At 33.9% G+C, this 72,089-nt stretch overlaps 3 protein-coding genes and 2 pseudogenes across 3 annotated transcripts; 4 read left to right on the top strand and 1 right to left on the bottom strand.

The window, feature by feature from the left end:
* Nucleotides 1–29,236: 29,236 nt before the first annotated feature.
* LOC149540920 (uncharacterized) lies at nt 29,237–49,429 on the top strand. The gene is made up of 5 exons (XM_089801990.1): nt 29,237–30,648; nt 30,824–30,904; nt 44,527–45,635; nt 45,705–46,016; nt 47,448–49,429. The coding sequence occupies exons 1-5, from the start codon at nt 30,032–30,034 to the stop codon at nt 49,403–49,405; spliced, it is 4,077 nt and encodes a 1,358-aa protein (XP_089658116.1). The 5' UTR covers nt 29,237–30,031; the 3' UTR covers nt 49,406–49,429.
* Nucleotides 39,618–41,177, bottom strand: LOC149540922 (cellulose synthase A catalytic subunit 7 [UDP-forming]-like; annotated as a pseudogene).
* On the top strand, nt 46,044–47,448 carry LOC149540921 (uncharacterized; annotated as a pseudogene).
* Nucleotides 49,430–49,539: 110 nt separating the features above from the next.
* On the top strand, nt 49,540–51,586 carry LOC149540919 (uncharacterized; the record flags this gene model as incomplete). Its single annotated transcript, XM_089802751.1, has 1 exon — nt 49,540–51,586. A coding segment is annotated over one exon (768 nt), but the record flags the coding sequence as incomplete, so codon positions are not given.
* Nucleotides 50,402–51,779, top strand: LOC149540918 (uncharacterized). The gene is made up of 2 exons (XM_089801989.1): nt 50,402–50,811; nt 51,329–51,779. Exons 1-2 carry the CDS (start codon nt 50,402–50,404, stop codon nt 51,330–51,332), a joined length of 414 nt encoding a protein of 137 aa, XP_089658115.1. The 3' UTR covers nt 51,333–51,779.
* Nucleotides 51,780–72,089: the final 20,310 nt, after the last annotated feature.

The raw sequence follows: 72,089 nt of genomic DNA, 5'->3' as shown, positions 1-72,089 counted from the left end.
ACTAAACCTACCTAATGTACCTAAGAAGAGCAAAGTAATCAATCCTTAGGCTCAAATTTAAAAGATCGAAAGAAAATTTTATAATATGCAAGTCTTGCCTTAAGAAAGTCTATCATTATTTCCATAGAATGCTTCAGCAAGAGAAATGGCTCAAACAAGGAGTGGTTTATAAGATGCGTAGACTATCAACAATTGATAACTTATTATGAAATATATAATATAAACTACCAACAATTATGCATAAATATGTATAATACATAAAACTAATAACCAATGTAACCTACAACATGTGCCTAAGGAAAGAAAGTTTCATCAATACATGAGAATGTTGTAATGTGCAAAGTCTTCTATCAAGAAAGTCTATGCCTATTACCTAAATATGTTTTCGAAAATGTAGCAGTTTACCAAACATTGGTTGGTTATAAGAATGTAGTTATCAACAATAAATAAGCATTTAGACATTTGTGAATGCAATAAAAATTTGATTGAACATTAAAGATCGTAATGATGCATAAAATAAACTACAGTCATCTCTCACAAAATTGTGTCATCATGTGTGTGTAGTGTGCATGCCTGCACAATTAGACAAGGAAAATTGTTTGATGAGAGGTGACTGCAATTGTTTTATGCATCATAATATTCTCCAATATTTATTCATCACTTTTATTATACTAATTTATACATGTATATTGTCGATGGCTATATTAAACATCCACTGTTTGATGAAAGAAACTAGATATATCCATCGTGATGTTGGAAACTTACTAACTAATGTTTGATGAAAGAAACTAGATATATCCATTGTGATGTTGGAAACTAACTAACTAATGTTTGATGAAAGAAACTAGATATATCCATCGTGATTTTGGAAACTAACTAACTCTCTCTCTCTCTCTCTCTCTCTCTCTCTCTCTCTCTCTCTCTCTCTCTCTCTCTCTGTGTGTGTGTGTGTGTGTGTGTGTGTGTGTGTGTGTGTGTGTGTGTGTGTGTGTGTGTGATAGCTTGCTCTTTGTTACTCTAGGGGAAACCCTTACTTTCCATAGCCTAGTTCTGTGAGAGCATCGAGTTTTGGTCTGTACTTGTATATAAAGATATATAAATACACTAATTGTATAAATTGTGAAAGGCCATTGCATTTCTTTTACTGCATCATTATGATCTTCAATAATCATTTAACATTCTTATTTCTCTCATTCGTTGCCTTTTCCTACCCATCTATCTATGTTGATTACCTATAAACTACACACTAATTAATGAACTATTTCTCTTCTAAGCATGTGTGGACAAACTTTTTCTAAAAAATGAGAGAGAGACAACTCCAGTTTGTTTCTTGCATTATCATAACTTCAACATTTTTAGTGCACCACCAATTGTCTCTAACTCTCTAGATTAGCCTATATACTATGCAGCTTAACACCAATAAGAAAAATAAATTGCTTCTTGTTTACACCCCAACTACCATGCACTCTTAACTTGTTCAAACTGAGTAAGTGAAATAAATTGTTTACTATTCACATCCTAGCTACTATATATTTTCAACTTTCTCATATTGGTATCTCAATGATCAAAACAAAAAAAAAGTGTTATCATTTGTATTCTATTTCTAAAAATTTAGCAAAATAAGCCAATACATCACCTTGGGACATTACACTGTAGTAATAATTCTCTAAGATGTATTTATTGGAGATCCTTCCCAAAGATGGTTTGTAGTCAAAGTTCATTAAATTTGATGCCTATATGAATCTGAAATTTAGATACCATCTTAATGCCTTCTAAGTTCTATAGTTAACATGTATCTAGATTCCAATGAGAAAATGGAGATTATGCCTTCCAATTGATCACTGACCATATTAATTTTGTATAGGTGATTATGCCTTCTGAACTTGACAATAGCACTTATTTCTTTAATCATAGTACCCTAAACCCTAAACCCTATCGCGGCCTCTTCTACTACATCCTGAGGACCTAAGGATGGATACTTGGATAAATCATCTAAAGCTCCCACTTTGGCCATGGTCAATTTTTTTGCACTATTGAATTTTGAAATCTCAGTCAAGAAACTAGAACAAGCGATGTTGCATCTAATTGACTTGGCATAGGCTTAAGCTTCTCAAGCTCCCATTTAGTCCATGGCCAATTGCCATATTGGATTTTGAAATCTTAGTCAAGAGAACTAGACAAGTAGAGTTGCATTTGATTGATCTAGCATAGGCTTAACTAAACAAAGAATAGATTTACAAGTAGTGGCAACCACCATAATGTCATACATCTTTAAAGAAATATTTATCATCATCCTAAACAAGGTCACACAAAAGAAAATTCTTCAAATAATGCATCAAGTGTTGATATATTGAATAATTGCGATCTTATACCCTTTTAATCCTCATAGATAGTATTCTTCCCCTTGCCCTTGGGAACTCAACCCTTGTAACTTCAAGACTTTTTCCACACTAACCTCAATATTTATTAACCTACCCTATCACAAATCTCTCACCCAAGAAAAATGTTGAATGTTCTTTATTATCAAAACAAGTAGTTGATTACTTCTCCAAATAGTCTTTGAACCGAACATGATTTGAATACACATATATTTGGACATCTTCTAGACTCCACATTCTTCTTTTGATACCCCTCACAATGCTTCCCTATTGTCTTGTATGGACAAACCCACATCTACTCACTCTTGTCTCCATCCTCTTAGTAGTAAGATGATTTTCTTAGACCCTTCTTGCAACTTTTGCACATGTTTCTTTGTGCATGACATTCTGCATCCTTATGGATAGATATTATATACCTTTCCCCATATTTTTTCCCAAATTTTAGGTCTTATTACATGTAAGATAATGTTAAAATACATTTCATAATGTTCTTACTTAACCTATATTAAGGTTCTGATAATTCCTAGGAAAATGATTTGATCTCTACAAATATCACAGGGTCTTAATCCCTACAAATGCCAAAGCAATGGATATTCAATACCCCACCATGTATACTAATGGATCTTTAGCAACACAATACAAAACTATGAAAAAGGAATTAGATTGTAAAAAATGTCAATATATAGGAATTATGCAGGAAATGCAATACTTTATTTGTTCAAAACAGATTTACATTCATTCTCCTTATGTCATCGATCATTGCAAATTTTATAAACTTATAGTAACTCCTAAAATCAACAACCAACCGTAACTACCCCTGAACTGACCACAAAATACTTATTTTTTCAGTCTATTACATTATGTTTATGATGTCAAGTTGATAACAAATTAAATATTCCTTGCATATGAATGCTAGAAAATTATATCCAAATGATTGTTTCACAATATAAGGAACACATTTTGCTGACTATTTCTTAGTTTACCCCATCAAAAGATTAGTTTTCCGACATTTTGCTAACATATTTTGACACTTATTGAAAAGGTAATTGTCTAAGAGCAATGCCAAGGATGATCTAGTTGCAACTAGAAAAAAAATGTCAATTCAAGATGATACCTTGGTTGAACTAGATAAGAAAATTGCAAAGTTGAAAGTAATAGAGGATGAGTCAAATGCCAAGATAGAGACTTGAGTAGTGGACACATGTTTAATAGTATCAGACTTATTGAAGTAATTTTGTAAATTCTATCATTCAATTTCTTACAACCAAGCAATGATGTCAGACCTCCGGCTACTTTTGAATTCTCTTTCACCAAAACTAAACTGTATATGAAAGAGCAAGTATGGCAAATGAAGAACCCGCAAAAAGAAAAGATTTTGAACCATCACAATCTAATGCCCTCAATTTTACATAAAACCCTCTTCCAATTTTATCAGCTCAAGATGAAAAAGTGAAGGATGAAATTAGCCGCACGGGTTGCCAGACTCCAATCATATTCACATTGCAGGGGAAACCCCTACTAGAGAAAGACTATATACTATCTCTGAAACATATAGAAAATAGCACCACGTATTAAATAAAATCTCCACTATTTTTTAATATCCAAGAAAATTATCATCAGTTAGCTAAAAACCCAATTGATATATCACACTAAAATTTTACCTGTTACAATGGTTGGCATCGAAGTTAGGTCCCTACACAATGTCGAGTTTGGCCCTACATAATGTCATCTCAATGTTCAATGAAGTTGGTCATCCTTGGCGAAGGCTATATCAACATATGCTAACGTGAGTCCTCTCTTCGAGAACCCCCCTTGAAGATCACACTATGCCCTCATGCAAAATGTTGGAATGCTCTAGAACCCTCGACACCAACTTGCACTTAAATGAAATGTGATTTTTGCCCCCTTTTTTTTTTTATGCTGCCATGTGCATCACAATTAAGACCAAAATAATTGGTTGTAATTGCAACCAACACAAGCATGTTATTAAAAAAACAAAACTTTGCTTTATAAATTGGCCAACCAACCCATTTAAAAGAGTTGGTTAAAATTTTCTATCAAAATTTAGGATTAAATGCACTAGTGGGAGAAGCATGAGGAGGGAATTTAAGTTGGTTTTGAAAGCAGTTACACCAAGGGAGTGGAGGGGATAATTATCAAATATAAAACCTAAATTCTTGAAGATAGGGGAGTGGGAGAAAGAGAGAAAGACCTTAGCAGTGAGAGACTATGGACAAATAAAAGAGCAGGTTTATAGTAAATGACATTGGGCGAGGAGAAATAAATCATCAGTAGTGACTAGGAAATGAGAGAAGAAATGTGAGAAAACATAACGAAACCAAGTTCCCATTTTGTTAATTATTGTTCTCTTTCCTTCATGGCATGATGCATTGAACAGTTTTTTATTGTTATAATTTCTTTCATATAGTATTCTTGTTGCTCACATTAGTAGGATAAATCACATCTTCTAAAATGGATGATCTTTCCATCATATGCTTCTTAATGGTTCCTTAGTTTAAAGAATGGTTTTGAATGGATGACAACAATCTCTAAAGAAGAGTTTGGTCATAAGCTTAGGGATGCAAACTGGTATGAGTTATGGGTTTTTATGATAATTTATTGTAGTAGATGACTTAGTATAATTATCTTTGAACTGGATTTTGTGTTCATAAGAAGAAAGGCTTTAGGTTTGTTTGGAAGTCATCTCTTGCTTCAACGTCTTCTTATGGCTGAATGAAGTTTGTTGTAAATTGGTTCTCCAGTAGTTTTAAGTCCAAGAGACCACACAAACTGGGGCTACCATAGCATCTCTCTATTCTTGTTTCTATTGATCAAACCTTAGGAGATGTGTGATATACATGTTGAATTTAGGATTCTTCTTAAAACTTTACTCAACTTTGTACCCTAGTCATGTAAGCAATTATTCAAAAATAGAGGGTGCAGAAGAAAGCATATTTTACTCTCCATAGTATTTAGTTGGATAGTTTTAACTTATGCCAAGACCTATGCTCAGTTGGTGAAGACTAGGGTAATAGATTTCTTAGCAATGGTAGCTGCGAATCCAATTAATTGGGGTGTTGAAAGATTGATTCTTATATATATATATATATATATATATATATATATATATATATATATATATATATATATATATATATATATATATATATATATATATATATATATATATATATATATATATATATATATATATATATATATATATATATATATATATATATATATATATATATATATATATATATATATATATATATATATATAAATATAAAAAATTGGTATATTCATTCTTATACTCTTTAAGACACGTATCATAGGAGCTTGAAAACTACTCCTTTAACAGTGAAGGCCTACCCAATAGTGATTTGGCAAGCTCTAGCTAAAACTTTTGAAAAGCTCATAGATGGTTAGAACCGTATAGAAGGTCTGAGACTTAGAACATTCTAAAGTAGATTTAGTGACATCTTAAACTATGGAAACTAGCAAAGATTGTAGGAGCACCAAATGATAATGATGTAGAATGCAACCTTGTGTTTCATAACATTAAAGATATAGTCTTCTTTCATAGAAAAGTGGTTTCATTGCTTAAAATTGGTGTTGGATGGTTGTTGTTCCTGAAAATTTTATTCAATTTTGTTCTTGTAAAGAGACCTTTTGATGATGTGTTGAATCATAGGTTATATTGTCTGGATATTTTCACCGAACATTAGGAAAGGAGTGAACTTCAAAACAAAAAGTTTATATTAGAATAATAGAGCATCAATTGAGTTATTTCAATTGTAAATGTTGTACTTGATATTTTGTTTATGGTTAATGCTGAATTGAATTCCTTCAGTTACAAATAAATACAACTTGTACTTGAGTTTTACCATATCGGGTATGCTAATTTAGTCCCTCTATGGTAGTTGAATGCAACTTGTATTACATTTTTTTTGTAAAATTGATTGAAGTTTTCTTAGAGGTAGTTGTAAATCTTTAAAATTGATTAGCTGTGGCATGAAGGAGGGTGGGGATGGATGCATTATGTTTTGCTTATCCCAAACTGTCATAATTTTGAAAGGTAGGATTTATGATGTTTTGTCTCTCCTTTTCAATAATGTTGACAATTTTAGTGCTTGACCAAACCATTTATTTTACATTTAAGTATGTTGTTATGACATTTAGCATATGCATGTGACTATGCTTACTTTCATTTTGGCATATGTGTGGATATGCTTAGTTAAAAGAAATGTACATGTGGGTAGATATGTTACAATTTTTCTTTCATTGCATATGGGTATATGTGTAGTGTTTTTTTATTTTCCCTGCCACATTTTGTAATTAGGTTTCTAGGCACATGGATGCATGTAGTATGTTTCATGGCTACACTGGATCCATCTGATCCATTTTGTGCCAAGGTCAAGGCATTCTTCATGTCAGGAAGAATCCCAAGGGAATAAACAATTTGTGGTTGGCAAGGTAAAAGTGCATCGGACACACTCCCATCTCAAATAGCAAAAGGATGACGTGCGATGGCTTTGGAAACCGAATACACTTTAGGAAACCTATCAAATTTCAGAATCTACCATATGGACTTGTATGTTCATCTTTAACAATAATGCTCAGTAGCATTCATTTGATGTAATCTTGATTATCGGATAATGTAAACTTATCAGTTGTAATGTATAATATTATTCATGTACTTAATGGGCATGTGATGCATATACATTGTAATTCAGCACCATAGGTCATATGATGTAATGTTCATGCAAAATAATCAACAATTTGTTGATAAACTAATTGTATCATTTATTTAGTTAATGGTTAGCAAATGAGTTTTGACTTTTCAACTTTGATTGTGATTGGTTCCTTTCTGCATTTTCTGTTCTCATGTGATGTGGCATCTTTGTTTAGGACATGGTTCTTACAACAGCTCCAAATCTCGTAGCATTTTGAGTTGAAGCTACATATACCGTATAAATCTTAGAGAGGCTCCACTGCTAATCTCCTTACCCAACTGTCATTGGTCAGGGATAATAGGAACCACAGAAGTAGAATGGTGTAATCAAGTCCTCTGCAAACACAATGGACATCTACAAGCAGCACAATGGCGAGATTACCCACAGAGAACATAGGCACTATCAAAACACATTGAAAAATATTTTCAATCATTTCCTGACACTACATATTGTTTACGACTTGAACGGGACATTTCTCGGCTGAGGATCTCATATAAATAGCGTATTGGCTAATAAATGTTTTTAATTAAAGAGTTTAATTTTCATTTTTTATATGTACTAAAATAAATAGATAAAATGAACTTTGATTCCTATAATTGGGACAAGCTAGCAAATTTGGAATTTGACAATCACCTTTCCGTGTTATATGATTTTTTTGTGATGGTGAGATGGTCTTGTCATTTAATTGTCTTTTGTTTGGTTTTTGTATGGTTATTTGTGTATTTCTTTTATATTTTAAAATGTACTAGTTAAAAATACATTTAATTTATGAATAATTTAATATAATTTTTTGAAATAAGTTTTTAATCAATAATACATATTAAATATAAAATTATATATCTTGTTACTCTTTTTAACTTATCTAATAATTGGGGTTTATGTTTTACAAATAATTTTTAGGAGATTTGGAAAAATGAATTTGTCTTAGGGAAATCTACTAGCTTGAATGCTAGAAATTATGCCTTGAAATTGCTTGGATTTCTGATGGATGTGAAAATGAGGTACCTAGGTTTTCTTTTATAGAATTTTTTGGGTGTAAAAGTAAAGCAACCCAACATAGTCACTAGATTTCCAAACTTGCAATCCCAGGACCTAGCCTCAAAACCTAAGTCCTTGGGGAATAGGTCGACCTAGAATTCAAATAGTCCCACCTAGAAACTCTCATTCAACAAGTTGTCATTCAATATATAATGGATAGTGATTCCAACATCTAGAACATGAGAAGTAAAGCAAACTAGCTCAGAATCATGAATTTTTTGTTCTAGCTTGTGAATGTAGCCAAATGGGTTGATGGTATATGTCAATGGACGAATCTCGTAACTCCCCTTCAACAGTAAAGAAAACTAGCTCAGAATCATGAATGTTTTGTTTAGGCTTGTCAATGTATCCAAATGGGTTGATGACATATTTCAATGGAAGAATCCTGTGACAACTATTCTAGTGCATCTACTCTTTTTTACTCTAGTTTGATACCCAAAACAAAGGCTTTTTTTTAGCCTTGTCTTTTGCAAATGAGATTGTGGGAATCGATGAATATTTTCTATTCATAAAAATTGACTCAAACCAAAATGTCTTCAAAATGTTCCAATTTCAATTTCAGATTTGTAGAACTGAATGCAAAAAAAACATCTTCCCCATCAAATTTTGAGTGAACCAAACAAATCCAAACTATTTTCCCAAAACCCAATTCTAAAGTAGCAAATCCAACATCTAACAATTTTTGAATATAAAATAAATGCACTAATTTCAATAATAATTTAATAATATTTTGAATTTTGAATTTTTTTTTGTCGAAGCCAAGATTAATTATCACTATATATTATAATTTTATTATTATTATTTATTAAGCTCGAGTAGACTTGAACCAAAGACCTCCCAAATGAGAGGCTCAAAATTTACCATTTTGTTGTAGGCTCTTGCCTAAAATAATTAAATATTTTATCAATATTTTTATTAATCATATTATTTTTAAACTAAGTTACCGATTCAAAGGCAGAATGGATGTGGATGTAGAAGGAAAAATGTGTGTGTGTGTGTGTGTGTGTGTGTGTGTGTGTGTGTGTGTGTGTGTGTGTGTGTGTGTGTGTGTGTGTGTGTGTGTGTGTGTGTGTGTGTGTGTGTGTGAAGAAATGTAACAAATATACAAAAACAAATCATTTGATAATATGACTATGATACTTCTGTCATGCCCAAAAATACAGTCGAAACATGCCATTTTTTTTCCTTGAAATAATTAATTAATCTACTAAGTTAATACATGTTAGACTAATCAGATTAAGGGAAGATGACCTAGGATGAAAGTGAGTTTTTGAGCACATATCATTAAGATGCAAGGTTGACTTCACTACATATTGTACAGGTTCAAACCCCTAAGTCCTAATGCTAAGGAATGCTTAGTACTTATTGAATGAGTTGATCGATTGAATATAAGGTTCAAATTACAAGGGTACAACATCAAGTTCAAGATACATTTTAGGGTTTCCAAGTTCTAAAGTTGACCATGGTGCTAACCTCAATACACTGTTCTAGATCAATTTTTAGATGAGTCTAATTCTGCATAGGGGTTAATATATCATAACATACTAATACTTAATCTAGATATTATCATGACTCATTTTGAACTGATTATAATATTAAAACATTTACCAACATCTAACTCATCTTTTACTATAACCTGACTCATCATATTATGTTACCTAACCAATTTGAGTTATACAATTTCTCGATCCACTAACCACCTTCTAGGTTTTTAAATGCAATTAACACAATACTATAATCATCATATAAATTTAAATTCCAATGAGAGAAATAATACAGAAAATTTCCACCTAATTCATCATAAAAATGGTTCCTTGATATAACATACCAATCATGCTCTATTATAGAGTAAATATTTCCAAACGTGTTATAAACACCTTACACTTTCCATTATGAAGACACAACTTTTTTCATAAATAAGACACTATTTACTAACACCAAATTCTAATATAAATTTTATAAAACATTAATTTTAACCTTGACTTTCTAACCCCTTCAAATCTAATTTTGCTTTTGAACAATGTATATCTATATATAATTCTTATTTCTAATTCCTATCTTCTTTAAAATTGATTTAACTAAATTATTTTCTTACTAAATGCTTAACAAATACCTCAACATCCAACACAACTATCTTACTAACTAACTAAAATATCAATACCAAATATTAAAACTAACCAACTTTAAATTCTAACATATTCTAACCTCTAACCTCTTACCCCTTCTAATCCTTAATAACAACTAATTTAATTACTAATAATTATGTACTTCCCATTCCAAAAATTCTACACTATATCTATAGCATTACATTAATTTTAACACTTTATTTATAACAAGAATTTTTGTATAAAGTTCTAAACCCCAAAACAATACTAATCATCTACACATTAAACATAATGATTACTACTATAAATCAAAACACAACCAATAGTTTCTTTATTTCTATATATTTTTAAAATTTATTTTTAATTTATGTGGGGAAAAAAACTAAGATAATGCGTATAGAACTATACTTGCTACGAACATGTTGTCATATTGTGGAGTAATTGGTCACCATTCATAATTCCTCGAGGATATTAGAAGATACTAGTTTGATCATCGAGTCTACAGATGATAAGGTTATTTGGTGACAGGGAATTTGATATCTTGCTCTTCAAGTCACTATGAGATGCCAATCTAAGAGTTCTAAATTGTTTATCATCTATGCATCTTCAAATTTCTATGATGTGTACAAGCTATCAATACCATTTTTTAAATCTATTATTTTATCTTCTTCTTCCATCTTACTTTACTATTCTACCATGATAGTGTGATGGTAAATTAGTATAAACATAATACATGGTACCATGAAATAGCTCTATCCCTACATTTAAATTAACTCCACTAATTCTTTATTGCATGATTTAATAGCATAACTAGACTCAAATATTTAAATATTATCTAATAACATAATTTAACAACTTACATGTGATTAAATTCTAAATACTTTAATACAAGACCTAGAATGAATATTATTTAGCTAATATCTAAACTCTAACTTCCTAAAGAATTAAATCTTTATTTTTCACCTACTAACCACTTACCTCAGGTCCCTTAATACCAGATTAAATATCTAATTATAAAAGCCTAACCTAAAATACAACTAACCCTCTAACTTTCTAACATACCCTAACCCTAATTTATTTATAATATTAAATGCCTACTATTCTCCTTACCCCACCTTCCACTTCACTTTCTTCTAAACAATAACATGACATCTATCCCCAAACAACTCCAACCAGAAACTACTACCTATGCTGAAATCATTAATAAGGGATGAGTTTCCATCCCTTCAAATCCCCTACCACATTAGTTTACCTCCCACCTAGGCGGCTTTACCAAAACCAAGCAATTAATTGGGAGCATGGCATGTTAACCAAGTGGCAAGGCCTAATAATAAGGGAGAGGCACTAGTAGTCGTGATGGCTAACTTTGTCAACACATAATTGTAGAACCGAATGTTGCAAGACTTTCATTTTTTTTTAGAAATGTAAAATGACCCCTTAACTAACTTCAGCCAAGGTTTGAGGCTACCACTCACTCGATAAATTGTCAAAATAATCAATTTAATTCAAAGTGTCCTAAAAATGAGATTTTGGAGGTCTTGACCGAAACCTACTAATATAAATATCAACAAATTATTGTTTAAACATCATTTCTTATGAAAATATATTCAAATACTTCTTATGAATGTAACTTATTAAATACTTAAAGAATCATAAAAAAAATTGATATCATTTTTTTTAGTTATTTTAATATGTTATATAAAACAACAAGAAACCAATAATTGATCTAATTTAACACAACTTATGTTCACATGGAGATATATTATAGTTTAAATTTAACATTATAAATACACTATTCTTTTTAAACCTATTTAAATTCTAATCTATTTATTTCACTTCCACTTACAACTCCCTAACTATGTTTCCCTAAATAATTACACAAAGTCAAATTTTATACATTTTACCCTCTAAAATTTATCCACCATTTAACCTAAAAGAACAATCAACAACCCTATAGTTGTACACTTTATGATTTACGATGATAATTTTTTCTCTCAATTCTACCCAAGTATCACCTAAAAATGAACAATATAAGATTGATTATGATAATGGACACACTTTTATTAAACATACTCACATGAGAACTCTCTCCATTATCTTTCCAGAACTTTCCTTAAGCTCTACAACATTCACGGTAGGGTTTGCATGTGTATAGTTGACACAGCTATAGGGTTTGCATTTGTATGGTTGAGACACATAATCTCTTATGCATTTGACATGATGAAACTTTGGAGATTATAGTCTGCAAACCTATGGTAGTCATGGCTGGAAATTAAAATGCAAACAGATCATTATTGGGCATCATTCGAGATCTTCCTCATCTTCTCGCTCTCATCCTTTGCATCTTCTTCTTCTTTGAGGCTATCATGGGTGAATCGAGGCTCAGTGATGTGGAGATAAGTGAGGGCTTTTTGAGTTCATCGAGGCATTGGAGGAGAGTCAGCCGCCTCTGATTTCTTGACTCATGGCTTCCACCACTTCCAGGGCAAAACAATGTCGATTTAGAGATGAGAAGGTTCATGTCAATTCACGCAAAATTCCTCATCATCACTTGAAAGCTTGAAACCCTAAGTCGTAGCTTATATTTTTTAGGCATTTTGTATCTCCTAAAGAAAATTTCCAAGTAAAGATTGACTACTTATTTATATACCCATGAATTTAATTCAATGTAGGTCTCTTTCATCAGGTTTTTCTCCGTCTTTGTTTCATTACAAATCCTTTAATGTGAAGAGCCTAGATTTTGTAACAAATCTGCAAATATGAAAAAATTTCATGAGTTTTGCAGTTTCCTTTTCAATGGCGGAAGAAATTCTTGTATGCTTTGTTGATAATCTTATTGAGCTTGCATTTCATTAGAAATTTGCAAATGTTAAAGAGTGTAGGAGATCTACAGTTTTCATTTCAATTGCACAAAAAATTCTTATACGTTTTGATGATATTCTTGTTCAGCCTTTATTTCATTACATGAAATCTACAAATATTATAAAATTTTACTAGATTTTCTTGTCTAGTGAATGGCTAACTGTGAATTTCAAGGTTGGACAACAAGGATATCCAGAGCCTGATGAAGAAATACCCAAATAGACAGACTGATATATTTAGGATCGGGATCATGCCTAGAGTCAACAACAATTTGTGAATTGTTACAGAAAATACTATACCAATTATCCCACTCACACTTAACCCACAACTAGTGAGCTGATGGGTAACCCCCATTTGAGCATAGGAATTGATGAAAACAACTCATCTGTTTCCATCTCATCACAATTATCAATTCCTCTGGTTCTAGAATCCTCAATTTCAAGAGTTGATTGGTTCTGAGCATCCATTTCCAAAGCTTTCCTAGGTAAAATAAAGTGGGTATTGATTTTAAGCTACCAGTGCTTTATAAAGTCGTGTTGAAGTCTAGTCAAAGAGAAATGAAAAGGTTGCATAGCTTATTAGTTCAGGATGATAATATACTCCCTGATTAAATTATCAACTATAATTCGAATCCTCAAAATGTGTGATCATAGTTAAACCCATATCTATGCAATCCAAATTACAGAATTTGAAAAAGTACACAAAACGACAACCCCACTTTATATCATTGGGCCAAAGGTTGGATTTTTAAAGACTGTTCATTTAATATTAGGATGAATGGAATGATGGTACTATTTTCTTTGATGTGTCTAGTAAGCATATTTATAACATGTTAAAAGATGATTGCTCTATCTTCCAAAGGGTTAACCAATGTTGGGCCTTGACTGGCTCGACTCTAGGTGGCACTCTTGTCTTCAACTTTTTTGTTTTCATTCTCTAGTGAACCAAAAGAATCTTGGTTTCGTTACCTCTTCTTGCTCAAAAAGTTGGTTGTTGGTAATACGTTGTCTTCTGTTGGGGTTGAGTTTATTGATTGTGAAATCTTCTTTGTCCCTGAAACTTATGAACATCTTCTTTTAGAGTTCAAGTATGCTTGTGGTATGTGGTCAATCTATTTTGGTTCCCTATTCTTTGGAATAGTTGTCTGGGGCTTTCTACTAGCTCATTTTGTAGAGTCTTTTGATTTGCATACTAGTAAGTTTATCTTGTCCTTTCATGTGAAATTTTGTGGGTCCTCTGGAAGGATAGAAATGGAGAGATTTCTCAAAGGTGTGTATGAGGCAACTTACTAGGTTTAGATGTAAACTTATACATTATCATATTATGTCATAGGTATCTGCTTCCTTAGAGATTTCTAAAGATAAGTTTACAATTCTCATAAGAGATGGACAACTATTGATCCATAAAAAGGACACTATGTCATTCCAGTACTTCAATACCCATAAGGATATGTGAAGCTCTGAATCAATATATTAAAGATTCAAAACTGATGATAAATAGGGTTTTGGAAATGGTAGGCTGTTTGCAACCTCTGGTCATAGAGTTGATATAGCTGATTCCACTATCAACATGGTTGTCGATGAGCAATTTGAACAAAGCAACTTCAATGATACCTAGTGGTTCTGATATTTTTAACTTGGACCCAGGTCTTTCTTTTTGGTCCTAGAACACTTTTTTGTATTTAGTGACAATAGTGCATACAATTTAATTTAAGTCCCGATGTAAAATGTCTATAAATCTGTTATAAGTATATACAAGCACATAAATAAATATAAAGAAAATATTGATAGGGTATCATATAGACTAGACTCTTTGAAGCAATTGAAATCATGTACCAATTTTAAACTATTTTACTATAAAAAAATGTTTTCATGCAACAATCTACAAAAGCTTATACTTGACTTTTTACAAAAATGCATCAAGAATTTGTGCAACTGCTATATGTTTGTCAACCTTATATACAAAATTCAATCTTGAACATATTGAGCTTGCTTGGATGAAACAAACATCATGCAAAGAGGAGGAGTGATTTTGGCAAGAGCCAAAATTGAAGCCAGAATAACCCATACTCCATCTTCGCATATAAATCCTGATGCCACTACAGGTAAAAATATCTTTGCCATTATTGCAGTTAACCTCTTCCAAATATATACTAGCAGTCCCCAAATAAATGTATCAATAGCCAGGTATGCTCCTAAGTAGAAGGCAATGGCCATAGCCATGGGAATAGGTAGGATTCTTGCTACCCTTTTGGGAAGAATATCACGAGCAAAGCTTATGAGAATGGAGATTGCAAAGAGAGCACAACTGAATGAGAAGAAATATTTAGGTAATGAAGAAACACCTTGCACCCTAGTTATGGCCATTTCTCTATAGATCACAACAAATGGTGCCTTGTAGAGCCCATTGGGATCCCCAATGTCATAAGCCTGCCATAGAAACCAAAAAGTGAGAGGACCTATTATGCAACCCATTGCAGCCCCTGTAAGCTGACTTACAAACATTGATCTTGGGGATGAGAGTGTGAGGTAACCAGTCCTAAAATCTTGCATCAAATCAGAGGCACTTCCAACTATGTTGAGCATCACACCACAAGCTACCAATCCTCTAATCACTCCTCCTCCCTCTTTTCCTACCCAAGCTGCAAAAATGAACAAGCCCAAATTCCCATATGTTGTTTCCCAGTTCTAATATATTCAAATACTTCTTATGAATGTAACTTATTAATTACTTAAAGAATCATTAAAAAAATTGATATCACTTTTTTAAGTTATTTTAATATCTTATATTAAAAGAAATTATTATACATTTTGATGATATTCTTGTTGAGCCTTTATTTCATTGTACATGAAATCCACAAATATTATACAATTTTACTAGATTTGCAGTTTCGCTAAGCATTATCAGATGATATGTTTAGTATTTTAAAGGTGTGTATCCACACCATATTTGTGAAGGAATACAATTTTCTCATTTGTTCAATTCTCCTCTTCCTTGTGTTGTCCAATTTTTTGCCTGTGAATTCACCAACTATGAGGTTAAAAACCCATATATCAAATGCTAAAAATGCCATCATATGTGTTTTCATGCACTCCTTCTACAAGTAATTTTTCACAGTTGAAATGGTATAAAGGTCCCTTGTTTCTGTTTCATATTTGGCATCAACACTTTGGTTGTTTGTTGACAAAAATAACTATTACTGAGTCTTTTGTTTCTTGTAGGAATTTTCCCATCTTATCCTTAACTAAGGTGTTTATAATAAAAATAACACCCAATTGTAACATTAAACCAATAACAGACGAGACACACTTTCATCAAACTACATAGATTGATACATCATAACTACTCTTCTTTACACAACTACCAGTCCTAATAGACCCACATTAAATGCAAATAAACATCAAAACTGCCCTTCAAATCCCAAAGTCAAACACCTCAAAATTTGTGTACCTGTCATTATGCTTTGGGTGGTTGTCTTTGCTTTTACATGGGGGAGGGTCCCCACACTGAAAAAAAGAGTCCAAATTTCATTTTTCCCTTGCCATTCTTTCCTTGTTTTCTTAGGCACTAAAATCACAAAGGAGCAAGAGATAAAAGGGTATAAACCTTGTCAATTTATCCGCATTGATTTGACCTTCATTTTTCCCTTAAATTCCATAGTGTACTATGATTCATGATAACATTCATTGCGCAAAAAATTTGGTGCATCAAATTAAACTTAATAAGTAGCTTATCACGACTAGAGAAAGTTGCCCTATTTTCATTTACAAAGAGAGCCAACATTCTTTCCTACGAGTTGTAAACACAGGACTGAAATACATAACCATTGAGCCATTGAAGGGTTAAAAAGTGCATTTAATTGTTGGTTTCTTCATGGATATAATGCTTTAACACAGAGTTAATGGAATGATGACAAAGGAGATTCGGAACATGGTTTCAAGTCATTGTAAAGAAGTTTTGAATGGTGGGTTGTTCATGAAATGGTAGTAGAGGAGTATTTTAATAGAGGATTGTAAGGTTTTAATGCATTTGATGAAACTCTAAAATCATCATGCCTTGTACTTAAATGGCACAAACTCATATTATTGGTGCTGGTAGGGTCAATTCTGGATACCCCAATCCATTTTCTCTATCTGGATTGTCTCTCACTTTGGTAAGTTTTTAGTTTCTATGTTTCATGTGTTCTTCTATATATTTTCAGGTTTTTTTAAGAGTTTTTTTTTGGTGTTTGAACTAAGTAGGTGTGGGACTACAAAATTAGATGTGAAATTTGATTCATAATGTTTGTTATGTTAAATTGCATTTAGTGTCCTAAGGAATATGTTGTGCTCCAGCCAAAGTTTGAACTTTCCTTCAAAAATCTATTAATATTCACAAGAGGAGGAGGTAAGTTCTATGGGGCTACCAAGTTCCATAAAAAAGTCAATTAATATGTTTGTACAAGATCTCTCATCCAATTTCTCAAGTGGCTTGTTCTAGGACCAGCAAACTTAAAACCACCAATTAAAAAGCTTGTTAATGTTTATGGGACAATCTATGGAGCCATAAAATTAGTAGTCTACAAAATGAGACATATTGGTTGAAGATGAATTGCATTTGATTTCCTTGTGAGACCAATTTAGGTAAGGCAAGCTTGAACTTCTGTATGAGAGAGGCTATCATCTATCAAACGAAATTAAGTCCCTTACTACAATAGCAGTTTGGTCTTTTTAAAAATATGTCTGGATAGTTGAGTTTCTTCAATAGCCTAATTGCTAATTGCTTTTTACCTTTTTTTTTTTTTAAAGCAAAGAGAGGTAAATGCTTTGACATGGAGCCATGAATAAGTGAGATTACAAGTGAGACCTCATCTACAATTAAATATTCAATAATAACACCCCAACGGGGTTTAAACTTCGATAGAAAGAACACCACCACCACAATTTAACCATCACAACATGCCAATGCCACTTATCACCCAACTGGTTGTTCTCTTGATGAATATTTATGCCACTCATCATCCAACTATTTGTTCTCCTGACAAAGAATTAAATAGTTTTCTTGAAATGTTGGATTGTAAACAATCATCATAGTATAATTTTCAGTTTGAAATGAGCGGTAGCCTTAACAGAAAACTAATCATTGAGTGTATAATAATTCATTTTCTAAGATTTTTTTAATACATTCATCTACTATCATGTGCTATTTCCAAAGTTTTACTTCGCTTTACTTGTGCTCACATCACCGATCTTGTTAATATACACAATTAAATTATTTGATAGCTAGCATAACCAGTCTTGTTAATATGCACAATTAAACTATTTGATAGTATGATACTTCATCATAAATTTATGCTAAATTTCAAATCTAAATATCATCTATATCTTTGACTTGTGAATGTTTTGCATTTATTTTTTGTGTATAGGAAATGAAAGTGAGTTATATAAATGGAGGATGAAGTTGTTATTGATTTCAAGTGAGGTTACTTTATACCTCACTAAGGCAATGATCCATTTCTTCTCATTATTGAGTTTATATTTTGTTTATTGTTTTATAAGTTTAATTCTTGTGATTAAATTTAGATCAATGATCCATTTCTTCCTATTATTGAATTTATATTTCATTTATTGTTTTGTAAGTTTAATTCTATAATTAAATTTAGGTCAAATATATGCATAATGCATGAACATATAGAAGCATGCATATATTCACATACTTGCATATATATTGCATTAATGTATATACTAAACTACAATTCTAGACCAGTTACTCTATTTATTAAATTTTAGGCAAACAAAAATAGTCACATTTGATTTTTTTTAATAAATATAGTCAATATAATTTGTTAATGCATATTTATGCCCAAACATATGGATGTATGCATAAATATGCATGTATATATTACAAAGTGCAATTTATGGATGCATATATATGTATGGATATATATATGGATTTGTGTGTAAATATGCATGCATATAGTACAACCTCATTACTATTTTGACTCAATGAAGGAAGGTGTAGATGTTATCCAAGATGCCTAGAGACCAATTCCAATGGGCTCCCTTAAAGTTTACAGATCCAAGCCCTTAGCCTATCTTGGGACTATGCCCACAAGGTGTTCACCATTTGTGATCCCTACACTATCTCAAGACAGATAGACATTTCTTGGATTTATATATAAGCCCCTCCTTGGAAACATCACAACCTTCCCTTTCTTAAGCCAAATAGAAAACACAATTGAATATCTTTGCAAAATTTAATTATAAATATCTACTTGTGTGTTCAAGTATATTAATCAATTATTTAACAATAGTTTTTAGGTTTCAACACTTTACCTGATATAGGAATTTATGTGTATGACAATGATCTCTGACTGGCCTTATTCCTTGCCAATTTTGTTGGTTATATGAATCTCTAATCCTTGTTCTTATTTCACTAGAGTAAGATTGATTGGAAAATATAATAGTTTCATTTCTATGTGGCTTAGTATTCTACGACACTACATACCTATGCATTATTATTGATTTCTACTATATATCTCACAAGACTATTACCAATTCTCTAAATAATGAAATTGACATCACTCTATTGTCATGCAACGATGCCACATTCCACTACCTTTAATATCTTTCAAATAGGCACAATGTAAGGTGTTGTTTTCTCTTCTACTCTAATCACCCTAATCCATTCACTTAATTGTGGATCAACTATTATCTGCATCCACACTTGATATTACTTCTGTTAAATTCAAGTAGCTTCAGTTAGATTAATTCAATCAGAGATACATTGTTGTTATTGGTAAATCATCATTTCCTATAGATACGTATTCATGTGATAATAATAGATAATATTATATATTGTAGTATATAATAGATATATTATAGTATTATATATATATATATATATATATATATTATAGTAGATAATATATATAACATACATACATACATATTGTAGTATATATTACATACATACATATGTATGTATATGTATATGTATGTAATATATACTACAATATGTATGTATGTATGTTATATATATATTATAGTAGATAATATATATAACATACATACATACATATTGTAGTATATATTACATACAGACATATACATATACATATACATATATGTATAATACAAATTATTATTGTTAAATATATTAATTAAATGATGATTAAACCTTAGAGACATGTCTCTTCATGAGACATTTCTCTTCATGCATGAGACATGTCTCCTCTCATATTTATATGAGATCCAAATCTGCATTTGGAACACATCAATTACAATGGAAATGTTAGTACATTTGCAAAAAATGATCCATGTTACTCAACATGGTACTAGAGCTAGACTGCAAATGAATAGAAAAAAATAGAAAGAAGACTTATTAAAATTGAAAATTAGTAGACTTATTAAAGTGAAGGTTATTGGTAGTGAGGAATATGAATTAGAAAAATTGAGGAAGATTGAATACCAATACAAACTACTAATTGGGGGTCCTTTTGGAAAGCATGTTAACATGAAACAAAAAATAGAGACATAATCAACTAATTATTTAGCAAATAAAACATCCAAAACAATCACTTGTGCATGTGCAGATATTTTACAAGCAATCCACATAATCAATTATAATTTATTTTCCTTACAAATCCCCATCCTGCTTTGGTAAATTCTAGGCCAAAAGTTGTGACACCACATTTATTGGAGAGAAAGAGCTAGATAATTGGTAATGAATCAACAATTGTTGCTACTCCTCCAAGTTTGCTTGGTCCTAATGACAATGCTCTAGCATAAATTTCTTGAGAATTAAGAGGAACAAGTCTAGATTTATTTATATTAAATTTCTCTGATAAATAATTTTTTAATATAGGTTCCTTCTTGATATCCAACTAGTTCATTGCCTTGAATTAAACTATTAATTCCATTTATTGTTGGTGAAAGCTATTGTGTTGTAAGAATGGAGGTTAGGCTTGAAGTATAACTAGAATTAATGATCCAATAAAAATATATATATATTAAAAGCACTGCTCACCCCAAGTTGGTCATAACATTTTCTCCTACATTAGACCAAAATTGTTGTCAGGTTTTTGCTTCACTTTTATATAAGAAAGGAACCTTGCAACACCTTATAAGACCATACAACTATGATCTCCTAATGTCCATTGCATTCAAGCCTACCTTAATGAAGATTTATATAGAACAAGAAATAGAGTTATACACTAGACACCAAATAACCATGTTATGCTTATATCCATTGCCAACAAAAGTCTACCTTATCAAAGATAAATATAACTAGAGTTGGAGTTCCATACAATACAATAAGATAACTTCCAATTTTTCAGAACTTATTCAGAAACAAAAATTATTTAAACATGAAGGAAGTATAGAACAATCAAACTCTCAAACGTACATTATGTAGTTTTTCTAGTAGTATGAACATTTTGACAAATCATAGTAAGAGGCTTAGGGGAGAGAGTTAAATAGAAATATTTAGACCACTTACTATGAGTGAAGAAACATTGTTGAGAAGCTAAACCTGTAGAAAAACATGTAGCAAAGCACAAGATGTTTCATACTTAATGTTAACATTTCAATTTCATTCAATCCTACATAATCATTTAGGAATTTATTTTTAGGAGAACAAAAACTCTTTGCTTGTGATTTGTTTCTACTTGAAAACTTATAAAAAAAATCCAATAGAAATAAATTAGTGCAATCCATTCAATAACTCCCCACTATCATGATCCGAAAATCGACATATCTTTTAATTTCCATGTTGGTTTCTTTGTCTAAGATAAACCTAATCACATGCAATCCAAACTTATTATTAAAATATAAATTTCTTTTTCCAAATATCATTTCGATTGCCTTTCATCTCATTTTATTATTAGTCTTGTCTTGATCCTCAATCCCCCCTAAAATGTTCAATTAAGGTTAGTGTCACAAAAAAATAAAAATTCCTTTTCCCATTAAGTAGTGCCATAAATGCTTCTTTATATCATCTTTATGATGACTTATTAGTTTGGTCACATAAATCTAGGTGTCCAAGTGTTGTAAAGTAAGTAGAGCATTTCTGTATAAATTATAGAAACTTTTGTAACTAATAGAAAACAATAGGATGCCAGACATAACAAAAGATTTTTTTAAGGTTATGAGTAATCATGATTTAAATAATAAATAATAAGAATTAAGTAAAAGGGACCCAAGACAACATTTCTTTTTATAATCAACATGTGTGTCTTGATTGCAAACAAATCATATAGTTTTTAGCTATAAACAACCTACATTATAAGCAGATATCCCAATGAAAATTATAATAATATTAGGAATATTAAATTTTATATTAATAAAATTATCTTAGTGACTTGTTATTTATTTTACAGAAGGTTATATTCCTGTCAATTGGTTGTAAAAGTTAAAGATGAGGACTTAATTTAATAATTGAAGATTCTTTCTCAATAATATTTAAATTATTATTTATTTCTACTAAAATTATTTTCAAACATCATTTAGTTCTTTATGGAAACTCTGGCTCTGCCATTTCCAACATGATATCATAACCAAAGGCTTAAACACATGTATTGTTCGTTAGCCTACCGACGTGGCTAAATTGGGAAATAAGCCACATAAGAGAAGAATGAAAAAAAGGCAACACTATGCCATATCAAATTGATCTTATTGATTATTACAAGCTTTGTCTAAGCGGGAAACAATTTTTCGAGGAGCACTGACCACAAACTTGCTTAATGGAGGTGGACCCGATGAGGGATTCAATTAGGTTTAGCAAAATATGGTTTTACCTTTTTTAAGGGAAGACTCCCATGCCCATTTTTGGTGTTAGCATTAAGGTTGGAAATAAGATTTAGGGTTAAAATTATGGTTAGGGTAAGAGTTACATCATTCTTAGTACTATGGTCAAGATTAGGATTTTGCTTAGGGTCATGGTACTGCAACATGATTATCTTAATAAGAATATAGTTTTGTAGAATTTAAGTATGTACACTAGTTTCCTTTTAAAATCACACTCAATGCAACATGATTATCTTAATAAGAATATAGTTTTGTAGAATTTCAGTATGTACACTATTTTCCTTTTAAAATCACACTCAATGATCCATCATATTTTTACAAAAAAAATTTATAAAAAAAACCAAAAGAAAAAAAAGAGAACTAAACTCTATAATGTCTCCATACCCCCTCGCACCATTCAAAGTTAAAATGACTAGACAATAATAGGATTCCTTGGTAGATAATTAACTTTTTAGGAGTACAAGACTAGGGCGTTCACACGGTCAAAATGGTTAGTTAACGCACTTTCGCCTCCATGTTTCCTCCCCCCAGTCTTTTCAACTTGTCTCCATCAATTCAATCGAACCCCACATATCACATCTTTCATTTCTCGTTTAAGGAAGAGACACAAACTTGTGAGAAATATACAAATTAATATTTCAAAAACTCACAACCCTAAACCTAAAATCAATTTACACTCGGCACTTGGAAAAATTGCTCGGCACATGAAGGTGCCGAGTGCTAGTTTTACTCGGCACATGAAGGTGCTGAGTGCCATCTATAGCTCGGCACTTGCTCGGTGCCGAGTGACAGGCAAGAGTTGCTGAGTGAGCTCGGCACAAGAAGAGCTTGGGACTCAATAATTGCTCGGCACCAATGGATGTCGAGTGAGCTCAGCTCCAACTGAGAAAGAAGATGCCGAGTGTACTATTTCAAACTTAAGAAATATAACTTAGGAAATATTTCAATGTGAATGCTTTCACCATTAAAACCAGAAAGCCAAAACTTTAAGCTTTCAACCAAACTTGTCAAATGCAATGAATAGAAGAGTAAGAACAATAAATTTGAGTATGCCTGCTTGCTTAGTATTTAACTTTTATTTAAAACAATACAAGATCTGGGAGCATTCGGCTTCAACTAGAAAACCCTAAATTTACCCTAAAACTTCAAACGGCTTCAATACTTCAAACTTTAAACTTGCAACTCTAATGGCTGCATACAAAAATGCCTGGAGCAATCACTACTTCATAGGTCAAATCCAATGAACAATAAACTTACAGAGTGAACAGAGAGAAGACGTGCGACTACAGGCACGAAGTAAAAAAATTTCTTTCTTTGCACTCTGACAACTGGATCTGCTGATCTTCTTCCACTGCTCTTCTCTGCAACTTCTAATCTGATCTGCTTGATTTGTGCTCTACGAATGAATGAATAACATTCCTTTTATCACATTCCATTTTCCTTCTCAACGTTCAAATTCAAAAATCTCACCTACTGCATTCATGTTTTCTATCTGTTCTGAGTTGTCAGGTGGTAGGTGGGTGTTTGGCTCTAGGGGTAAACGTCAACGCTGCATTAAGTTTCCCAACACTCCCCCTTTGTCCTGAGCCAAACAAAACAAGGATCACAACTGATCCAAATCAACTACACCAAGGCACTCTCTTAGGTGTACAAAAGGTCCAATGCCTAAAGGCTTGGTGAAAATATCTGCTAGCTGCTGCTCTGACTTACAAAAATTCATTTTGATATCCCCATTCTCCACCAACTCTCCGATGAAGTGATATCTGATTTCAATATGCTTGCTTCTCCCATGGAAGACTGGATTCTTGGACAATGCAATTGATGAGATGTTGTCACAATAAATTGTGGTTCCATCCTCTTGCCTTTCATTCAAATCTGTCAAGATTCTCCTTAGCCAAATTGCTTGACATGCTACTGCATTTGCTGCAATGTATTCAGCCTCTGCTGTAGATTGAGCAACAATAGGTTGCTTCTTGGATGCCCATGAAATTGCACCCAATCCCATATGAAACATGTATCCGGAAGTGCTCTTCCTATCATCTAAACTTCCAGCCCAATCACTATCAGTATAACCAACCAACTTGAATTTATTATTTGCAGTATACAAAATCCCAAATCCCTTGGTACCTTTCACATACCTTAGGATCATTTTTCCCGCTTGCCAATGGGAATCCTTTGGTGTTTCCATAAATCTGGAAATCAAACTCACTGCATGCATTAGGTCTGGCCAAGTTGCAGTCAAATACATTAGACTTCCAACCATACTCTTGTATAGTGTTGGATCCACTCTCTTGCTAGAGTCTTCCTTGCTCAACTTTAGACCTACTGTTGTTGGTGTGGGGGCTGCCTTACTATTCTGCATTTTGAATCTCTCCAAGATCTGCCCTGGATACTTTTCTTGAGAGATGAAGATGTCATCATGCATTTGTTTTACTTCTATGCCTAGAAAGTATTTCAAGAGACCTAGGTCTGTCATCTCAAATTCACTTTTCATGGCTTTTTTGAATTCACCAATTTGAGCCTTATCATTACTAGTAAAAATCAAATCATCTACATACAAGAAAACAATCAATACATTACCATCTGCTGCCTTGATGTAAAGAGTGGGCTCACCATTGCTTTTGCTAAAGCCATTGCTCATCAAATATGAGTCAATTCTACTATACCATGCCCGTGGAGCTTGCTTGAGCCCATAAAGAGCTCTCTTCAATCTATATACTTTATGTTCTTCACCTGCAACTTCATAACTAGGTGGCTGCTCCACATATACTTCTTCTTTCAATACACCATTTAGGAAGGCGGACTTCACATCCATTGAAATACCTTCCACTTGTGCTAAGCTGCAATTGCTATGACAGCACACACGATTTCCATTCTTGCAACCGGGGCATAGGTCTCATCATAATCTCTTCTATATTGCTGTTTGTAGCCCTTGACTACCAGCCTTGCCTTATGCCTATCAATGTTGCCTTCAGCATTGCATTTGGTCTTATAGACCCATTTCACTCCAATCACTTGCTTCTTAGGAGGCAATTCAGTTAGCTTCCATGTCTCATTCCTTTCTATGGCATCTATTTCCTCATCCATGGCATTACACCATTTCTTCTCCTTAATAGCTTCCTCAAAATATATTAGATCACTATGAGAAAATAATGCAAAATTAACACTCTCATCATAATCTTCATACCTTTCATCTTGGTATATCTCCCTAAGACTCTTGGTCTTTCTTGGTAACAGGGAGGAGAGTGTGAGATTAGAATCTTCATTACTGTTGCATTGCTGACTTGGTCGATCTTCACTGGTACTCAGCACTGACACTCGGTCATGCCTAGAGGAGCCCGGCACTGTCTGAATCTGCTTGCCTTTTCTTCTATCTACTCCTTCTTCTTGTTGTTCATCAGCATCTTCTTCACTCATAATTGGCACTTTACTAGAAGTGCTCAGTGACTCATCAGTTTGTCCATACCAAGACTAATTTTAAAGAAATTCCACATCTTTTGAAAGCACCATCTTGTTGTTCAATGGGTCATATAATTTGTATGCCTTTGATTCTGGGTTGTACCCTGTGAAAATGCATTTCACACCTTTGTCATCAAATTTTTGTCTTTTCTCTTTAGGCACATGTGCATATGCTATGCATCCAAACACTCTTAAGTGTTCAACTGTCCATCTTATTCGTGACCAAGCTTCCATTGGAATTTTGTCACGAACTGCCTTTGTAAGACACCTATTAATTAGGTAAACTGTTGTTGCCACAACGTCTCCCAAAAATTCAGCTGGGAGACCTTTCTCTTTCATCATGCTCTTTGCCATTTCAACAATGGTCATGTTCTTTCTTTCAGCCACTCCATTCTGCTGTGGTGTATAGTTGGCTGTGAGTTCTTTCTTTATGCCATGTTTCCTGCAAAAATTTACAAAAGAATTGGAGGTGTACTCCCCTCCTCTATCTGATCTTAGGACCTTGATATAGTGTCCACATTCTCTTTCAGCCTAGGCTTTAAATTCTACAAATTTTTCAAATGCTTCAAATTTTTTCTTTAAAAAATACACCCATGTCCTACGACTGAAATCATCAATAAATGTCATAAAATAAGTACTCCCCCCAATGGAAGTAACTTGCATAGGACCGACTAGGTCAGTATGCACTAATTCTAATGGATATCTAGCCCTCCTAGAATTTCCAGAATTAAAGGGAAGCCTATGTTGCTTACCCAAAATACAAGCCTCACACTTGTCACAAGAATTTCCTACATGTGGCAAACCTTCTACCATTCTTTTATTTGACAATAAATTTAAACCAGCATAGCTAAGATGACAATACCTGAGGTGCCATAGCCGTGAGGGGTCTTCAATCACACTCCTTTGAGCTGATTGTGTGGGAGGTGCACCACGAACTTGAGATGAGAAACATGTCTCAATCCTGAAGGGAAACATTATGTTCTTGGTCATTTGAACTGCTGCAAGTAGGTTCTTGCTCCCATCCTTTTCTTGAATGACACACATGTCATTCTCCATCAGCACTTTGTATCCATTTTGAATGAGCTGACCAATGCTCATCAAATTGTGCTTCATACCAGGGGCGAAATACACATTTTGTATTTTCCTTTTCTCACCTTTCTTGGTGCGGACCATAATAGATCATTTGCCCACAACTGGTAGGGTTCCATTATTACCCATCTTAATTTCTGATTTGAAACTCTTGTCAATGAATGAAAACAAGGTTTCATTACCACTCATGTGGTTGCTACATCCACTGTCGAGGTACCAAAACTCAGGGCTTCCTTCTTCACCAACATTACACATGATGAAGGCAGTGTTTTCACTTCCCATATTCACATCAGCCACATTTGCTTGTCCTGACTGATCTTTCTACTTCTTCTAGCATTCATTTGCATAATGCCCATATTTATGAAAGTAGTAGCATTCTACATTACTCTTATTTGAGTTGTAGTTTTTATTACCTCCTCTTGAAGTATTTTGTGAGCTACTTGCTCCATCTACTCTTCCTGAGCTTTCTGTTGCAACATTTCTTTGTCCTCCATTTCCCTAACCTCTGCCTCTGGAGTTCCTGCCTGAGCCATTTCTTCCTCTCCCCCTTCCTCTTGAATTTGATTGAGCCTTGAATGCTTAATCTTGGGTAGAAGAAGATGTGGATCTATTTATCCTATGCTCATGGGTTTGAAGAGAACCCATCAACTCATCCATTGTCAAAATAGTGAGGTCTTTTGCCTCTTCTATGGTCATGACCAAATGGTCATATTTGTGAGGTAGACTCCTCAATATCTTCTCCACTGTCCTTTGCTCTTGATAGTCTTCTCCATTTGACATCAGTTGATTAATCACATTGGAGGTTCTTGAACTGAAGTCTACAACTGATTCATTCTCCTTCATTTGAAGGTTCTCAAACTCCCTCTTGATGTTCTGTAGCTTTACAGTACGGACTTTATCAGTCCCCTTGAAGTTTGTCTCAAGGATAACCCATGCTTCCTTTGCATAATTTGCTGCTGCAATCTTTGGGAATACTATCTCTGTCATTGTTGCTTCAATAAGGCTTAATGCCTTAGCATCCTTCCTCCTTGACTCTTTCAAATGAGTCTTCTGTGCATTTGTGAAAGTAGCATACTGAGTTGGATCAGTCACATTATTGAATCCATTGACCACAAACTCCCACAAATCATTTGCAACCATGATGGTTTTCATCTTCTTTGCAAATGTATCATAATTCTGTCCATTAAATGATGGTGGCTGCTGCCATATCTTTCCTACATCTCCTACCATAATAAATATCCCAAGAAAAAAATTCCCTAACTCACTTTGGATGTGGGGCCTCAAAGCTCTGATACCATGTGAGAAATATACAAATTAATATTTCAACAACTCACAACCCTAAACCTAAAATCAATTTATACTCGGAACTTGGAAAAATTGCTCGGCACATGGAGGTGTCGAGTGCCAGTTTTACTCGGCACATGAATGTGCCGAGTGCCAGATAGCTCGGCACTTGCTCGATGCCGAGTGACAGGCAAGAGGTGTCGAGTGAGCTCGGCACTCAATAATTGCTCGGCACCAATGGATGTCGAGTGAGCTCGGCTCCAACTGAGAAAGAAGATGCCGAGTGTACTGTTTCAAACTTAAGAAATATAACTTAGGAAATATTTCAACGTGAATGCTTTCACCATTAAAATCAGAAAGCCAAAACTTTAAGCTTTCGACCAAACTTGTCAAATGCAATGAATAGAAGAGTAAGAACAATAAATTCGAGTATGCCTGCTTGCTTAGTATTTAACTTTGATTTAAAATAATACAAGATCTGGGAGCATTCGGCTTCAACTAGAAAACCCTAAATTTACCCTAAAACTTCAAACGGCTTCAATACTTCAAACTTTAAACTTGCAGCTCTAGTGGTTGCATACAAAAATGCCTGGAGCAATCACTGCTTCACAAGTCGAATCCAATGAACAATAAACTTACAGAGTGAACAGAGAGAAGATGTGCGACTGCAGGCACGAAGTAAACAAACTCCTTTCTTTGCACTCTGACAACTGGATCTACTGATCTTCTTCCACTGCTCTTCTCTGCAACTTCTAATCTGATCTGCTTGATCTGCGCTCTATGAATGAATGAATAACATTCCTTTTATCACATTCCATTTTCCCTCTCAACGTTCAAATTCAAAAATCTCACCTACCGCATTCATGTTTTCTATCTGTTCTGAGTTGTCAGGTGGTAGGTGGGTGTTTGGCTCCAGGGGCAAACGTCAACGCTGCATTAAGTTTTCCAACAAAACTCCCCATCTTGTCTACGTTTCTTCCAAACAAGTATTTTCTCTCCCAGGGCACTTTCTTCTCCGTTCCTCTCCAGCTCAACTCCGGTTTCCTTTTGTTTTCCTGGTTTCTGTTCACCTCTTTACAGGAAAGTCTCATCGTAGCAGCATTTGAAACCCTAAGCCTCTATTATCAACAATTTTCTTTAAAAAAAATTTCAATTAGTGTTTAATCAATGGTTTCTCTATTTCCCTAGTTTCTGTTAGCCTGGATTTATAGCAAAGCCTCAGCCAACCTTGTCAAGCATTTCAAATCCGAAGAAATCGCTCTTATCAGCCTTCTTTTTTGTGTCTAATCATAATGGCAACCCCTTCTAATCCCACTGGACAACCCAAGTATGCCCTAGGAAATTCATCTGATGGCCTAACAAATGCTGTCCTTGCCCATGCTGCATCCGGCCATCAAGTCTTCTGTAGAATAGGGGCTTCTGATGGCTTGAGAATTGTTCTACCCGCCCCTGCTGCCACAACAAGTGCTTTTGATGGCCTACTATATGCCTTCCCTACTCCTGCCAATACCTCTACCGAGTCCTCCTCCCAAACGAAACACCTGCCCTATCATGTCTTTATAAATCATTATGGAAAAGATGCCAAACACGGTATTGCCACCAATATCTACAAAAAGTTAGACGCCACTGGACTGAGAGTATTTCTGGACAAAGTTGAGCTGAGAGTTGGGGATTTCTTCCCAGAAGCTTTAGAAGCAGCAATGCGTACTTCTTCAGTTCACATAGCGATTTTCTCTGAGAATTATGCACGATCTCTTTGGTGTTTGGCTAAGTTGGAATTCATACTACAACTACCCGAGATCAAATTTATCCCCATTTTCTATCACGTTGAGCCCTCTACTCTTAGATGGACGATTGAAGGAAAAGGAATCTATGGAGAGGTCTTCAAAGAGCATGAAATAAAGAGGAGGTACATCACAAATACTCGTCCTCTGTTTCTCTGCTGGATGCCCAGTTGACTGGACTTTATCAAGAAATATATTATAATCAAATGCTCTTAGTTATTACTGTTTTCTTATTTTTTAATCTGTCACATTTATATATGTCTGGCCCATTGTGCTTGCATGTTGTTTCCACCCGAGCAGATACAACTCAAAAATGCTCAGCTGGAAGTTGGCACTCCATCAAGCTTCCAATTACACTGGCGAGACCATTAGTAATCAAGGGTAAGTACAGACTAGTTTATTTCCTTCGGTTAGCTTACCAAATATTCCTGTATTTTCTTAGAGTATCCCTCCTTTTGTATTAAGCGTTCAGGCTTTAAGTTTGGTTTTAGTAATAACACGTTACACAATCATCAATGCATCATTCTATCAATTTAGTCTTAGATGGTAATAATATTTTTTTTGATACTTTGATTAATAAATTATAAATTTGATTTAGTTTTTTAAAATTTAATTGTAGAAATATTTCTATTTTAGAATTGTGATTCACATTTTGCAATTTCTTATTAATATGCTTATCTTAAAGTTTCTTAATGGTCCTAAGAATTATTAAAAAAAAATTATTCTATTTATTTATAACAATCTTTTTATATCAAATTTTTAAGACTATCATATTAGTAGTAAGAAATTGAAAATTGTACCCAGTCTTCTTAAAAGTTAGGATCAGTTATAGATAAAAAAATTGAAAATTTGAAAATAAAATCTAATTTTTTAATTAGATATGTTCAATTTTTTAAATAAATGTCTAAATATTTTTATATATTTGTACATAAATATATATACATTCATATATATACATATATATGACTATTGTATAAAACTTAACAATTCATATAAGAAACTTTTGCTTCACACTTAACCACATGCTAATATTTATACTTCATCAAAAATAGTTTTACAATTGCATAAATTAGTAAGCATAAATCAGAGATAAAATAAGAAAAATTTAAAATAAAATCTATTTTTTAATTTAAACATGTACAACTTTTTTAACAAACATTATTTTTACACTTTTATGGTTTCACCAGGAAAAAAGTATTATCCATTCTTGATGTCGAACCATGATCATTAGCCTTTTCAACCATATATACATTAAGCTAGTTTTAATTATTTTCTTTAATTATGTCCACTCAATTTATGACAAAGCCTCACCTAAATCTTTTGAACATTTTAAACACCAAGTTTTTTTTTAAGAGCATTTTTGTTGTTGTTTCAATTGTGCATCATGACAGACTCTTCTCTTCTTAAGATTGTGAACAACCAAGGCCTACAAAATGATTTTGATGACTAAAAATTTTCCTACCTAAGAGAGTGGAGCTAAGGCTAAAATGTATTAGTCCCTGGATGTAGAAGTAATTTTGGTAGAGATGGACTACAATTAATTTTTATTAGTAAAATTACATAACTTATAAAAGTTAAAAATTCAGTTTATTTTAAAATTAATTTTCAGTCATTAAGATCTCTTTTATGATTGGCTAGATTGAATTTTCTCAGAGATATTTTTATATTTTAATTGAAAAATATCTAAAATACAAGTTCTTCAAATTTTTGGAAAGTTCTTGTCCACAAAGCTACAGTGCATGATTCTTCGCAGGTACAATGCCTAGCCTTCTGCCCATTTCACCACTTCATCTAATCAGAAGATAACGCCAACCATTAATTTTGCCCCTTTCCCCTGTTCAGAGCTTTGTTGTTCTATTAACTGGCATGCATCTATTCTTTCTAAAAACCCACTTCCATCACCAGGTTTTATTCCCTTGATTGGTTCCCGAGGCTTGCCTAGCCATTGGGTGTTCCGATCTGGAGTCGAGAGTAGATTGCAATGTATTTTAATTAGAAGAGCAGTACACCCTTTCACTATGTATGTTTACTATTGTTGGTAAACAGATTTGTCACAGTAGAATTTTTCCAATGGAGTGTGTGGCAAACCGTTCACAACAGTTGGATAGGCCCTTGGTATGCAGCCTTCCTCTGCATTTAGAGGGGCAGCTCCCTCGTATGATATAATTTTTAAAGGGTTTTTTGAATAAAGAATCTAAAACTAAAAGGTGAGAAAGCTCATAATGACAAATGCACCACACAACTCCAAGGCTTTCTTGAACTACTAAATTAAAACCGCTAATAACAACAATCAAGATCTACGCTTGAAAACTATTACTAGCACAATGTTGATCCACATATTCATAAACATCTATGCCATACCATGAGAATGCTCACTACAAAGAGAATCAACATTTCTAACAATTTAGATTTAGAAGAAGAGAACTCAAACAACACATTCCTTTATTTTCTTGCACCAAGAACCTAAGAGGAATTTCTAATTACAAAGACAAAATTTCTACATACTTTCCAAATATCATCTCCTAATCAAAATTTTAGCATAGTGCTCCCTTTTTCCAAAGCCCAAAAAGTCCCTTTACAAAGCCAAAAAGTGGCCTTATATAGACATAGAGGTTAATAACTACCTCTTGGTGGTTAATAACCACCTCCAGAATACGTGATTCAGGTGAGGTTAATTAACCTCTACAAAATTAACCTATGTGACATGAAACTTTAGACATTAGACATGTCCATCAAATAGTAACTATCCGTTCATCAAGTCTCCAATTGCATTAAAAATTTCTGAGCATCTCGTTCTCCCAAGATTATGGTCCTTTAAAAAATAGAAAAGATCATATGATGATATGATCAAATCTTGCATACATACCCTCCATGACATTGATCATATTGGATGATTATATTTACCCATTGAGCATAAAATTTTCAAATTAGAATATCTGCAAGCCTTTAAGGGATTTTTGAGAGTTTACATGCCTCAACATGTGATATGTCTTCACAAAAATTGCATCTAGATTACCATTGGACAAGCTCATTTAAATACTTGCTATGGGTAAAATTTGATCAAACACTGAGCATGATTACTTTCCAAGCTTTTACAAATGTGGTTCTTTATAAGAGTTGTCCAATGGCTCCACAAACATCATTTGAGTGTTTCTGCTATGACTCGGGTAGGAAGGATGGCACTTCTATCGATACTGAAGTTCATGTCTTTGCTATGCATATTGACTACGTGTGTGTGCTCTCCCATATGCTTCTATATTCTGAGTACATGTCAACTATGACACTTTCAACTATAATAGATGACTAAACTCTTCCTTTGAATTTTCTGCTATGGACACCGGGTTTGCCATCACATGATATTATTGGCATTTCTTCAAACATTTGGCGTACTACTACTATTGTCTCATGCTTGACTCCTCCTTCATTTAGAACTTCAAGTCATGGTGGAATGGCATGTTTCTCATTTGGCCATCTCTTCGAACTAATAACAGCATGGAAGTCTTTCTATGAAACTGTGTGGAGAGCATTTGGACAAACAGTTTTCTCTTAATCTATCACAATGCTGCCTTCAATGCAATTTGTCACACGAGTCACACACCTTGATGGTTACTGCAATACTTCATCTTTATTTCATGGTACTATGTTCCTCATACCACACATATCATTTTTCATGTTCTTTTTTTTTACATGTACACCCATATTTCATGCTCTTATCGAGAGGTTGCGAATGTTTAAAGTCACCTAATGCCACAGGCTGGAGATTGAAGAGTATTTGAGCATGAAACTTGCACATTCTTTGAATATTTGGAATGTTGAAATTATTGCAAGTGTGCTTTGCCGACTTTCTAAGATGCTATGTGGCCACGGACTGGGAGGAGTCTTCCATCAAATAGTCATCGTACCTTATCATTTTTCCAAGTGAATGTCACTAATTGGAATCAGGGCCAGAGATGCCAAATTCATTGGTGTGCATTGAAAGAGAGAAACCACATATGATATGGTTCTCAGACAGTGGGCAAATAATCATTCTTCTCCTCATGGTGGCTCGAAGGGACCATGGAGTTATTGATTCAGTAACAATCTTGAATGCCGCTAGTTAGAGGGTGTAGATAACCTCACAAAACCAATCACAACTCTGATAGGATATCTCCATTCTTCATGTTTTGATAGATGCTCATACCCTGTTCTATAGCTCCAATTTGGCACAGGCAACGAGGATGCCAATGTAAACCTTTCATGTGTATCACCTCAGCTCCAATACGTACATGGATTATAGAAAATACTGGTAATATCTTTTGAAAACCGCAGGCTCCTTTACTAACTTAATTTTCTTTGCACACGGCTCCATTCCCTTTCCTCCAAATTGGTCATATACCAGCCGTAAGCATAACATTATGTAAAATTGATGATGCAAGATGCTTTTCTATCATGCAAGTAAGATGACATTCTTATCATATTGATCATTCAATCCATTTGAAAATGATTTAATAACATCTTTCAAGATGAAAGGGAATCATGAAATATTCAAGTGTGCAGTTACGTGGACTGTCATTGTGCAACCTGCAGGATTTTTACCAAACAACTCCCATGCACCGTCTATCTGCCCATGGGATGTAATATTGAGAGAAGACAATGAAATAGGTAGCGTGCCTTGTTTGTAACTCCACACAATTTCTCTGCAATCACACTCTGAACTCAAAGTCGCATGCGATGTCAAGAGGCACCCTGTCATATAGTCCATGGGTGTTGGTATTCTTGTTGTTTCAGACCACTTGTAAATCTCTCCACATCTTAGAAAACATGTTACTGGAAAACATGAATTCTTATGATCATTGATTTCAAGCCATTCACATATCCAATCCTTCATCAAGAAATTCAAGAGGTTAATAACCGTCTCAAAGAGGTTAGAGAATATGTGTTTTTGGAGAGGTTAATTAACCTACTCCAAAATGCGTGTTATGAAGGTTATCATTAACCTTTTGAGAGGTTAATAAAAACACATTTTTGGACAGGTTAATTAACCTACTCCAAAATTCGCAATTTGAAAGTTATCATTAACCTTTTGAGAGGTTAATGGTTAACGATAGACTTGAAAACACGTATTTTGGGTCTCAACATTAACCTGCGATAATTTGGAGCTCAAAAGCTAGATTTAAAAAATTCCAAGTGTTTTGCGGAGTTGGGAACGATTTGAAGACATGAAAGTTTAGAAAAATACAAAAACTCAAAGATAAAAATACCATTTCAATGATTAAAATGGGGCAAGTTTCAAAAGATTAATTGTGGCTTATAGCATTGGAACAATTCTATAACCGGGCAACAGTTGGCTCTAACTAGGGACAAGGACTAACAAGGATGAAGCTCAAATCCAGAATAATTAAAACAATGCCTTATCCATTGGGGCTATAGAGTCACTTGAGGGATCACTTTGCAAAAGGGAGAAAACTAGCACCAAAAACTAGACAACTGAAAGCAAACTAGGCACAACAAAAACTCCTAACTAGACTATATACAAGGTAGGTTTCCCTACCTCCAGTGACTCAAGGTATAATTATGCAAATCCATTCACTGGTTGGGTAAAATAAATACCATGGCGTGCTAACATGTGGAAACTACCAGATTCTTGTGGTTTCGAATATAAGTTGGCTCCTGGAATTCCAATTCTGATATTCATATCATTTTCCGCCTCTCTAGATAAAGGGACACATCCAAATAACCAAGATTCATTAAAAATCTCAGACTTCAAGATCAACTCTTCTTCCTATGGCATGGCATTGATAACTTCATTTTCAAAGAGTTGAATTATAATATCCTTCTGGTGATTAAGACTCAAAGATATCAAACCTCGTACTAGATTGCCTTCATATAATATGTGACGTGAAGCAACTTGTGGAGTTATGGCCATCAAACCTTGTCTTCGAATACCAACTTGAGAATCATCAATAGAAATGCCTTTCTCTATGAATAAAGGATTTAAGTAAACATTTTCTTCATAGAGAAATTTACCATCCAAAGATTTTGAGCACAATCTTGGAGTAAATACATCATAAGAGTTTTCTTCACTGGATTCCTCCATGAGATCCTCTGCTAACTCATTACTTTCTTCATCATGGTTATTCTTCTCATAGCAGTTCTTTAGCATAGAATTTCCTATTTGATGAAAAGACTCAAAAAGAGGATTTTCTTGAACTTTGAATGATCCATAGGAATTTAATTTCACTTCGTTGGAATAGAGGAAATTGTCTTCATATTCATATAGCTTTCATCTTCAGTATGTCCAATGATATCTATCTCCTTTTGAATCATCATTTCTTGTACAAGACATCCTTTATGAAGTGTGAAAGTTGGCATGCATGATAAGGAATGAAGGCTAGATGATTCATCTTCTTCTCCTCTAAGCTGATTTTTAACTTTTTCATCAACTGATCTTTTAATCACAAGTTCATCAATGTCATCAAAGGTAAAGGTTTCCATTTCTTCGGAGAAAGCAGATATTTGTAGAAGTTCATTGGTGCTCTTATCTCCATCAATGATAGTAGTTTCAGATTGTTCTATGATATGTAAAATATTGATATCATTAATAGATTTATCATCATGAATGGTCATCGAAGGATGATTTGGAAGATTTTCTCCACATAGGAAGTCATCATCTAAAACATTAAGGCACCAAGAAGGAATAAAAGTTGTATGAAATTCACCTTGATCCACATTTTCCTCATCTTCAATCATATGTTGCATAGTTTCTTGAGATTATGATATTTCTATTTCTTTCTCATTAGGATCGAGATGATTGAATACTCTCTCCTTGGTTTGGAAATTTTTATAGTCATGCCTTGATACATTAGCAAACCCTTCTTCTTCTATAGATTCTATTCCTCAAACATCTCCTTCATTACTCATAGGATCCCTGTCTTCTTTCATGCATGAAGATTTAGATGAATCCTTTCCAACATTTGGATCAGAAGATGTTCTACTATCAAGAAAATAATTCTTCCATGGGTCTTCTTTCTCAAGTTCTTGCAGTGTTTGAAGTAAAGAAGGATGTACTTTGTTAGGATCCAAGTGTGCATTGCCATAGAAGCTTTTTAAAAATTCAACCTGATTGGGATCAAAGGAAGTATGACTTTGATGAGCAATAGGTGCAAGCATGGGGACACCTTTTTGACCACCACTATCCATTTTTGATTGACAAGAAACACTTTTGTTATCAAGTTCTTCCTTATGCTCACATGTGGAACTTCCTTCTAAAAATGATTTGGGTCTGTGAGAGAAAAACCGATTATCTTTACCATCATCTTCATCTATCTTTTGTAAAGTTCGAAGCAAATATGGATGAATTACTCCTAGATCAAGTTTTCGTACACCATAGAAACTTTTCAAGAAGCTTGCTTGCTCAGGATCAATCTAATTTTGCTGAGATGCAGGTGCATGAGAGACATTTTTAGCATTCCTCATTGCTGATTTACATGAAGCACATTTTTCAGCAAAGACTTATTTATCTTTATACACTAAATCTTTTTCCAAAAAGGATTTTTGATCATGAAAAAGAAAACCATAATCCTTTCCATCCTCTTCTTCAATCTTTTGAAAAACTTGAAGTAAGTGGGGATGAACCATTTTAGGATCCAGCCTCCTATCGCCATAGAAATTCTTCAAGAATTCAACTTGCAGAGGCTCATCAAGAATCTGTTTCTTTGGATATGAAAAATATTCATCATCACTATCACTATCACTGTCACTTTCAACTTTTCCTTTGTACCAAACCATGATTCTGAGTTGCTGCCTTCAATAGAGTCGTCGATAATCAATCTCTAAAATAGAGTCACCAACCTTCGTTCTAGGGAAGGTACCTTTCATCAACCATGTTATTGATTATTGTTCACTTGGTTTTGGATATGACCAAGATTTTGCCTGTTTCTTCTCGGGATAACTACTATTGTTTCAATAATTACAACGTTGTGACCAATAGGAGCTCTTCGCAAGATTTCCCCAAACTCTTCTTCTTCTTCAAGAACTTGAATCACTAGATGGTATTGTTGAGCACTTTGTCTACACCTCCAGGCTAGAGTGTTCAAATCTGAAATAATATCCTCCTGGGTATCTTGGAAGCCAAGGTTTGGTTGGAGAACTGGAAAAATGTTCTCATGCGGAAGCACCATTGTGCTTCATTATAGGCAACTGTCAATATTTTTTGTTCAGTCTTCCTAGTAGAGTCGCCAAAAATCTGTTGGTAAACAGATTTGTCACAATAGAATTTGCCCAATGGAGTGTGTGGCAAACTGTTCACAACAGTTGGATAGGCCCTTGGTATGCGGCCTTCCTCTGCGTTTAGAGGGGCAGCTCCCTCGTATGATATAATTTTTAAAGGGTTTTTCGAATAAAGAATCTAAAACTAAAAGGTGAGAAAGCTGATGATGACGAATGCACCACATGATTCCAAGGCTTTCTTGAACTACTAAATTAAAACTGCTAATAACAACAATCAAGATCTACGCTTGAAAACTATTACTAGCACAATGTTGATCCACAGATTCATGAACATCTACACCATATGGTGAGAATGCTCACTACAAAGAGAATCAACATTTCTAACAATTTAGATTTGGAAGAAGAGAACTCAAACTGCACGTTGCTTTATTTTCTTGCACCAAGAACCTAAGAGAAATTTCTTATTACAAAGATTAAATTTGTACATACTTTCCAAATATCAACTCCTAATCAAAATTTTAGCATAGTGCTCCCTTTTTCCAAAGCCAAAAAGTGTCCTTATATAGACATAGAGGTTAATAACTACCTCTTCGTGGTTAATAACCACCTCCCAAACACGTGATTTGGGTGAGGTTAATTAACCTCAACGAAATTAACCTATATGCTCAGAAACTTGGATTTTAGAGGGGATGATTGAATAATCGATTCTTATAGATCCCTGATAGATTATATGTGAGCTAAAGTTCAAACATAGCGACCTTCCCAAGTTCATGTATACTATCTACATGATGCTCCAATCTGCCTACCATCTCAATCATAAGTGAAGGAAAGGTGGCAAATGGTTCACCACTTTTTGCTACTTTGTGTGTAGTTTCACGCTGCATCTTCATATCACCATTGCTCTTCTCTCCTTCATTAAGGTGAGGTATTGTAATGCCGATATGCACTGATTTTTCATAATGCCCGTTTGGGTTATCATGGATTGTGGAGGAGGACATTTCTTCATGCATTTTATGCTCGCACCCCAAGAATTTGAATCCATTATTCTACTGCACTGTAAAGAATTGCGCCCCATTGATTGAATAATATCATGGACAGACAACACCTTCTCCTCGCTCATCAGATTCAGTATGAGCGGAGTAGTTGGGAGAATTAGCAATGTGGTCCATTTGAAAAGGTACAACTCCCCAAATTCATCTCCTTCTTCGCTTCCCTTGGCTGTAACGGTGAAATTGGTGTCCACGTCGCCCAAGACCGTCAGTAACCCTTGAAAAACTGCAAAGAGATGAACTGAGATGCCCCCAATCATCCAGAATTGTTCATTCCTCCAGAATTCTTCAATGCTCACGCTGCTCCATCTCAGCTCTAGGACTCCAGTTGCTATGATTGACATAAATAGCACCACAAACCATACACTGGCAAGGTTGGTCAGCGTGGGAATGATGAATTTTCCTGTGAGAAGACACACTGCCGGAAGTGTGCAGTAAGCCAAGAGTGGGATTGACGTTAGTGGGTACACAATTGTGTTTGTGTAGGCAAATCTTTCTAACAACTTAAGCTTTCCACCATAACCATACCATAGAGGACAATGTCTACTCATCATAATCTCTACAGAGCCTAATGCCCAACGGAGAACCTGGTGCAAACGATCTAAAAGATCAATAGGAGCAGAACCTTTGAATGCCGTCCTTGGAGGAAATACAATAGATAGATCGCAATCCATGGCAGTGCATTTTGAATCCTATCAAAATATCTTCTGTAACTGAGCCATAAATCTGTCCAACCTATGAGCCACTACATAGATGTTTGATAGCAATACATACTGTCCAGCATTGTGAGGCTCTCGTCCAAGCATCCAGCTCTGCCCAGAAGGTCCACCATACAAGCGTAGTGCTCTATTCTTCGTGCAATGTCATATTGTTTAGTCATGGAGTTAGAGTAACGACGACCTTCATCCACTAGGCCTAAATGATTAGATGCAGAAAGCGCTGAGATAAAGGTAACAGGATCTGGTTTGATGCGTGCTTCTTGCATTTGCCAAAAAAGTTGAATTGCTTTCTTCCCATGCCCGTGCTACGTCCTTTGAAACATTTTCATGGCTTCCTCCCCTTGATTGTTCTCGGAATGGGCAGAAATCATTGCATTCCACGAGATGGTATCTTGTTCAGACATCAACTCTAATACTTGCCGCACATCTTCTAACCTGTTTTCCTTTTTCCAAAGCTTGTAGGTCAGCACAAGCGCTAAGAACACAAGAGCTTGTAAACTGGTTTGGCTTTGTTCCAGCCTGCTGTATTTGCGAAAATAGGCTCAGCACCTCCATCTCATTTCTGGCTTGCATATATCCAGCAATTACCCCCATCCATGAAACAACATTTCGTTGGCCCATTTTGTCAAACAACTCGTGCGCCTTCTGTATCAATTCAGGAAGGTTCCGAAGTGTCATCTTCAATAGACCTAGATAGATCTTGCGAGTGTATGTCAATATCTGATCGATGTAGATTGTGAAGCTACATGACCAAAAATAGCAAATGAACCTCCAGGACAAGAACGTCTGCTAGCAAATGGTCGACTGTTCAAATTTGAAATTTTATTATGCTACCTACTAAAAGGCAAGACTTGAGTCCCATCTATAGTAATCACAGAGGATGTTGTGCATTTCAAAGGTGGCTGAAGTGTTGGAGTGAGTGTGCAAATATCAGTAAGACCATCCCATTTAGATGAGAACTGCCCTGCGTTTTTCCATTTTTGGAGTAAAGATTGGTGAAGTTAATGTTTTTGATCCCATCTCATGATTAAACATAGCAAGATCATTTCCTTTTGTAGCTCTTAGAATCTTTGCTAGAGACCTTGGTGGCTTTACAGAAGACACATAAAATAGTGGCGACTCTAAATCTTCTGGAGTGAAGCATCGCTTTTCAAAAGATTTTAACTTGATTGTAGATCTTCCCTGACTGACTCCATAATATCATTTCCATCAATCAACTCAAGCTTTTCTTCTGATGTAGCCTTCTCCTAGGATGCCTTTGACTTCCTTCAATAACCAACTGGTCAACGATTACGTCAAACAATTCACATGTGTTCTGTGATTCCAAACTCCTTGCTATGTGAGTTAACAATCCTTTAACCTCTGTGTTGTGTTGCGGGCTGGTAGTGAGGCATCAAGCAATAGCGCTCACTCTTCTAAGATTTCAATTCCCAAACAACAAACCTCCAACTTCATTTGTGTGCCATCATTAGTTGTGATTTCTATGCAAAACCACGGGTTGGAGAATGAAGCATTCAATCAAATGGTTCACATGCTTGTCTGTAATTCTACACAATTCCTCTGCAGTCACACTGTGAACTCAGAGTCCCACGCAATGTCAAGAGGCACTCTATCATACAGTACATGGGCATTGGTATTCTTGTTGTTTCAGACCACCTACAACTCTCTCCACATCTTAGCAAACTTGTTACTGGAAACATGAATTCTTATGATCATTGATTTTGAGCCATTCGCATATCCAATCCTTCATCAAGAAATTCAAGAGGTTAATAACCGTCCTGAAAGGGTTAAGAAACGTGTTTTTGGAGAGGTTAATTAACCTACTCCAAAATGCGTGTTTTGAAGGTTATCATTAACCTTTTGAGAGGTTAAGAAAAATGCATTTTTGGAGAGGTTAATTAACCTACTCCAAAATGCGCAATTTGAAAGTTATCATTAACCTTTTCAGAGGTTAATGGTTAATGATAGACTTGAAAACACGTATTTTGAGTCTCAACATTAACCTGCGATAAGTTGGAGCTTAGAAACCGGGTTTTAAAAATTTCAAGTGCTGGGCGGAGCTAAGGACGAGCCGGAGACGTGAAGATTCAAAAACTCACGAAAACTCAGAAATAAAATGGTCATTTCAATGATCAAAATGGGACATATTTCACACATAACCAGGGGATTAACAGTTTCAAAAATTGAAACACTTTATGACCGGGCAACAACTATGTATAAGCCCTTTTAATTTTACATTTTTTTGAGATATTACATATTTTTTTTGTGATCCTGCACCCACCGCATTTGGACAGGATGCTAAGCTTTTCAAGAATCTCATGCTGGTTAAAAATTGTGTAGGAAGGAGGTTAAAAATTAACTTCCTTGTTTTCATAGAGTAAAAACTGGAGTTGTAATTTTGTTCTATTTTTGGCCGTATCAGTTGAGCATTGTAGTTGGACTCTACTGCTAGTTCCTGGGAGAGTTCATAACTTTGATTGGGCCATATTTGTGTATGGGGAGAATCGACTTAATGTGATAATCGGCATCCTCTTTGTACCTGATATGTAACTGTAGTTTTGAATTATTAAGCGAGATATGATTATTGTTGCCTGATTCGTAGTACTGGAGCATCATGTGTTCCTCGAAGGTGGTTTGACATGAGCAGTTTGTCATTTTGATTTCATATTTTTTGTATTCTGTTTGGACTCTATTTGCTTGTACCTGAGGGAACTTGATAATAAGAACAGCTCGGCAAGGACGGCACAAATGATCGGAATGACCAGTAGGGCAGGTGCATTGAAAACTAGCGGCGGTTCCTCATCCAAATTGTAAAAGCCGTGACAGAAAATATTGGCGAAGATCGAAAGCGGTCAAAAATTCAAAATGCTGGAAGATACGATGGTTATATTTAACATATAAAAAATATTTCATTGATTTAATTTATTTGTTTGCTAAAATGTATATATTAGTAATATTTTATGAGGAAATTTTTGAAGGAGTTTATGTTTTGATACAGAATGTCATTATGGTTTACTATAGAATGTTTACGTATACTTATATTCGTAATAATTTAGAACCTTTTGAGTTTATAAAGTATTTATTGCGAGATTACTGAAACGACGTGAGCCTGGGAATTAAGATAAAGAACTTATATTTTGTATTATATTTTATTCTTCATATCTAATTCTTGTTGGAGATTAGATATTCTTGAAATTTTGTGAGCTCTTGTTATTATTTGTTATGACTAATTATTTTGATTACTAAGTTTGAGTAGATTCAAACCTAAGACCTCCCAACTAAGAAGCTCACAATTAACCATTATATAGACTCTTAGTTTTTTTAATAATATTTTTTTATTAATAAAAAGAATTTTTTTTGCAAAAAAGATTGTTTGAAGATTTGCTAATTTGTATTTATATTAAAAAAGTTTTTTATAATATTTTATTTGAAATATATTAAGTTCTCAATTTCAAAGCTAATTGAATCAATTGCAATTGTTAAAATATAATATTTTTTAATGTAGGACAATTCATATATTCAATTTGATATTCATGTATGCATTAACAAATGTTTCATTTATGTTTGGATCTAAATCTGATATACCATCAATCAATAATATCTACACTATTTTTGTGAATTATCTTTTGTTTTAATTTTGTTAATGATATTGAAAAATTAATTTGCAAATCCTACACTTTTCCTCATCATAGAACTTTGATATAAACATTATAATAATAATAATAATAATATGATTTATATATAGATACAATTATTATATTAAATAGTAATAACTTTATTCTTTTCCAACTTTTAAATATTTTTAATTGGCAAAATCAAATCTTCTCTGCTATAATTATGTGTGTTTCCTCTGTCATATAGAAACCATAAAATTCTATGAAAGATATGTTGTTTTATCAGTTTAGGTAATACAATACTAGATGTATTATCTGTATATATAAAATTTAATCCGTGCTAATTTTATAATTGTGTATCTGTACTTATTTGAGATTATTTAATTGGGTTCCTTGTGTTCATTCATGTTCAGGGAGGAGGAGAAGGCGGTGAATAATGTGGTGAATCTTGTTCTAAAAGAATTGAAGAAGGTGCGAATAGATGTAGCCAAGCATCCCTTGGGTTTAGATGAAGCGGAAGAAGACTTCAACAACGCTCTACTCAATTCTGCTGCTGGACAAGTACAAATGGTGGGCATCTGGGGCATGGGTGGGGCTGGCAAAACGACTCTTGCTAAGCACATCTTTAACACGAAATCCTTGACCTTTGATGGTAGGTCATCTTTTGTTTCTGATGTACGCGAAGCTGCGAGGAAAGATGCATTATATGATAAACAAAAAGAGCTTCTGAAGGACCTTGACCTCGGAACCATAGATTTTAATAATGTAGACAGAGGCAAAGAAATTCTAAGAGGGCATCTGAAATCTGTTCCTGTGCTTCTTGTTTTAGATGACGTGGACCATAGAGATCAACTAGATGCTCTAGTGCCAGACAAGGACAGCCTTGGCCACGGAAGTCTGATTATTATCACCACACGTGAGTTGGGTGTTCTTAAAGCATGGGGTATCTCTATTATATATAATATCAGAGCTCTGAATGTCGCTCATGCTGAGGAGCTTTTCTGTTGGCACGCATTCGGACAACCCTCTCCGTTGTTGGCATTCAAGGATCTTGCTGAAAAGTTCATAAATGCTTTCCATGGTCTGCCTCTGTCACTGAAGGTCTTCAGGGGTCTGGTCTGCGGGATGTCTGACAAGAATTATTGGCAGTCTCAATTAGACAAGGTGTCCAGAATAGTGCCAGACGACATTAAATTGAGGCTCAGAATAAGCTATGATGCTCTGGATGAAGAAGAGAAAGAGATGTTTCTGGATGTAGCCTGTTTCTTCATCGAAAGCAGAAGCAGTAGGGCCATTGCAGTATGGGACGGATCAGATTGGAATGGGCTGCACGGTTGGCAGAGGCTTGTGAACAAATGTCTTGTTGAACTAGAAGGGTATAATCGTATTAGAATGCATGATCATTTGAGAGATTTGGGAAGAGAAATTGCCAATCAGCAATCACCCTATCGTCTTTGGTCCGAAACACAAATTATCAAGATTCAGCCTCAACAGGTGAATTCGGTACTTTCTTTCATTATTTGTTAGTCATGGCATCTAATTATTACCATTTCTTTAAAATGTTTCTCATTTTTACTTGTGACTATTCGAGTAGCAGTACGAGTCCGAGGAATGGATTGTGCATTAGTTGTCAATTGCCGCCCCCTGCAAGGTCATATCATATTAAACACAAACGAAGGAGAGCGTACCCTTCAGCCCGGCTCTCTTGGATTAAAGATTTTTATTGGTAATGCATTTTTTTTGATGAGCCATAGTGAATTATCAAATGATCTTGTCTACCTTCAGTGTGGCGGCTTTCCACATAAAAATATTCCATCCTGGCTTCCACTGAAAAAGCTGAAAATTTTAGAACTGGTGCACCCTGTGAGATTACAAGAGTTGTGGGAAACTGATGCGGATGTAAGTATCTTCCTTTAGGTACTTTAAAATAATGTTTTTTAAAAGTCATGTTGTGCTTGTTTTAATCCTACCGCAAATTGGCTGCAGGCTCCTTTAGCGTTGAAAGAGTTAGTTATTCACTGGGCGTATGATTTGGTGAAGATAGAAAATTTTAAAAGTCTGACATCACTAGAGGTGCTAGAGATATATGATGTCCAGAATTAGATGGGCTTCCAGGTCTTGGAGAATTGTCTTCTCTATGGAAATTTAAACTGAGCGGATGCCCCAAATTGCAAAATATAGAAGGCTTAGGAAGCCTGAAATCATTGAAAACACTCTGCATACTTCAATGTGGAGAATTGAACACCCTTCCAACTCTTGCAGAGCTGACTTCTTTGAAAGAAATTAAATTGACCGAATTGTACAAATTGGAAAAGATAGAAGGTTTAAGAAGTCTGACATCACTAGAGGTGCTAGAGATATATGAATGTCCAAAATTAGATGGGCTTCCAGGTCTTGGAGAATTGTCTTCTCTATGAAAATTTGAACTGAGTGGGTGCCCCAAATTGCAGAATATAGAAGGCTTAGGAAGCCTGAAATCATTGAAAACACTCCGCATACTTGGCTGTAGAGAATTGAACACCCTTCCAACTCTTGCAGAGTTGACTTCTTTGAAAGAAATTAAATTGACTGAATTGTACAAATTGGAAAAGATAGAAGGTTTAAGAAGTCTGACATCACTAGAGGTGCTAGAGATATATGAATGTCCAAAATTAGATGGGCTTCCAGGTCTTGGAGAATTGTCTTCTCTATGGAAATTTGAACTAAGCGGGTGCCCCAAATTGCATAATATAGAAGGCTTAGGAAGCCTGAAATCATTGAAAACACTCTGCATACTTGGCTGCAGAGAATTGAACATCCTTCCAACTCTTGTAGAGTTGACTTCTTTGAAAGAAATTAAATTGACCGAGTTGTACAAATTGGAAAAGATAGAAGGTTTAAGAAGTCTGACATCACTAGAGGTGCTAGAGATATATGAATGTCCAAAATTAGATGGGCTAAGGAAATTTGAACTAAGCGGGTGCCCCAAATTGCAGAATATAGAAGGCTTAGGAAGCCTGAAATCATTGAAAACACTCCGCATACTTCACTGTAGAGAATTGAACACCCTTCCAACTCTTGCAGAGTTGACTTCTTTGAAAGAAATTAAATTGACCGAATTGTACAAATTGGAAAAGATAGAAGGTTTAAGAAGTCTGACATCACTAGAGGTGCTAGATATATATGAATGTCCAAAATTAGATGGGCTTCCACGTCTTGGAGAATTGTCTTCTCTATGAAAATTTGAACTGAGTGTGTGCCCCAAATTGTAGAATATAGAAGGCTTAGGAAGCCTGAAATCATTGAAAACACTCTGCATACTTCGCTGTAGAGAACACCCTTCCAACTCTTGCAGAGTTGACTTCTTTGAAAGAAATTAAATTGACTGAATTGTACAAATTGGAAAAGATAGAAGGTTTAAGAAGTCTGACATCACTAGAGGTGCTAGAGATATATGAATGTCCAAAATTAGATGGGCTTCCAGGTCTTGGAGAATTGTCTTCTCTAAGGAAATTTGAATTGAGCGGGTGCCCCAAATTGCAGAATATAGAAGGCTTAGGAAGCCTGAAATCATTGAAAACACTTGAAATATTTGACTGTAGAGAATTGAACACCCTTCCAACTCTTGCAGAGTTGACTTCTTTGAAAGAAATTAAATTGACCGAATTGTACAAATTGGAAAAGATAGAAGGTTTAAGAAGTCTGACATCACTAGAGGTGCTAGAGATATATGAATGTCCAAAATTAGATGGGCTTCCAGGTCTTGGAGAATTGTCTTTTCTAAGGAAATTTGAATTGAGCGGGTGCCCCAAATTGCAGAATATAGAAGGCTTAGGAAGCCTGAAATCATTGAAAACACTTGAAATATTTGACTGTAGAGAATTGAACACCCTTCCAACTCTTGCAGAGTTGACTTCTTTGAAAGAAATTAAATTGACCGAATTGTGCAAATTGGAAAAGATAGAAGGTTTAAGAAGTCTAACATCACTAGAGGTGCTAGAGATAGAGTGTCAAGAATTAGATGGGCTTCCAGGTCTTAGAGAATTGTCTTCTCTAAGGAAATTTGAACTGAGTGGGTGCCCCAAATTTCAGAATATAGAAGGCTTAGGAAGCCTGAAATCATTGAAAACACTCGAAATATTTGACTGTAGAGAATTGAACACCCTTCCAACTCTTGCAGAGTTGACTTCTTTGAAAGAAATTAAATTGACCAAATTGTACAAATTGGAAAAGATAGAAGGTTTAAGAAGTTTGACATCACTAGAGGTGCTAGAGATATATGAATGTCCAAAATTAGATGGGCTTCCAGGTCTTGGAGAATTGTCTTTTCTAAGGAAATTTGAATTGAGCGGGTGCCCCAAATTGCAGAATATAGAAGGCTTAGGAAGCCTAAAATCATTGAAAACACTTGAAATATTTGACTGTAGAGAATTGAACACCCTTCCAACTCTTGCAGAGTTGACTTCTTTGAAAGAAATTAAATTGACCGAATTGTGCAAATTGGAAAAGATAGAAGGTTTAAGAAGTCTAACATCACTAGAGGTGCTAGAGATAGAGTGTCAAGAATTAGATGGGCTTCCAGGTCTTAGAGAATTGTCTTCTCTAAGGAAATTTGAACTGAGTGGGTGCCCCAAATTTCAGAATATAGAAGGCTTAGGAAGCCTGAAATCATTGAAAACACTCGAAATATTTGACTGTAGAGAATTGAACACCCTTCCAACTCTTGCAGAGTTGACTTCTTTGGAAGAAATTTACTTGATGCGGTTGCACAAATTGGAAAAGCTAGAAGGTTTAAGAAGTCTGACATCACTAGAGGTGCTAGAGATAGAGTGTCAAGAATTAGATGGGCTTCCAGGTCTTGGAGAATTGTTTTCTCTATGGAGTTTTGAATTGGAAGGGTGCCCCAAATTGCAGGATATAGAAGGCTTAAGAAGCCCAAAATCATTGAAAACACTCCAGATAAATAACTGTAGAGAATTGAACACCCTTCCAACTCTTGCAGAGTTGACTTTTTTGAAAGAAATTGACTTGAGACAGTTTCACAAATTAGAAAAGATAGAAGGTTTAAGAAGTCTGACATCACTAGAGGTGGTAAAGATATATAAGTGTCCAGAATTAGATGGGCTTCCAGGGCTTGGAGAATTGTCTTCTCTATGGTATTTTGAATTGGAAGGGTGCCCCAAATTGCAGGATATAGAAGGCTTAAAAAGCCTGAAATCATTGAAAACACTCAAGATAAATAACTGTAGAGAATTGAACACCCTTCCAACTCTTGCAGAGTTGACTTTTTTGAAAGAAATTGACTTGAGATAGTTTCACAAATTGGAAAAGACAGAAGGTTTAAGAAGTCTGATATCACTAGAGGTGGTAAAGATATACGAGTGTCCAGAATTAGATGGGCTTCTAGGGCTTGGAGAATTGTCTTCTCTACGGAGTTTTGAATTAGAAGGGTACCCCAAATTGCAGGATATAGAAGGCTTAAGAAGCCTGAAATCATTGAAAACACTCAAGATAAATTTAAAAAAATTGACTTGAGACAGTTTCACAAATTGGAAAAGATAGAAGGTTTAAGAAGTCTGACATCACTAGAGGTGGTAAAGATATACGAGTGTCCAGAATTAGATGGGCTTCCAGGGCTTGGAGAATTGTCTTCTCTATGGGGTTTTGAATTGGAAGGGTGCCCCAAATTGCAGGATATAGAAGGCTTAAGAAGCTTGAAATCATTGAAAACACTCAAGATAATTAACTGTAAAGAATTGAACACCCTTCCAACTCTTGCAGAGTTGACCTTTTTGAAAGAAATTGAATTGAGAGGATGTCATAATTGGAAGAAAATAGAAGGTATAGAAACCCTGAGATTATTAGAAACAATGGTAATACATGACTCTACAGAATTCAACAGCCTCCCAAATCTTTCAGGGTTAACTTCACTAGTGAAGTTGGAATTGATAAAGTGCTACAAATTAGAGAAAATAGGAGGTTTAGACAGTTTGTGCTCATTGAAGATGCTCAGGATAGAGGACTGTCCAGAATCGGACACCCTTCCAAGTCTTATAAAGTTAACTTTGTCGGAAGAATTTAAATTGGATAAGTTTGAAGTACAGGCATGCTTGAAGGCGCCATATCGAGTCCTCTTGGAGAAGCGTAAGCTGATAGTCGCGGTCAACGACGTATCAGTTGTTGAACAATTCATCAGTGAAATACAGGTATGGTAAAATAGTTTTATTAGAAATATAAAAGTCCATTTATTATTACGAGGCTTCCGATTTTGTGCTCTTTGGAAACAATGTACAGGCCCGGCAAAGAGAAATGATAATATGGAGGAGGGCAGCGATTGATGTGGGGTTGCTGAAAAACTTCTTTACCTCATTTCCTCTGAAAAACGTGGTTGAATTTACATCATATGGAGGCTTAAAATTGAGGATGCCGCAGTATGCCGACGATACCAATGCGATTCTGATATGCTTTATTATAGATTCTCTTTATCCCAAGATACACTTCCATATATATACAGACACAGGCGATTGTTTAAATACCGAATTGGCCAATGGAATTTGGCTATTGACGGGCGTCTTCCCACAAGGTTCAGATTGGCTTCAGTCAAAGCAGTATGAAATTTGGGCATCCAGCGAGGATAAAGACGTGAAATTGAAAGAGGCGTGGGTAGTGATGGGCGAAGAAGGGAGCATGCTGCAGGCTTTCCATCATCTTTCCCAAAGGTAATGAGTGCTCAATTAGTTTGATTCAGTTATGTGAAAAGTAATTATAAATCTTTTTATGAGGAAAAAAAACATTTGAAATTTTTATTTCATTATGACCATATATATTTATGATCGTGTAATGAAGAAATTTAAGTTAAAAAGAATGGACGCAATAAGGGAACAACTCAGTTTAGTAGGTTCTAGATCAGTTGGAAATTAATAATATAAAGTATTATTGTGATATACAAATATATTACGTAATAGAAAATTGAACTATTTTTATATTGCTTACTTTGGATTATTGATATTCATTGTTTATAATTCATTAGTGATACTAATATAATTTTTTTTAAATATATTTATTAATATTATTTTAAAATGTCATAAATTAATAAAAGCACTTTATTATTGAATAATTCATATATATTTATATGAGTCAGACATTGTAAAAAAATTTAAGTTTTTTTTTGAACAGTATTAAGCTTTAAATTTAACCAGCATCTGTAAAGCTAATACTAGGTGCTTTTCTTGACAGCTAATCTTGGATGGTAAAGTTCTACATTTTGACCAAGGCCTCACAAAGTTAGATATTAACTCAAAGGTGTAGAAGAGATGGGATTATAATCTAGATGGTGCTTCTAGCTTGTATTAGATTTTTACAAATTAAAAAATAACAGAATTATTTATAGAAGTCTTTTTATTAAGATTCGTTTTAAACATTGTGCAAGTACCACCAAGAGAATTGATAGAATGCGTGAAGGTAATGATTGATGTGGGCTCGCAAACTTTTTTACCTTTATCCCTCTGAAAAATGTGTTCAAATTTGCGTTTATAGGCTTCAATTTTTTGTTGTTGTCCAAGACAAAGATAGACACATTTTCTTTTGTTGTCCAAAGTCCTACATTGGAATCGAATCTTTGATCTTTGGCATCTATCATCGAAAACACTAATGACATTATATTCAATAAAAATTTACAATTTGGCAATTCCATGGTTCATTTTCAGAAGAATCTCATCTTGTCTTTATCTACTTTATAAATTGTTGTTTTAAGTGTGAGATCATCAAGATCGATATTAGAATGACTTGCTGCAATGCATATCCATCCATCCTTCATGGGATCAACATACCGTCTTGCTTCCATTTACGAGATAATTAATCACATAACAAAATCTCTAAGCATTTTATTCAAAACATATTTCACGCCCACCAAAACAAGCTCATGTTTAACATGGGAAATATGAGAATCTCTTTCGACATGAAAATTAGTGAGAATGTGAGAGCATATCATGCAAGATTGATCAATAGGATTGTATAAGAGCATATCATGCAAGATTGATCAACCGGATTGTATATAACATATTGAAGCAAACATACATATTTCTTAGCTATTAAAAATTAATCTTATTCTGATTAAATTGGAAAATTTCTATTATTTTTTAAGTTGAGAAATTTTAGGAGGATTATGGGAATCTTTTTAGCCGATAGGCTATTATAGGTGAGCATTTCAAGAAAACCTGTCTGTCCGTGAAAAACCATTTATCATAAGTTGTATACCATGAAAATTGTCAATTGGCTCACTCGGATATTTTTTTGTCTCCACCGACCATATTAATTGGAGATGTCTATCTAGCAGAGGATTTGCATCCGATGTGACAGTTTTTTTATAAATTTGGAAAAACTGTCACGTCGGGTGCAAATCATTTGTTGTGTTGTTTAGCTATGGGCATATTAATTGATTAGGTCCAATATTTCAGATATCTCCAGATCTGAAACGATCTTATAAAATCTAGCACATTTGCCATTAATAATTACGTCGTAGGGATTACCATATGAAAAAGGCTAACTTCTCCAATCAACGGCCTTCGACAACCATGAAATAGATCGGCGTCCTTCATTGTTTGAAAGGTAAGTTGAAAAGACGGGAAAACGGATGAAAGAAAAAGCGGCTGCCACTGGCATGGATATAGTTGAGGCGCTTGAAGCTGTTATAGAAAACAGAGCAGAAATGAAAGAAGTGGAAATTGTAAATTTTGAAGACCCATTCCTTTGATGACGTGAATCTTAACGCTAACCTGCGTGTTCGTCGTCTAACAATTTTGAATTGAACAATATCAAAGCTACAACATCTACAGATACCCATGGCTGTAATGTTACATAAAAATTTTATTGTTACCTATGGTTGTCTTCCTTTCTTTACAATGCTCCATGGTTGTAATTTATATAACTTACAAAACATCTGTCGCCCCTTTCTTTTTTCGAACACGATGGTCAAAAAGGTTCTGCTGGTTGGAGAAAAGAGTATTGCATTTTCCATTTAGGTGTTGCGGAAGAGACAAGATGGGTAATACTACGACCAAATTATAGATAAACACAATGACAACATCTTATAGAGATTGATTCCCATTTAAAGACTTTGGGCAAGGTGTTTACTAATGTTGTGATTTTCGTTGAGTACAGAGAAGCCTATTTGTTAATTGTCGTGGTTCAATTTGCACATCAATGTCAAAGATGATACCGGATAGAATCAACATTGTCAAGTAATAAGTGAAATAGTATGGCAAGGTTCAGTGTGAAAATGTAGTCATGCTCATTCCCACCTTCTCTGCCCAAGGGTTTGTACAGGACAGCTAAAGTTGGTTGTAGAAAGAAGGTGAGAGTATCCTTGGCCAGAGTCTGAGAAAGACTTGTTGGGCCCAGCATCTCTCCTTCCTTCAAAAACCAATTTTAGTGAAGACTTGTTGGCCCATCTCGAAAGCCTAAGACTCCCAGAAGTGCAAAATTCACCCGAGGAGAATCATCGATCGCAGGATCCGCAAGAGGGATCCGCAGGTCACCTGTGAGAATTTTTTGGCCGGGAGAGTGTTGTGCATGTGTCCAGAAATGGACCAGAGCTGCAAGCGTGCCAAAGTCGGCATCGTATGTTACTAGGTGCTAAGCTATGAGGCCGACATCAGCCATTTGAAGGGCTACCACAGACGACACTGTGTGCGTTTGAGTTGCATTAATCCAGCCACCGTTGTACTCGACGATGTGCCTCAGCGGTACTGCCAGCAGTGTGGCAAGTGAGTACACTTGTTTTAGGGAGTTTAGACATCCAGTCTTGCAATTTTGTGTTGAAATTGTTGTTGTGCATTAATTTTAGAAATTAGGGTCTCAAGACTCACAATTTGACCTAATAAAAAGAATTTAGCATTTTACTACTCTCGTGTTACCGTTGGTTTGCTTTGGTTTCCTTCTCTGCAATCTAATTTAATGGGTTTGGTCTTCTACTACGAAGAAAATTACATTCGATATGTTTTCATACATTTTAAGCTTTCACAATATCCACTCTTGCGTTGATATTCTTCTATGCAATCTAAATAAAGAATTATGGTCTCTAGTGATGGTTATTTTGTGTTGTTATGTTGAATCTGAGAGATTTACGCATAAACAACAGTGCAGTTTTATGTTGAAATTGTAACAGGCAAGTTTATGTTGATATACCTAGTTTAAGAAATTTACATAGTGCCAACAATGCAGTTGTTTGTTGATATACTTTATGGTATTTCTACTGATATGATTTAGTAAAATTTAATATATTTTTGGATTTCATGTTGAGCAATTTTGTGATCACATCATTACATGCATTTTTATGTTAAAATGAGTAATATAAGAATTTTTGTTTTAATAACATTGTGATTTTGCATTGGTATGCTTCATTACATATTATTTTTTGATATGCTCCTCTGCAATTTATAGATATTCGGCTAAATTAGTATGAAAAAATGGGGATGATTGGGATCTTTCTCCCTTTTTGCTACAACAGTTGTCATTGAGTGACTTCATATTATATAAGATCTTTATTCCCACAATTTTTATTCTTGATTTTCAATTCAAATTGATCCAAAGAAAAATTCTATGCAAGCATTTTTCAATTGGAAAATTTAGATTAAACAATTTATTATTAGTTTCAAAATTATTCAAAATATTAGTAGCCCTTTAGATTAGATTATTGCAGAATTTTTAATTTTATTTTCCATGAAATAATTGATTAAAAATTTGTAACAAGAACATATGCACTATATCAACAAGAGTTGTGTGCAGCTTTAGTCCTGTTTATGCTAGGTGTTAGTGAACAGATTTGTCCTTTTAAATAATTTATCAAATTTACTCTATACCCAAGTATCACAAAGAACAGAATCGCTCACTGCAGTTGAGGAAGCACTTTTATCTTACTTTACACTTCCTCTCTGAATTTTCTAAAGGTATAGCTCCCTTATTAAATTTACAATAGATTTGAAACCATTTTCACACTTTTTCCAAAAGTGCATAAGGGTCTCTCGACTACTCCTGGGTAGTGAGGTAATTATAAAAGGCTACTTAAGGATGAACAAATTCAACTGATACGAAAAAGAAAACCCACTTCAAAGAATGAATTTCCGCTAAAATCTCAACATGTATCACCAACAAAGAATGAAAATTTTAAAAGAACTTACAATCAAGCGACAGCAATCTGGGACTTTCAAGTCATCAAATCACATCCACAAAGTAATAATAATTCAACACTCTAAACACAAAGTTTCAAAGCATAATTCAAAATTTTTCATATATGTATATTCAAGCTTCAATGCACCAAGTCGTTGAAAGCCAAAGCATTCATATGCTATTCCCAAATATTGTTATCAAAATCAAATCTATGTTAAAATACTGCTATCTAACCTCTATCTTCTATCTCCTATTTGCTAAAAAAACACAGTTCAATGCCCCAACATTTATAGTTTTTCAAATCCGAAGGGCCTCCATTAAAACCCAGCCCTATCGAATTAATACAAGAAACCGTTATAAAACTAGAAAGCAATTATCAAAAAGAAAGAGTGCCAACAGGCGACCGTTCAGTTCCCAGTATCTGTGTCAATTTTCTCCTCCTCTCCAACAGTTTGACGCACTAACTTCCAACTTCGAAATGTGGATATGAATTCCTGCGTGGCATGGGAGTATGGGTTTTTCAAGCTCATCACCCGGGCTCTGCATGCATCTGTCTACCACCTATACTCTTTTACCTTCAGGTTCTGACGTGGCATCAGGTTCTCATTAAGGGGCAACATGGATTTGATGCTTGCCAAGGAGGTGAAATCATCGGCCTTCGGCGATTCGTTGTCTCGGATATGTTCTACTGCTCCGGCGAAACCCTTGATTAATGCTTCAGTGCCCATATTTCCTTCCTCGAATTGTAAGATGCCTGTAGGATTGACAATCTTCATGTCCTTTACCAGTTCCTCGTGCATTCCTGTGATCTTACTTTCAATGCCTTGTATTTCTTTGATGGTCTCTTTGTAAATGGACTCTTTCCAATACATATTATTTTTTAGAATAAAAAGTATGTAGGGGTCCACGACCTTCATAGGATTTTCACTCAGGAATTTGAGAACCCCGAAATTTTCAACCTCTGAGACCTAGAGAACCACAACTTGGCAACGTGCTAATTCTGTTTCCCATATTGGGATCAAGGTTTGAATCTCCCCTAGAAGCATTTCACCTTCGAAGTAGATGTTGGCAACTTCAAAAATAAATTTATTTCCCTGGTTTACTATGTTATTCACCCAGTTAGTCATGGCATCAGTTAGCAGTTTTCCCCTCTGCATTTGTTTCATCAATTGCTGGCTCTCAATAGAGTTTGGGTCAAAAGGATGTGATACCTGGATTATGGGGGCAGCCCCTAGGTTGATCAGTGAATCGATGTATGTGGCCATTGTCACCACCATTGCTTTTAGTTCTTTCTTTTCCTTGGAATATTTCTCTAATTGTGTGAGCATGTGGTCAGCAAATAACTTAAAGAAATTGTTGCCAATATTCCTATTTATAGAACCTAGTTCAAAAGAAGTAACTTTGAACCCTTCATCATCGATCTCCCCAGATTCTTTCTTTTGTTTATAAGTGGCCACCTCTGCTATGATTTTTCCCGTTATCGGGTCTTTGTTGAGACAAGCATCCATTTTTACTTTCTTTGTCTTAGAACCTCTGGCCGCGTATCTAGTGACTATGTCCTTTACTGGTGTGGATACCGGCTGTAGACTCCGCTTCTTGTTGATTGAATTCAAAAACCACGAAGGAATAGTAGGAGTGGTTGACATTACTTGAGTGTCTCTAGTTGGAGTTAAGAATTTAGGTTGATCTACTCTCAGGGCTTCAATGAATTGAACCTCGCCGTCTGCTTCGTTAGGGGAAACAAATTTATCGTTTGAACCCTGCCCCTGAGATGTCATTTTTTGTTTCTGAATACTAGGCTGCTTTGAGGCTTTGGACTTAGACTGGGATCTCGTCCTAGGAGCCGTAGCTTGCGAATGGGGAGGGGATCTCAGTTTCTTATCTGGAATCGGTGCATCACCTGCAATATGAGAAAATGGAATGTCAGATTGAAGTGGTCCTCGGGAAGAAATCACCTTAGGAGAAGACTCATTGATATTTCCTCTCCTTTTCCTCTGTAATCAGTCATCTGTATAGGTTAATATAGATCTAGCTCTTAAATTAACATCATCTTCCTCCTCTTTGCTCCAGTCTACTGCTAGGAACTGTGCCTCATTTGACTCTTCCCAACCAGGCTCAATTAGGTATGAACTGTCTTCAATAATTCCCTATGTTTTGAACTTCAATCTGAAAGAATTGATTTGTTGTAAGGTTAATCTAGAATGGTCTTTCTTCAAGACTTCTTCTTCATCTCCACAATCTCTCCATAGATCTTCTAGATGAGGAGCATCTGAAGGATTTACTTCAAGGCCAAGGGTTAGAGCTGCATATCCCCTACCATCAAAATTTCTCCTGCTGTGGTAGAAACCAAGATTGAATCCCAGCAAATTGTTTCCAATGATGGAAGCATTATTCATATTAGTATAGACTAAGGAGCCCAATGTGATAGGGAAATCCATTTCCCAATTCTCCTGAGGAAGATTATCTTTGATGACCAAGAAAAGCTGTCTGCATAATTCAGCTAAAACGAAACAATCGAGGGCATATCGGGGTAACTTCAGAGGTTCATCTTCAAACCCTCCAACTCTTAAGTATGTGAACCTGAGAAATTGAATGAAATGACTCTCATACTGTTGAACTAGTTTCTGTGACTTAGAAGAAAGTCATGGCACCTAAACACCCTTTAGAGTCAAACAAACGCTTCCATACAATACATCATGCACCTTACGGAAATCCTCTAAAACTTTGTCTTTCTGCAACAAAGGACAATACTGGAAGATGGTTATCTCTTCGTTCCATGCCCCATGTGGAAGGGTAGTGAGATCACATGTACAGGAAATACAATAAGTCAAATATGAGGCCATATATAAATCCTCGCGAGATTCTTTGGCCCTTTTGAGTTGGTTCCTAAAGGAATTGGCAATGATCTCCACCCAATCCATCCACTGCTCGCCCTTCAAGATAATCTCAATATATCTATACATCCATTCTTCAAACAAATATACATCAGTTGAACCCTTCACCCTGTGCAATAATACAACCAGGTCATGTATATGAGGTTTCATGTGATCCTTCGTAATGACTTTGGGCAGCCTAGACCAACCTCCATAGTTAACTTCGGTCCATTTCCTGGCAAGGGTGTTTCAAAAAATGCTAGGGGTTTCCTGGTATTTGGCCAAAGCTTGAGTGGGTGAAAATGCGGCAAAGGTATTTGTTGTTAATTGTAAAACAGATGAAATGGTTTCCCTTGAGATGGAAAGTATTGTGTTGCCATTCTCACTTATTATGCTTCTACTCCTTACATCATAATGGTCAATGCAAAGTTGTAGAAGCTCAGGGCTTACGAAAGCAGGAGGAAAGGCAGCGGCTTCAATTAACCCACTTGTTAACACTTCCATGCATCCCTTAACCTCTTTGGTATTCTCAAGAAAATTTTTTTGCAACTTTTCTACATTCACCCCTTCTAAGTTTGTATCACAGATCACTGGTCTCTTACATTCAAGGCTAGAAGCATTGCCGAAAAAGTGCAAGACTGACTTCATTTTCAACAAAACAAGAAAAACCTCTGGCAGACAATCCTTTGAAAACAAAAAATTTGCAGAACAAAACAAAGATTTCTAAACTCTCACCTGCTTTCCGCTGAAAACCAAACAACAACTTCTATCTTCCTTAACAACTCCTTCTCTTTGAAATCAGCTTTTTGTAAAGTAATTTACAAAGCTACTGAATGGTTTTATTAAAGGAAAGGTTTACATGCGGAAGTATTGGATAATTAATAGGCATGATGACATATCACCTCACATCAACCTTGGCACATTCGAAGCATCACTGCATGAGCTTTTCATTTAATGATTTCTCTTTTCACATAAATTAACAATGATTGATTTTGTACAATATCCGATCATTCCTCAAGTCAAAGATCTTTTCTCCACTTCTGATGATGACGACCTCCTCCTTGGAAAAAGAGCAAAATCTTTTGGTTTTTGATATCTAACACGAGCCTCAATTGATTGTGAAAAGGCGGCGCGCCGTATTTTAGAAATAAATTATCGCCATTCGTTCTGATCAAGAACTACTTTGAATTGCTTTGAACTGAGATTCAAAGTGGTTCGAAGTCCTTCAATGAAAGCCACCGCATAAAGAAAATTTCCTGCCAAAGGAAAAAGCATTAGTATGAAAATCTTAGGTTGAACTACTTTGAACTACTTTGAACCAAGGTTCAAAGTGGTTCAAAGCGGTTCAAAGCGATTCAAAGGAAGGGGACCACAACCGCGGAAGCTTGTGACTTCAACCAACAATTTCAAGGAGTAGTGAACACATAAATGATGAGGAAAAGACTTCGAACAAAGATAGGTAAGGGGTTTGAAGGAGATCCTTGGAAAAAGAAAAGGCGACTCTACACACAACTAACACTAGGGTAGGAGGAAGGTATTTATAGATGACTTTGGCAAGTTGAAGACTAATACAATTTTTGAAGAGAGGGAATTAGTTGCCAAAGTTTAACTACATAGATATCTATGACCATAGTGTTTCTAATATGGCTTCCAAGTAATAATGATGCAACTTATCCTTCATCAAGCAGTGAAATGGTATTCTATTTTGTTTTCCAAAGTAGCTATAGAGCTGCTCATTCCAAGATTTATGTTTTGTTTGCGAAAGCAACTTTAGAGCTGCTCATTCCAAGATATGAAAAAGATATGAAAGTGATACTGACATACCAATAGTCTTGGGAGCAAGCCCACCAAATAATGGGATGCCTAAGGCTAACACCTCCTCATGGATATTGAAAGGTGTGGTTGAATGGTATGGAAGTAGGGGAATGGTGATGGTATACTGCAATGCTAACAACTAGAATGATCCAAGTAATTAGAAAAGCAATGCGACACTGAAATGGTTTAAGAAACACAATTAACACAAATATTTAAATAAATAAAATAGAGTATAAATAAATCTACTAACAATACTAATAAAATAATAATATAAAACTCTTAAATACAATAGTCTACCCTACCAATGTAGATGAGAACAATATAAACAAAGAGAAAGTGAAATTCCATATCCTTTGACATATACATAATCTAATATAGAGTCTTTAAATGATTAAATATTCTCATGAGAGTGGTGGTGCAATTAGGCTCAATCGACAGTCCCAAATACTCATAGGAGATGAGTTCATGCAAATTTTCATGGAACAGGAAGCCAAAAAGAAAGAGATTACAAAATTGAAGGCCAAAAAAAAGGAACAAGCAGATGAGAGAAAAGCTAGTGGAGCTATCCAAAGAGAGTTGAAAGCACAAAAGAAACTAGAAAATGCAATGAAGAAGCAAAAGAAAGAAAAACTTCGAATGATACAGAGGAAAGAGAAAGAACAGAAAAAGGAACAAGTGAAAAGAATGAGGGAAATTGAAAAAGCGAAAAAGGAGTTGGTAAGACAAAGGTGTTTAAGAAATACCTTAAATCCTCTTCCAAAAAATTCAATTTTGAGAGATATAATGAACATTTACACTCTTGCTTATTCGTCTATTGCCAATCATCCAAATAACAATCAGATTTTTGTAAGCCAATTACAACTTCCCATAACACCTTCCATGGAGCAAGGAAATGGAGGATCTAGTTCAAATAATACAAGCATATCTAATGGAGGCTTAAGTTCTAATATTACAACCATACCAATGGATGGTGTAGGTTTTCATAAAAGCTAATATGATTGTATGAAAAATACTACTTTAGAAGGTATAAGTTCCTTGAAATTATTATTTTTTAGGGGGGATTTTTGGTAGGTGCAGGATTCATCAAACCATATTTTTGGAGTAGAAGTTCATTGAAATTGATTTTTTTTTGGATTTTTTGTATGTACATGAATCGTCAAATCGTATTTCTGGAGTAACAGTTCCTTGAAACCAGATTTTATGGGATGGAAGTTAGGTACATGATGGATCACACTATATGCAAGCTACTTGAGATTGGATATATCATATGATGTGAAGTATTTTGGTTAACTTCATATATTGAACTACTTGAGACTAGATATACCATATGCTATGTAGTATTTTGATTAACTACATATACTAACGTAACTTGAGACCAAATGATAACTTACATTGTGAAAATTTTGATTTTTGGATGCAAGTTAGGTATATGATTAATCAAACCATACACATGCTGGATATATCATATGTTATGAAGTATTTTGTCTAACTTCATAAATTGATGTAACTTGAGACTTGGATATATTATATGCTATGAAGTATTTTGGTTAAATTCATACATTGATGTAACTTGAGACCAGATTATAACTTATGATGTAAAAATTTTGATTTTTGGATGGAAGTTAGGTGCATGATCAATCACACCATATCCAGGATCCTTGAAACTAGATATACATATGCCATATATATGTTATGAAGTATTTTGGCTAACTTCATAGCTTGATGTAATCTGAAACCAAATTATGAATTATGAGATATAAATTTTGTTAGTGCAAATTTTGTTTGAGAGTCCAGTCTATATGATACCCTATCAATATTTTCCTTATATTATTTATGTGCTTGTATATACTTATAACGGATTTATAGACATTTTACATCAAGACTTAAATTAAATTGAACGCACTATTGTCACTGAATACAAAAAAGCGTTCTAGGACCAAAAAGAAAGACTTGAGTCCAAGTCAAAATATCAAAACCACTAGGTATCATTGAAGTTGCTTTGTTCAAATTGCTCACCGACAACCATGTTGACAGTGGAATCAGCTATATTAGCTCTATGACCAGAGGCCACAGACGACCCACCATTTCTAAAACCCTGTTTATCATCAATTTTGAATCTTTAATATATTGATTCAGAGCTTCACATATCCTTATGGGTATTGAAGTACTGGAATTACATAATGTCCTTTTTATGGATCAATAGTTGTCGATCTCTTATGAGAATCATAAACTTATCTTTAGAAATCTCTAAGGAAGCAGATACCTATGACATAATATGACAATGTATAAGTTTACATCTAAACCTAGTAAGTTGCCTCATACACACCTTTGAGAAATCTCTCCATTTCTATCCTTCTAGAGGACCCACAAAATTTCACATGAAAGGACAAGATAAACTTACTAGTATGCAAATCAAAAGACTCTACAAAATGAGCTAGTAGAAAGCCCCAGACAACTATTCCAAAGAATAGGGAACCAAAATAGATTGACCACATACCACAAGCATACCTGCACTCAAAAAGGAGATGTTCATAAGTTTCAAGGACAAAGAAGATTCCGCAATCAATAGACTCAACCCCAACAGAAGACAACGTATTACCAACAACCAACTTTTTGAGCAAGAAGAGGTAACGAAACCAAGATTCTTTTGGTTCACTGGGAGAATGAAAACAAAAAAGTCAAAGACAAGAGTGCCACCTAGAGTCGAGCCAGTCAAGGCCCAACATTGGTTAACCCTTTGAAAGATAGAGCAATCATCTTTTAACATGTTATAAATATGCTTACTAGACACATCAAAGAAAATAGTACCATCATTCCCTTCATCCTAATATTAAATGAACAGTCTTTAAAAACCCAACCTTTGGCCCAATGATATAAAGTGGGGCTGTCGTTTTGTGTACTTTTTCAAATTCTATAATTTGGATTGCATAGATATGGGTTTAACTATGATCACACATTTTGAGGATTTGAATTATAGTTGATAATTTAATCAGGGAGTATATTATCATCCTAAACTAATCAGCTATGCAACCTTTTCATTTCTCTTTGACTGGACTTCAACATGACTTTATGAAGCATTGATAGCTTAAAATCAATACCCACTTAATTTTACCTAGGAAAGCTTTGGAAATGGATGCTCAGAACCAATCAACTCTTGAAATTGAGGATTCTAGAACCAGAGGAATTGATAATTGTGATGAGATGGAAACAGATGAGCTATTTTCATCAATTCCTATGCTCAAATGGGGGTTACCCATCAGCTAACCAGTTGTGGGTTAAGTGTGAGTGGGATAATTGGTATAGTATTTTCTATAACAATTCACAAATTGATGTTGACTCTAGGCATGATCTCGATCCTAAATATATCAGTTGGTCTGTTTGGGTATTTCTTCATCAGGCTCTGGATATCCTTGTTGTCCAACCTTGAAATTCACAGTTAGCCATTCACTAGACAAGAAAATCTAGTAAAATTGTATAATATTTGCAGATTTCATGTAATGAAATAAAGGCTGAACAAGAATATCATCAAAACGTATAAGAATTTGTTGTGCAATTGAAATGAAAACTGCAGATCTCCTACACTCTTTAACATTTGCAAATTTCTAATGAAATGCAAGCTCAATAAGATTATCAACAAAGCATACAAGAATCTCTTTCGCTGTTGAAAAGGAAACTACAAAACTCATGAAATTCTTTCATATTTGCGGATTTGTTACAAAATCTAGGCTCTTCACATTAAAGGATTTGTAATGAAACAAAGACGGAGAAAAACTTGATGAAAGAGACCTACATTGAATTAAATTCATGGGTATATAAATAAGCAGTGAATCTTTACCTGGAAATTTTCTCTAGGAGATATAATATGCCTAAAAAATATAAGCTACGACTTAGGGTTTCAAGCTTTCAAGTGACAATGAGGAATTCTGTGTGAATTGACATGAATCTTCTCTTCTCTAAATCGAAATTGTTTTGCCCTGGAAGTGGTGGAAGCCACGAGTCAAGAAATCAAAGGCAGCTGACTCTCCTCCAATGTCTCAATGAACTCAAAAAGCCCTCACTTATCTCCACATCACCAAGCCTCGATTCACCCATGACGACCTCAAAGAAGAAGAAGATGCAGAGGATGAGAGCAAGAAGATGAGGAAGATCTACAATGATGCCTAACAATGATCTGTCTGTGTTTTAATTTCCAACCATGGATACCACAGGTTTGCAGACTATAATCTCCAAAGTTTCGTCATGTCAAATGCATAAGAGATTATGTGTCTCAACCATACAAATGCAAACCCTACAGTTGTCTCAACTATACACATGCAAAGCCTACTGTGAATGTCATGGAGCTTAAGGAAAGTTCTGGAAAGAGAATGGAGAGAGTTCTCGTGTGAGTATGTTTAATCAACACGTGTCCATTATCATAATCAATCTTATATTGTTCAGTTTTAGGTGATACTTGGGTAGAATTGAGAGAAAAAATTATCATCGTAAATCATAAACAAATGGTGGGTAAATTTTAGAGGGTAACATGTATAAAATTTGACTTTGTGTGATTATTTAGGGAAACATAGTTAGTGAGTTGTAAGTAGAAGTGAAATAAATGGATTACAATTTAAATAGGTTTAAAAAGAATAGTGTGTTTATAAAGTTAATTTTAAACTATAATATATTTCCATGTGAACATAAGTTGTGTTAAATATGATCAATTATTGGTTTCTTGTTGTTTTATATAAGATATTAAAGTAATTTAAAAAAATGATATCAATTTTTTTTATGATTCTTTAAATATTTAATAAGTTACATTCATAAGAAGTATTTGAATATATTTTCATAAGAAATGATGTTTAAACAATCATTTGTTGATATTTATATTAGTAAGTTTCAGTCAAGACCTCCAAAATCTCATTTTTAGGACATTTTGAATTAAATTGATTATTTCGACAATTTGCCGAGTGAATGGTAGCCTCAAACCTTAGTTGAAGTTAGTTAAGTGGTCATTTTACATTTCTAAAAAAAAATGAAAGTCCTGCAACATTCGGTTCTACAATTATGTGTTGACAAATTTAGTCATCATGACTACTGGTGCCTCTCCCCTATATATCTCTTTTGTTGGTAAGGAAAGGTCAAATTAATTAAGAATAAATCTTTCTATACTTTTGGGAAATAGTATTGCAATCTAAGGGAGAAAATTTTAATTGGTAAATTTAATATAATTCATTTACAGTGTTTACATTTTATATTTTTTAATATTGTTTATACACATATTATTGATGTATTTGATATTGAATTATATAGAGTTATGAAGTTCACTTCAAATATAAAACATACATTTTTATTAAATGTATGATTATTTAAGTTGTTTCTTTTGTTAAGAGATAATATGCCTACAAAGCATGAAATAATAATTTTCCATATTATCTCTTATCTGTACACTATTTCAAATGTGAGAAGAAACATTTGTTTTATCATTATTTTCAGTACTATAATAATGATCTCATTTATTATAATAAATACAGAGACATATTATTCACATAATTGGAAAAGAAAATTGATAAAATGGTATTCATGATCAATATTTGAATAGGTATATATGATTGATAAATATATAATTATTTAAATATATATCCATTATTTAAGAATATAAATATTATTATTTTATTTAATGAATGTTAAAAATAGTCATACAAAATTATATTATTATGTGTTATGTTTTATGATATTAGATTAAAAATGACTTTAAAGCAATTTAAAAAATTTACAATTATTCTTATTATAGTAATTTTAATATAATTATATTTTAGAATTTAAAAGATTATTTGAAATAATGGATAGATTAATAAATTGCTTATATAATTTTATTTGTTCATGAATGTAACAAATAGATAAAATATATATATATATATATATATATATATATATATATATATATATATATATATATATATATATATATATATATATATATATATATATATATATATATATATATATATATATATATATATATATATATATATATATATATATATATATATATATATATATATATATATATATATATATAACATTCTTAAAATATAAAATAAAAAAATATTATTCATGAAAATATATTGAATCACTTAATTGAAATTAGAATAATTAATACGAAAGAAATAAGATATATAATATACTTTATTTACTCTTTGAAATTGAATTGAAGTTAAATCGAATATTCAAATAAAATAAATTTCAAAAAACAACTTTCAACTATAACAAATTTAAGATTGACGCGATACTAAGATTTTAAAACAAACAATAAAGAATTTTGTTAATTAATTAATTTAGATATTTTTATGAAATGTTTGTCTTTGTATACTAATTGGTGTAAGTATCACATGTCAAGCAGTATCACATTTCAATAAGTGCGATTTTTTTTTTGTTTTAACAAAAGTGGAATATCATAAAATATTATAATAAATAAATTGGTTCAAAGAAAGCCCAAAGGCTTGCCTTATATCCTCTAGATATTCAAACTCTAACCACATATTGGAACACTAATGAGACTTTACAAAACAGCCATATAAAGTGCCGATACAAATATAATCATGAATTCATGTATATAAAGTTTGATAAACTATAATGATTATCTCAAGATTGATTGATTAATTTAGAGAGAGAGAGCAATATGACTTATTAGTCCCTGCCTTGCGTAAGGCAGGGTACTTATGTTTTCGATGGTGGTCACCATCAATTTATTTTTTGTACTGAAGCTAATAAATTTTGAAGGTTTAAAAATCTTTTATTTTTAAATTAATTTTCAATGGGAAATTTTTGTTTTCTCATTGGCTAGCAACAATTTTGGTAGGGGTAAATATATTTTTTGATACTAAAATTAAAGAAAAAAGATCTCCAGAAACTTCTTGGCACAGGGGAAGCGTCTACTTTAGATTGCTCATTCCATCTAAAACCCCAATCCTCACCCTTTTTTGCTTCTCAAACCTCCTATGAAAATGAATATGTATGAATTGTAGCATTATAGAATTTTGAGCATTTCTATTCTCATAAAACCTTTTTATCAACAACAACAATTGGACATCTTCCCTTGATTTCTCTGGAAAATTCTATCAAACAATCAATGAAAAATTTACTTGCAAGATATCTTAAATTAGAATTGAGATGACAGAGTGGGTCATTTAAAACAATCAACCTACCATCGAGGAACTCAAACTGCCATATGAATTAAAAATAAAATTTATTTTATGCTGGTAAGCTAAAATTCCAACATGCTTACAAACCGCAGAAACAATCAACAAAGAAAGTATGTGTAGAAGTAGTATGCTTACAACTTGTAATAACAAATCAATGTGTGAAAAAACACTATCAATTACATCTGAAGAACACTATAACCCTTGTCACATTTGAGCAAGATAATTTGTGGCAAATAAAGCCACACACACAAATTGGTTTCTATCGTTGATAATCAAGGAGCTTGCAAAAGGTTGATTGATGACAATCTCTCCAAACTCAGCGACCTTGCCAAGATTGTGAAGATAGTGACCGTGGCTTTCGTCAAGAAAGATGAAGACATAAATTACAGAGGAAACCATTGCAGTATGTCATTTATGCTGATGAGAACAAGCTACACCAGTGCAGTGTCTAGAGTCATTCACACCACAAAGCTAGACCAAGAAAAGTTAGTTAGGTTGTAAATTTTTTATAAATCTTTTTTTATTTTTCATAAGAAAAATATTTTTCATATTTATTCAAAGGTTTTCTAAAAACATTTCTTCTATATTTAATATTATAAAAGGGTGGAAATGTGTTCAAGATCAATCAAATCATTTTTGAGTAGGACAATAAAAATATTTGAGACTCTAATATGGCATCAATAAGTCCTTTTTGGCTTGACGGGCGTAAGTGTTTGCTATTTACTGATTAGGAAGCTTCATCTTAATCGGGTTTTCTATGTAATTCTTGATCGTCATGCCTTTGAGTTCTATTTTTTTTAGTTTGCAGTACTAGAAATACCTAATTTTCTTTGTAGCAATTTTTTTTCCCTAGTACAAGAGATATGCTTAGAAAGGTGTGTAAATTTGGACAATTTTTTGTTATGATTTTAAATTATTTATACAATCAACATTTAAAAAATATTTTAACATTAAAATTTTCAAAATTCACAATACTTAATCTTTCCCTTCCACACTCTATCTACAATTTTTTTTAAAATTTCATATTACTAAATCTTTATATACGCTTAACAAATATAATATTTAGATACTTTAATATTAGTACTTAAAAAACATGATAATTTTTTATTTACGCTTTTTCTCTTAACCTAATGTTACATAATATCTTTTACATTTTTAACCTTCTAACTTTGCACAAGGCAAGGACTCAAGCTCTCTTAGAGCTCTTGTTAAAAGTAATTGACTAGTTATCAAAAAGAAGAGGTGGAATTTCCATGTGCATACTAGTGGTCTAATTTCAATGAGTGCTATTATTTTTCTTAACAAGAGTAGAATATCACTATATATTATAATAAATAAACTGGTTCAAAAAGAGCTCTTGAGGGAAAGAACCAAAAAGAAAACTTTCATTCGTTACTCATAATATTCAAGATGTGTAAAATGTAATCCCTAAACTAGAATTGCTAAGAAACCCAAAAGGCTTCCCTTATATCTTCTACATATTCAAACTCTAACCACATATTGGAACACTAATGAGGCTTTATAAAATAGCCATATAAAGTGCCCATACAAATATAATCATGAATACATTTATATAAAGTTTTATAAACTTTAATTGTTGTCTCAAAATTTATTTTATTATAGAAAGTTTCTTGTCCTTTTGTTATTGAAAATCAGTTTCATTATTTTGGTCAATAAACTATCTTATATCATGGAACTATTACAATTTTTATCATATGTATATATATATATATATAGAAACAAAGCAAGTTTACAAAGAATAACAGCTACATGAGGTAGCTGGAAGAGAGAATCATCATATAATCATATTTTTCTATGTATAAATATTATTATTTTAGGTATCAAAACTAGTACTTCTTGAGATGTCGTACATAAAAAATTCACATGTTTCAATTGTCAAATTGTTTTCATTGTAATAACTAGAAAATCCACATGCCTTGATGAGTAAATCACCTCGACTATCCTCATCATTAAACTTATGATTGTTACCAAAAATTTAGATTATATTCACTACTCTAGCCACCAAATTTTCTCATCTTATTTACCAACGTTTTCCATAATGACTAACATAACATTATCTAAAAGTGGAATAGTTTGAAGTTTGTACATGTTTACATCGATATAAAAAAATGAATCCTTCAAGAATATACACAAAAATAGATACATGAAAATGTTAACTCATGATTTTAATAAATCTATAGTTTTTCATTCAGTTTGATATTTAACCTATCTTTTACTTAATTGGATAATGAATAGATGAACTTACATAAACAGTAGCAAACAATAAAATATTGTATACTAAAATGAGTTTAGAGCTCCATTTTAAAGAGACTTCAACAAATCTGGTATTTATTCTAAGTTGTAATATTGCTATTAGGATTCGTCTATGTAGTTTTTGAGTCAAACCCATTAATCTATGTTTCTTGAGTAATGGTTTACAAGAACCCATCCCTCAAGAAAATGAATGGACTACTTATCACTCATTGCATCTAGGTGATGTTAACAAAGGAAAATCGTTGAGCCTTCCCATGACTAAACTCATACTTGTACAACCCCAACTCAAACGTGATATTTGGGCTCCCTAAGAGTTCACCCATCACAGTGCAATTCTAACTCAATTCCATTTGAATTGGAGATGTACTAGGACATGCAAACTCCATAGAAGAATCAATGTTTTGCTTCTATTAGCATCACCTAGATTGCACTTGAGCTAGAATAGTACTTGGATGTGTGGTATCTTACGAAGGCTCAATATTTCACCATGTTAGCATAATGTTGCTCACACTTGACTTGAAATATGTACTAGGATGAACGACCTCCTACAAAGGCCCAAAGCTTCACCTAGATGCGATGAGTGCTAAGTTTATCATTCACTCTCATTACAGATTGATTCTTGTGAACTATTACTCATGAAATAAGGGTCAATGAGTTTAACTCAAAAACTAAATATCTGTGCCATAATAGAAATATCACTATTTGACCTGTTATGGAAATTATCTCCTACTTATAAACCTATTCCAAGTTTGATTTTTCCAAAATAGATTTGAATGCCTTCAATTACTCACAATGAAACATTACATAAGAGTGATAAATGTAAATGACAAACCAACAATTGTCAACTCCTATGTAAAATGCTCACCCTCTTTCAATTAACCATTTTTCCATTATCTCATCTACTTTGATCACAGTGACTAAAGTGTTCGTGACTAAGTTATATATACTATATATTTCAGAACCACTGCAATAATCATATAAATTTATTATAGATTTTATACCTCCAACAAATAGTAAAATATCTTACCTAACTAATACATAAAATCTTAACAAAAGAAACAACTTACATAATCATACATTTAATAAAAATGTATATTTTATATTTGAAATGAACTTCATAACCCTATATAACTCAATATCAAATACATCAATTGTACGTGTATAAACAATATTAAAAACTATAAAAAAATTTGTAAACAATGTACACGAATTATATTAAATTTACCAATTACAATTTTTTCCCTTAGACTCTACAATACCATTTCTCAAAAGTATATAGAAAGATTTATTCTTAATTAATTTGACCTTTCATTACCAACAAAAGAGATATATAGAGAGAGCGAGAAATATTATGATATAATATTTATTACAACAAAGTCTTTTCTTACAACTATTTGATACTAGTGATCTCTTTCTTCATTGAATGTCGTGTCCCCTATGATTTTATGAATCACTATCTCATTGGAATCCGTCAGAGTACGACATTACCGTACGGACATAGGAGGCCAGATGGGGTGCATGCAGATGGCATAAGGATGGGGCATCCAGGCAGTCGATCCTCTTGCCTAGGTAGTTGTTGCCCAATTCTAATGGGCTTCCTTGTCGGAGTGGGAACACTTCCCAAGCTCATGTCTTCTCTCTCCTAGGCATGGAAGGTGGGGAGTCTTTCCAAGCTCTTACCTTTTGTCAGTCCTTTCCAATGAGCGCCTAGAAGGTTGACTATGTCACAATTGTATTGGAGAGCCCCAACGTTTTTACATGGCCCAAGGTGAAATCAGAGGTGAAGGTCACCTAGTGGGACCACATCCACCCCTTTGCATGGTATAATTTTTTTTTTAATTGAACATGGACTAACACCTAAGTAATGGGTTCATAACATTATTATTATTTTTTCTATATTGTTGTTTTAAGCTAGAGATTACCTATAATTTTCTCTCATTTTATTTTCTTTTTGTACTATACCTTGTTTGTATATTTCTATATGTCACTTCAGGGTCCTTGTGAATTTTTCTTTTCAAATGACATAGGGGTCCTAGTGTTAACCATTTAATATTATCACTCTAAGCTCATAAGTTCTACTAGGGGTATCTAGCATATTCTCTTTTATTATTTTATTGGTCTGTAATCTTGGGGAAGGAATTAATTTCTTTCCCCGTACATTTTCTAGAGACATATTTTACATCTACAAGATGGTTCCCTTATGATTTTGGTCTATTCACTCATTTTCTCAAGCTAACTTCCTCTTATTTCTACCATGGAATTGTGTTTTTTTGTTCATAAATTTGGTCATGTGGTGGTGTCACCAATCATTTTATTTAAACTCAAAATCCAAGTGACTTATTACCTAAATGAACTATCAGAATATATTTATTTCCTTCCACCAAATATATGTATTTACATTACAACTAATTATGCATTGAATTGAATCAATTATAACAAAGGATGTATCCACTACAAAATATTTGCAGTACTTGAATTGTAAGAAGAAGTATTACATTTACATGATTCTCCATTCTCCTTTGAAATTACATAATGTGAATACTCACAATGAATGCTTCCTTACAAGTAAACTAAATAACTAATTTCCAATCTTTTCTTACATATTTCAATAGCACTCATGAATGGGGAGACTTTCACCTTACATTACATTGAACAACAAATGGGGATTAATATTTACAACACATTTTG

The sequence above is a fragment of the Cupressus sempervirens genome, chromosome 9 (assembly GCF_028749045.1).
Source record: "Cupressus sempervirens isolate cs-2001-9-10 chromosome 9, ASM2874904v1, whole genome shotgun sequence".
Classification (NCBI taxonomy): Eukaryota; Viridiplantae; Streptophyta; class Pinopsida; order Cupressales; family Cupressaceae; genus Cupressus; species Cupressus sempervirens.
Note: the sequence above shows the minus strand (reverse complement) of the source record. Positions and strands in the feature narration are given on the sequence as shown.

What these genes read in the sequence shown, in the direction of transcription:
- LOC149540920 (XM_089801990.1), top strand. Translation starts at nt 30,032, where the DNA reads ATGGCAACCCCTTCTAATCCCACTGGACAACCCAAGTATGCCCTAGGA. An exon ending in GAGCATGAAATAAAGAGGAG is followed by an intron (nt 30,649 to 30,823) that starts GTACATCACAAA and finishes CCACCCGAGCAG; the next exon opens with ATACAACTCAAAAATGCTCA. An exon ending in GGAAACTGATGCGGATGTAA is followed by an intron (nt 46,017 to 47,447) that starts GTATCTTCCTTT and finishes CAACTCTTGCAG; the next exon opens with AGTTGACTTCTTTGAAAGAA.
- LOC149540918 (XM_089801989.1), top strand. Translation starts at nt 50,402, where the DNA reads ATGATAATATGGAGGAGGGCAGCGATTGATGTGGGGTTGCTGAAAAAC.